Genomic DNA, 72,089 nt, shown 5'->3' with positions numbered 1-72,089 from the left:
ATATAGTCATGCATGAGTTATGTCTTCTCTACCTGTGAAAAGACGTAGGACTTTCAAGTCAGCTACTGCATATGAGTCAACTTGCCCGAAAACATTTTTTTTTCTTTGATGCGTACGTACATTGTAAATGTAAAATTATAATGTACGAAAAGCCAATGCCATTCTAATGATGGTGATCATAGAGCTTGTTCAGACCCATGCATGCATATGCTATATATATCATCATGCATCTCATAATATCTTATGCATTATCAAACCATGCATGCATGCATGGTTGCGTTGAGTGGTACGGGATTCAAACAGTACGTAAAACAAGCAATAGCACAGATCGACAACATTCATAAATCTCATGTATCTTTCACTTGAGATACGTACACACCTAGGTATAATTTCTTTGTTAGGATCATAACGGGTTGGTAAGTAGTAACTAAATATTTAAGCTACTATTATAACAGATTGGTTCTCATAATATTATATGCGTATGGTTTAGATTCATTGACTAATTTCTTAGCTTACTTATTTGTTAGAGATGACTAACCCATATATATATATATATATATATTAACTAGTAACTGAAATTTGAGAATATTGATGCTTCTCTAAACGTACCTTAGAAATATCTTATGCCAAACATATGAGTGAGGATTCTCCACAGCCTGCCTAATAAGTGATAGGGTTTTACTACAAAGTGGGTGTAGCGAGAATGAATTGATCCTATGATATATATGTTTCTCTTGTTGATGGTAACAATCTTATTTCAAAAGTCATAAGAAATCCAATTCAAAATAAGTAAATAAATTAAATAAACTTACAGATTACAGAATATAAAGATTACAAAATATAAAATCTACTTATTTATAGAATTAAACAAGCTCAATAAACCGAGCCTGGTCGGGCAGCGCTCACGTATGAGTTAAGTTGTATAGTATCATTTACCTGTAAAATAGGTATCTCTTTTGGGGCCCAAAACCAATAAAAAGTTTGACTCTTATATACTATACTAATATTTCTCAAATATCCAATATGGTACTAAACTCATTTCTTTTTATTTTTTATTACATGATATTCACTTTAGAACCAATTTTTATTCACTTCTCTTCATGAATTTAACTAAGTGAATATATAACAATAAAGTACTCTTTGAGTACATTAATTATACTATTAATCCATCATTAATAATGTGTAGTCTCTATTTAAAACTTAGCTTAAAGCTAATAAATATTCATATCAAATACATATATTTTCAACGTCTCTTGCAACAAACAATTAAATTTAAGAGTGTAGAAGGATGTGATGGTTCCAGTGGCTGGTTAGAGAAATCAACATCTATTTAGGATTGATGATATATTTTCACATATTTAGTGCAATCTCGAGTTATTTTAATCTAAAGTGAGCGTAATAGCTTTAACGTGTGATATATAGTGGGTCAACTTTGAGAGCCTCCGCTTATTGGCAACAAGGGGAATAAAGTACGCCTCCAGGTATGGGCAAGAAATAAATTAAGCTTTTTTTTTGGTACAACATTACAACTTATCCACATTCTTATATATATACGGTGTTAGATTCATGTTCGGGGGAACAAAACTCAATGGTCCACTCACTTTCTTTATGGCAACAGAGTTGTGAATGGCTTACGCCTCCTCCGATTGTATTTTATTTTCCTCTAGCTCCTTTCCTGGCCAATGCATCTCTTATTGTGAGAAGTTTTGTCACAATCCATCTCAAGCAAGAAAACCACGTACCCTTTATAGGGGAGCAAATTCTAGTCTCCCTAGTTTACCAACAGATGGATAATTTGTACAATAAGCACTTATCCTTATCAGCACAAGTCTGAACAACATTGAAGGAATCTTATGAAAAAACCTCTTAAGAGAGAGGTTTTGAGTTACTCCACCATCTTGCTTATATGAATAAAGATCCTTCAACTTCATTGCAAGATTATCTTCGACGCTTCAAGGGAACCTATAAATCTTGCAGCAATCGAGAAGCCAGTAGCAAACCGCGTGAAGATATTTTCATTCTTAAATGGACTTGGACCATGCTATGTTCGCTTCATAACTTTGATGCTTAAGCCACTCATGCCTTCCTATATCTAAGATCGTTCCATTATTACATAGTTACGTAACTCGAACATCCGCACACCACTCAGATATCAGATTCCACCCATGCATCAATCAGAGTTATGAAAAGCACAATAATACAAATAGTTTTATTTACCCCCACTACTAGGAGAACTTACATATCCTGACATCTAATATTTGATGAAGAATCTTTCCCTTTGAAAGAACCTAGTATTTAATTAAATGCCATTCCACCAACTCATGACATGATAATATTTAATCATTCACTTGATCCACATCTTAATTCCAAATCATGTCCCTCTATGCTTTCCACTAACACAACTTCAAGTAATGCATGACTAAGAGTTTTATCGTATGTTATCCTACCACAAGCCATCTAAATACTCCCCAGTGCATTCATGACCTGCTGTAGAAAACCAATTAGCCCTTGATGTTGAAAATTAGTCACTCGTTGCCGCTAAAAATTAGTCACCTCTCGAACAGTTCATTCATGACTTGCTCTAAGCTTCTCTACACCTATGGCATCACATGGTAGCATTCCCATTGAACCAAGTGCATCTCCTGTCCTCATGTCATTGCCTAATATCGTCATTCCTAGTGTACCAACGGATATCTCAACTGAACACACCATGATAATTCGAGCAAAGGCTGGTATTCGAGAACCCAATCCTAAATATGCACATTTTCAAGCTTTTATCAATATATCTATTGAACCTAAAACTATTCATAGAGCTTTAAAACATGATGGGAGAAGACGAGCAATGCTTGTTGAGCTTAGTGCTACATAGACATTTGTTCTTGTCAACCCCTTATTTGATGGATCCCTAGAACATTAGAAAGCCTATTTTGTTGCCAAAATTATCCATCAATTAGATAATGTGGATTTTACGGAAGCAATATTTCCAAGTAATCAAACCGGGAATCATCTACACTGTCTTAACTGTCACCCTTTCACAAAACTAAGAATTTTGACAATTAGATGTTAAATGTATTTCTACATGGCACCTTACAATCTCCTAGTTTAGTGAGTTTCTCCTTCCTAAATCATGTTTGCCGATTGGCTATCATTTCATACGTGAATGAGTTGCCCTTCGATTATTACGCACCAAGCATGTGTCATCCTTCGATCTAGTTGTTGACATTTTTACAAAACCAATGCCACAGTACAATTTACACATATTGTATATTAAACTCAGCCATAATTTGGCAATGTTTAAGAGGCACATTGGCAACAAGAAAAATAAGGTATGCTCCCAAAAAGAAGGAAATTGACACGGCCTAGCATGCTCATGTAAAGAAGGCAATTTAACAATCTAGCTGTTGCACCAAATCATTAGAAAAATTGTAATTGATTAAGAGAATCATACTTTACCATTTTAAGATTTCCTTTTATATAATGTTACAACTTGTACACATACTTATTTATACTATTAGATTCATGTTCTCCGTGTGCGAGGACAAAACCCAATCGTAAAAATCAATTGTTTACTCACTTTCTTCACCACAGACATTGGAATGCACATATTTGCTTCCTGTTTCGTATTGCAGACTAACTTGGTCTTAGGCTCGTCCATAAAAAGTGACGTTATGATAAACATACTGAGGTCTATTTCCTTGGCATTGTTTTCTGGTCAAATTCCATTATTGAAATATTCAATAAAAGAAAGATGCCAATCAAAGTTACAGTCTACGTGTGGTTTAGCCCGATTTTAATTTACACTTCTATACTTCAAACTTAAGCAGCCTAATACGAACCAAGTTACAATTGTTAGAATTTTTTTTTATATTCAAAACTAGAAGTATAAATGATAAAACTACTCTTACCATCAATGGGGCCAATATTTTATACCATAAGGAAGTTGCTAGATAACCAAACTACTACTTTCATCAAATGGAATACTTCTATTGCGGTAATTAAAGTTGTTTTCATCCTCTTTAATTGTTGAATAATGGTTGCAATTTGGTCTAGATCATACATAAACTTGTTAAGTGCATAAATTTAAAGTACACAGGAGTAAGTTAAAACCGGCTAAATCACATGCATATAATGTGTAATTTACCCTTGATAAAAATGAAACTCACATTCTCGAGACACTATTTATTCCAACATAGATGGAAAAGCCCTTGCCTCTTGGTTCATATTTACTTTCCTCTATTTGTTAATAAAAGTATGGTTGCTAGTTTAGCCAATATATCATTATGAACATTGTTAACATGAATAGTATATTTTAACCAAAGACAGTCAAATTTATTAGGAGAATCAGTTGCTCCATAATATTAGAATTTAGGGCAAGAAGAAGACTGAAGACTGAAGATAAACACTTATTTTTATCTTGATCAATGAGATTAATTGATAACTAGATATCCTTCTTTTATGAGATGAATCCCAGGACTACATAATTTTCCTTTTACTTGACAAGCCTCATCAAAGAACATCTTTTAATTAATAAACTCTAATTTCATATGAGTTTTGAGTTAGAAATATATTATTTTATTTATATAATATTATATATATATATATATATAAATGGCTAATATTATTGTGTTATTTATTAAATATGTTAAACGAGTCATGTTAACACGACTCATTTATTAAACGGGGTAGACAAGTCATATTACCGTGTCCTGTTAATATGACCCATTAATTAAATGGGTTAGAAGGATCATGCCATATTATCCATTTAATAATCGGATCGTATTTATGTCTAACAAATATAACTCATTTATTAATCAAATTGTATTCATATTAGGATAAAGTTGACCTGACCGAAATCCACTTAACCACCCGATCCGATAACACTCCTAACCGGAAGCGGCCAAAAGTAAAACACGTCGATCGATAACCTCCTATGCAAAAGGAGGATACCATAGAATAGAACATGCAAAAGGACGATACCTTCGATTTAGTCCAAGTATTAGTCTTTATAAGATTAAAGTAATGGAGTTCACATCTGAACAATACTTTGTATCAGTGATATTAAATAATAACGCAAATAAATATATCCATAACATTGACGAATCCCTCCACACTGCATGGATAAATATTTCTGCACTTATATTACATTTCTCCAGGTTTGTGATTATGATATCTCTATAAATATTGACTATTCCCTCACCTTGGCCTGACAAAGGCACCCCTTTGTCAGGCCAAGACTAGCTAAGGGAGGGGACATGCCCCATTATAAATTTTCGTTTGGGTATGTTACACCCGGACTGTCAAACTTGATTTCTCAAAATTCTTTGAAGGAGAGTCGCTAGACTGAACATATATAGCAGAGCAATTTTTTACATACCATGACACGCCAGACCATCAAAAAGTCCAGCTAGTTTTATTTCACTTGGAGAGCGTGGCGATTAGGTGGTACCAATCGGCTGGGGTATAATTATCACAAAAAGGGCAGGCCTAGCCCTCCCCCTCCCCCCTGCACACGCCACCATCAGCGTGTGGGGGGAGGGGCGGGGGGCGACCTCGGGCAGAGGGCCACCGCCCTCTACCTCTCTCTCTCTCTCTCTCTCTCTCTCTCTCTCTCTCTCTCTCTCTCTCTCTCTCTCCCCCCCTCGAGGAGAGCTCGGCATCACCCCTTTTCCTTCCACCCTTCTCCTCTCCCTTTCTGAACGTCACCGTAATCGTTGTCATCGTGTTCGGGCCGGTGTAGTCCTAGTCATCGTCGGTGAGTCTTCTCCCTCCTCCTTGTCCTTTCTTTTCTCTCCAGTGACGATGCGATGCTTCGGGCTGCACGTCCTCACTGCCCCTCCTTCCTCGGAAAGGCGACGGTAGTGGGTCGTCGGCCTTGGTGCTCCCCCCGCCCCCCCCGCCACGATGCGGGTGGTGACTTGAGGGGGGAGGGGAGTTGGTACCTCCCCTCTTGGCTCGGGTTGGGAATAACCCAGCCCGAGTGTTGCAGGCACACCCTAGGCGTGCTTGACTCGAGCAGCTCTCGCCAACACGAGCATGCTTGGCTCGAGCTAGGGCAGGTCGAGCCCACGCATGGCAAGAGCGCTCGAATGTGCTTGCCTCGGGCTGGGTGTAACCAGCTCGGTCGTGCCCAAGCGCGCTGAACATGCCCTGGGCTAGGCTGGGCTCGACTAGCTCGGTCACGCTTGCCTCGGGTTGGCTCGGCAAGCCCGAACGCGTTTAACCAACCCCGGGCTAGTTCGGCCGGCCTAAGCGCGTTGAGCTGCCTCGGGCTAGACTAGGCCAGCCCGAGCGTGTTTTGTGGTAGTGTAAGGGTTGAATCGAGTTTTCTTTCCCCTTTATCTTAATCCACATCATTGGTGTTGACTTAGTGATCCAGTCACAAAGCACCCTATGACCAGCGCTCAGCTCAGGGCAGGCCATGATTAGGTTGGGACCGCTCTTCGCCAGGGACTTTTTAGCGAATCTAGGCAAGTGGTCTATCCACTCTTGATTTATTACTTGATGTGATAGCATAAGCATATATGGCATGCTAATCTTTCCATTCTAGCAAAAGTTGTCTAATTAGTACGTTGCTCGACATGATTTGTTATTTATTTAATGTGATGTGCCGCTTGCTTAGGTAACCATGTTTACTATTCCGTTATGCTAAACTTAATTACCTTGTCATAACACCTACACACGTGGACGACCCGAAAGGGGATGATTCTACATCTCGGTAGTACCTGATACCTCCCAAGCTAGGGTTAGAGGCGAGGGAGATTTTTATAGTATATATAGTACAACCTACGCCTAAGGTCTCAGTCTATGGATCCCAAATAATCAAGTAGCCGTTTCGCTGGACGATGGGCGATTTGCTGTCGATCGATGAGAATCTACCCCTTAAGGGTGCTTGCTCGGAGGGGTCGTACTGATGTGCGGTACCAACCTCGATGTGGGCTTACGATTGAGGTTCTTAGTTTATAGGGCGGACGACCGATCATGTTGTTCGCGGGGTTATGATGGGCAGATGATTCTACCGCTAGGGTCTACCCTCCCTTGAGGGCCTGTGTTATGAGGCGTACCATGCATAAAGAATGGATAAACTAACCATAATCTTGTTGGACTATGCTTGCCCATTATTGACATATATACTCCATGTTACGATGCATATCATCCTAATGATGCACTTTCGTGTATCTCATTTTGAGTTGCATGTGATAATTATTGCTAATGAATACTTAGAGATAGTACCACTTGCTGAGTGTCAGGCTAATTTTGTGTTGACATTGAATGCAGATTGACTTACCCTTAGCGAGAGGCTTGGCAGCTGCTAGCTAATAGCGCGATGGCCCCCTTTTTTTAGTTTAGTTTCATGTTTTATTTTGAACTTATAATCAGGGATCTATATCCCCATTTTGTAACTACTTTGATCATGTACTCTTGTTGGGGACATTTACTCTTCTATTGTATTATGGATGGATTTACTATGGCCTGGAGGCCCTTTCTCCATGTTTCGCTTAAATTATTTGGATTTCTTGTTTTGATGGTGTGTTGTCGAGCTTCTAAATTCCCATATGACCATCACGTGAGGGGTAAGCCCCGTAAGAGTCACGTGGCGGTATTGGGGTGTTACAACATAGTATTAGAGTTAGGTTTTCAAAAATATTTTTTGGCAAATCCATCGAAAATACAACACCTACGGAAAGATATATGAATATATATATATACGGAATGAACAAAATAAATAATAATAATAATAATAATAATAATAATAATAATAATAATAATGTAGATTTGTCAATACCTATGTGTTTACCTTCTAGGTCTTAATATGAGTTGTTAATTCGCGAATCTAGGATGCCACCCCGCTGTCGTCGTACTGCCATCTCTAAGGGCGTGTCAACCCTAGTTGGGAACCCCAATGCAGAGGCGATAGTGGTCAGCATAGAGACATTTGCACGCTTGGTCCAACAGCAGGAGATATCGAGGAGGTTCTACGTGTCCGTGCAGCCTCCTCACGAACTGATGAGGCCTCTAGCCACTTGGAAAGTAGCGGAGTAGGGACATCTAAGAACCGCTTCATGTAGTTGAACCCCCGATTTTCAGTGGCACTACTGAGCCATTGGAGGCTAACATATGGTTAATGGATGTCAAGAAGATCTTGGACACCCTAGAGTGCCTCGATCGACAGTGTGTCTCCTTCGCGGTGATGCTGAGCAATGGTGGCAGGCAATAGATAGGTTGATCCGATTGACACCAGGGTTGGAGATTATTACTTAGGCCGCCGCCCTAGTTTGAGCTCGGGGTTGGGTGGCTCCTCCCAATTGAGACCTACTTACCATCCTTAACAGGTAGGCAGCTCTACCTCTAGGTCGGCTTTGCTTAATGCGAGCTCCCATAGTTTGGGGGGCATTAGTCAAGCCCTCTCCCAGGCTAGCGTTGGTGGTCCCGTGTAGGGCTCCTCGGCCACCACTGGGATCGAGCTCGCATTGAGACCTTCTGGGGCGTAAGGCTATTACAACTATGGCTAGGAGGGTCACATGTCCATAGATTGCCCTCATCCTTGACGTCCCGCCAAGTGCTTCTTGTGTGGCCAGCAAGGCCATCTTCGTGATCACTACCTGACACGATTTGCCCCTTCTTCCTCGCCTGCTACTATTTTGGTGCTTGGAGCCTTTCGAGCCTCTTCCCTTGGAGGTCGGGGTCGTGGATCTACTAGAGCCAGCCCATCACACCGGGGTAGAGGGTCATGCACCGATTGTGTATTTGCTTTGACAGAGATGGATGCCCTAGCTTCTAATGAGGTCGCTATAGGTACTATGACTTTATTTTTTTGCCATACTAAGGTCTTGTTCGACCTGGGGGCCACGCATTCGTTCATTTCTTACACTTTTCTGCATCATGCAGACCATCCTACTGAGTTTCTTGATGAGCCTCTCCTGATATCCACTCCCTTGGGGGATGCGTATGAGATCAACCATGTCCTCCGTGCTTGCGTCGTGAGACTTCCTGGTGGATTTGCTGCCCTTGGAAATGCAATATTTTGACATTATTTTGGGGATGGATTGGCTAGCGTCATACCATGCTAGCATCGACTACTTTAAGAAGGAAGTGGTACTTCAACTAAGCGGGGGAATGGTTTGTTAGATTTGTAAGTCGTGTTCGGGCCTTTTGGCCCACATCTCTTTCGCACTCCCGACCTGACAGTTATTGCAGGCTATTACTCCGGCCCTTCCTCCTTGGACCCAGCTCCATTTGGTTGACCTTTCCCTCTTACCGATGTGGCTGTGGTCTGTGAGTTCTTGGACGTCTTCCCTAAAGATATTATAGGGCTGCCCCTTAATCGCAGATTTGTTCTCCATTACTTTAGTTCCCGGCACGGGGCCCGTGTCCAAGGCGCCCTACCGGATGGCACCTTTGGAGATGGTGAAACTCCAAAGCCAGATTGATGATCTCCTTCACAAGGGATTCATTTGCCCTAGTGTATCTCCTTGCAGTGCTCTGGTCTTATTTGTTAAGAAAAAGGACGGTACCCTACGCTTATGTGTTGACTACCGAGAGTTGAACTGGGTAACCATGAAGAACAAGTATCCCCTCCCCCACATCGAGGACCTTTTTGATCAACTCCGTGGTGCCTGGGTGTTCTCAAAGATTGACCTACGGATGTGTTATAATCAACTCAGAATTAGGGAGGAGGATATTCCAAAGATGGCATTTCGCTCTCGGCATGGTCACTATGAGTTTCTGGTCATGCCTTTTGGGTTGACCAACGCACTGATCGTCTTCATGGATCTAATGAACCGGGTGTTTCACCCATTTTTGGATATGTTTATGGTGGTGTTTATTGATGACATTTTGGTCTATTCTTCTAGTGAGCAGGAGCACGAGCAGCATCTCTAGTTGGTACTGCAGACCTTGAGGGAGGAACACTTGTTTGCCAAAATCTCTAAATGCGAGTTGTAGTTTGAGGAAGTGGTCTTTTTGGGTCATGTTGTGTTGGGAGATGGCATCTGGGTTGACCAATCGAAGATCTCAATAGTGTTGGAATGGAAGCGATCGGCTAGTGCGCCTGAAGTTCGAAGTTTCCTTAGGCTTGCCAGCTATTACAGATGCTTTGTGGAGGGATTTTCAAAAATTGCCTCCCCTCTTTCTAGGCTGACCCATAAGAACCAACAGTTTGTGTGGGACCCAGATTGCGAAGAGAGCTTCCTAGAGTTGAAGCATCGGTTGACGACAGCTCCCATCCTCACGGTACCTCGGAGTGGGGCTGTATTCCAAGTGTACTGTGATGCATCCATTCATAGCTTGGGATGCGTGCTGATGTAGGAGGGGAGGGTGGTAGCCTATGCCTCCCATCAATTGAAGGACTATGAGAAGAACTACCCCACTCATGACTTGGAGTTATCCACTATAGTTTTTACTCTCAAAATCTAGCGACACCACCTTTATGGGGAGAAGTGCAAAATCTTTTCTAATCATAAGAGCCTCAAGTATTTATTTTCTTAAAAAGATTTGAACCTTCGTCAGTGGCGATGGCTGGAGCTGGTCAATGACTATGATTGCACAATCAAGTACCACTGAGGAAAGGCTAACGCGGTGGCAGATGCGTTGAGTAGGAAATCCTTGGGCAATCTCGCCTTTGTGCTTACTGAGCAGCCGACCCTTTTGAGGGACTTGCAGTGTCTGGATACCCCAATACTAGCTTGGAGGGGAGGGAGGAGGCTCTTTGCCTAACTCACCGCCAAACCCACCCTTTCGGACAGGATTAAGGCAGCCTAGGGGGATGATTCCACCTTTCTCTAGATTATACAGCGGGTGCTAAGTGGCAGGAGGAGCAAATTTAGTTTGGACCCAGCCAAAGTTTTGAGGTTTGGGGAAAGATTATGTGTACCCGAGTCAGTACCCTCCAACCGTTAGCTATTCTGGAATGGAAATGAGAGCACATCACTATGAATTTTTTTACTGGGCTACCAAAGACTAGGAGGAAGAAGGATGCCATCTGGGTTATTGTAGATAGGTAAACTAAATCAGCACACTTCCTGTCGGTCAGCATCTCTAACTCGATGGAACAACTTGCCATTCAATTCAGGGATGAGATATTTTGCCGGCATGGGGTTCCTGTCTCTATCACATCTGATCAGGACCCCAGGTTTGTGTCTTGGTTTTGGCGCCACCTACATAAGTCCTTTGGGACTAGGTTGCAGTACAACCCAGCTTACCACCCTCAGATTGATGGGCAGACTGAGCGTGTCATTCAGACCTTAGAGGACACGCTTCGGGCCAACGTGGTGGATTTTGGGCTCGGGTGGGACTGGCATCTGTCGCTAATTGAGTTTGCGTATAATAACAGCTTTCATTCCAGTATTGGAATACCTCCTTATGAGGCCATCTATGGATGCAAATGTCAGACGCCAATCAGTTGGGATGAGATAGGGGAGAGAAAAGTGGAGAATGATGTGTTGGTACAAACAACTATCGACAAGGTCCACCTAATCCAGAAGTGCCTACACACTGCTCAGAGTCGACATAAGAGCTATGCAGATCGTCAACGTCGTGACTTTGAGTTTCAGGTTGGGGATAAAGTTTTTCTCCGAAGGTCACCATGGAACGGGGTTTTTCGTTTTGGGAGAAAGGGCAAACTAAGCCCTCGCTATGAGGGCCTATTTGAGATACTAGAGCGCGCTAGGCCGGTGGCTTACTAGGTTGCCCTATTTTGATGGCGTGTTGTCGAGCTTCTAAATTCCCATGTGACCCTCACATGAGGGATAAGCCCCATGAGACTCATGTGGCGGTATTGGGGTGTTACACCAGGCCCACTGGGTCATTCTACTATTCATCCTCAGGCTCGTACTCGTGCTCAGGGTCATGTTCATGGGTTCCAAACTAGTTCGCACTAGGTGGTCGAACCGATTCGCAAAAACTTAGCCTGCCTCGACAATCATGCAATTTATCACCTTGATGCAAATAACCTAACCCTAACCCTAGGGCTAAATTTAGAATTCAGCCTAGGGATGTGGCCATAGGTTGCATGGGGGCGGCGACAGTTGGGTTCGGTCATGAGTCGCCGGCAGTCGGCCCCTAGCTGATCCTCATGGTGGGAGAACAGTGGCGAGCGGCGACGGAAACCAATTATCGGGCTTGGGCTCCAGTGGCTGCAACGGTAGCCATGGCACGTCGTCGGTGGGTCCACTAGCCTTGACGGTTGTGAAAGGAGCCCATGGCCCTACCACTGGGGAGCAGCGGCGGCGAGAAGTCGTAGTGGAGCCACCCTAAAATAGGGCAGCCTCCCATTATTGTGGCTGCTAGGTTTGGCCACCGGATGGTTGCCGGTGGCAACGACGACCACCCTTGGCCGACAGTTAGCCCGAGGAAGCCAGCCGTGGCTGTCGATAGCCGTGGGAGCACCGAACCAGGAGCCACTAGCCGAGGGTTTGCTGCAATGAAAACTGCTACTATCGACGGTCTTTCGGTGATTGTCGGTGCAAATAGAGGCCACGTCTCAGGTGCAGGTGGTTCGGGGAATGTGTTGGACGTGGAGTTTGGCCCTAGTGGGGCTTAGATCGCTACTGGTGGGAAGCTCAAATTTTTGATCCTAGCACCCATTGCCGGTGGGCTGCTCTGACATCGCGTCGGTGATGTTCTGGGTCTGCAGTGGATGGGGGGCCTCCACCGTGGCCGGAGGAGTCGTGGTTGCCACGGTTTTGTCCTCCCCTCTACCTTCCTCAAGGGTGGAGTTTTCTAGCCGCAGTTGGTTGGATTCTGTCATGGCCTGCGACGCTGGTGGCATAGGTCGGTGGAGGGTGGGTAGTAGGGCCTATATCAAGGCCTGGATCGAGTCCTTGAGGGCGGTTTGGATCTCCTTCGCGTTCTCCTTCTACTCGGCCAAAAATTCTTTAAAAAATGCTTTTGCCCATCTGGCAGCTCATCGTTGACAATTGCTCTAGGTGGAGGGGACGTCGGAGAAACTCCCATAGGAACGAAGATGAGCTCCTGGTCCTCCATGGTCTCTCTTCCTCGTTTGTCTTGGATCACGTGATAAGCATTGTTTGAGGAATGTTGGCTCTGATACTAATTTTACGAATCAGATTTAGAGCGATCTGTCTATATGATGATCCTAAGATTTTGAGAGGTAGTAATCTCGGAAGTCCCGAATCTAATGGCTTTTTAGAATGATGTCAATCAGATATGAATGAAATGTTATGGTTAAAATAGTGGAGCATGGTCAGATAGGGTTGAACGGTAAATAATTGACGTTGCGGTGGTTGTCGGAGGGTGGCGGACTACCAAGGGTGGTGGTGGACGGCTGTAAGATAGGGTGGCTGCTGGTGGAGGAAGGTGGTTAGGATTTAGAAGATTGGGATGCTTCTACGACTATGATTTACTCCTAAAAAAATAAATGCAATCTAATAGCTATAGTAAACGATAAGGACAAAAATAATAACTTGGCTAAACTCATATTCCTTTAATGATTATTATCAACACATGTCCACTCCTATTTATACGAGTAAAAATCCCTAGCGGATCGGATCCACATATGGTCCGATTTATTTGAAATTCAAAATAATAAGATAAAGCTAAGTAACTAACTTGACTTGACTTAACCTATGTGGTCGAATTGTAACAGAAGCAGATGGGCATGGAGGTACTATTGAAAGATGTCCACGAGAATGTTAATTTTTTATTCCGAGAAAGGAACGAAGCGCTATTAAATCCCTTAACGAGGATAAGAAATATAATTGAAATTTATTTGAGAAATAGATATCAAAGTAACAAAGTGTCATTTGAGTCCTTGTTCACTTGTGGAATAAAAAATAATTTATTACAGTAAAAGCCTCTTTATATTAGTATAGTAAATAATTAACCACTTATCTTAATACTAGTATAGTAGTACCTACCTCTCTTTTTTCTCTCTCTTCTCGTCTTTCTTCCAATATTTTTTTATATTTACTAATTAGTATTTTACTCATGAAATGGTATCAGCTTAATCAACTATCATTTTAATCACTCTCACTTTCTGTTTTTCCTTCTCTCTTATCTCCTCATCTATCCATTATAAATAGTATTTTACTCATTTGTCAAACTATCAATTTAATTTTATTTCGCGAGTGGTTTTAATAGCTTACTTTGTGAAGTGATTTCCAATTTGTAGCAAAAAGTGGAAGATACGTTAGTTTGACAATTTATGATAAAAAGGTGGAGAATGAGAGTGAACTTAGTTTGACAATCTTATTATGCTTTGTATGGTTTCTAATGCTTTGTATGAGTTTTGCAGGTGTACTTGTGTGCTATGCTTTATTAGGAATTTTTAACTGTTTATGGATTAGAGACATTGTACTTTACGTAAATTCTATTTTGTCACCAATTGCGGAAGGAAATTTTTTTAAGGCTTTTTATTTGATTTTGTAATTGGGCAATGTGTTCTAAAATAGAATTTTATATGTAAATGTATCTAGATTTTATGTATGAGTATTAACACAAATTTGATAAAAATTTTACACAAAAAACTTTCTTATACTATGCATTAGAAGATGGTTTTAATTGATTAAGGGATTGAAAATGGAAGGAAACAATTTATTTCTAAGGGAATGTTTGAATGCACTTGAGGGAAACGAATGTGCATATCGCAAATATTTTGAGGCCAATTTACATTATTTTGATGGCAGTTTTGACATTTATAGAGGACGTATATAAGGAATTGACACATTCTGTTGCGATCATCAATCTCCTGAATGATTTCGTCTCGAGGGTTACTCAGATGGCATCATCAATCTCCATGAACTAGAGAGTCTTGATTAATTCGAATCAATCATAGGAAGCAATAAGTTATGGGTTTGAGCGAACAAGTCTTTACAGATGTGGTGTTACGATCTGACCAGGCCATACTAGAGCAAGGAGCGTATAAACATGGGATTCAAAGCTGCGGTTTATAATAAGGACCCTACATTTTTATTTATTTAGATTTTTGGTTAGTGTTAAGTAAATTGTAACAAGTCATACCAAAGGATCTAACCTATATTTTGCATTTGATTGTTAGGTCCTAGTCGGACCCGAGCTTATCAGGCAAGGGCCAATTGAATCGAGTCAAGCTAGTAAGATAGTAATTTGATTAGGGAAACCGCCTATAAGAGATGTGGCATGCACCCTATTAGGGCACAATTGGATGAATGAATTATTTTCTTGCATTAAGAGGAATTGCTAATTAGATTCCACCAACCCTAGCTCAACCCGACCATCAGCCACCGACCACCACCGTCATCACTGAGCACTACCACCACCTTTCCACCTCCACGCAAGGCCACTCTCTTGAGCCTACTGAGAGCCATCACCCCACAAGTATTAATGGTTGCACCTCCGAGATTAGACCATTATATGTTTTGTATCAAAGCCAATGTTCCTCAGCAAAATGCCTCATATGCTAAGCATGTTAGCGCAACCCTGTCACGACCCAAGATAGGAATCATGACCAGCCATGCATCTCAATATGCTTGACATACACGAAGCCTTACTAATAATTCCTAAGTGTACAATGGCAAGAATAAATAAATGAAGAAGATCTCCACCTCCTTTGGTCCCTCCTTGAGCTCAGCGACACTAAGCTGGACCTCCTCCGATCCTCCTCGAGCTTGGCCTTGAGAGAAAGGTAATGAACTTAACTAATAATCCAGCATGCATTTGATGAGAAGAGGTGAGATCTTATCATTGTTATCCTTCGGTCCCTCCGTGTAATTTTGCTTTCGTAATGCATTCTTGTAGTTTATTTGTAGATTGTGAATTTACAAGCACCTCTTATTTTGACTTGCTTTCATGAGTAAGACTGTCAAGCTCGATGAGCAGTTCGGGCTTGGCTTGTGCTCGGCTCAGCTAAAGCTCGAGTCCGGCTCAACTCGGCCAAAGCTGAGCCGAGTCCGAGTCGCTAAAATTGGCTCGAAATTAATATCGAGCTGAGCCTGAGCTGGAGTCGGCTCGCTTAGGCTTAACTCGATAGGTTCAATATAAACTTCTTCTTCTTCTTCTTTGGCTTGGCTTGGGGCTTGATCTGACTTGGTCTGGCTTGATCCGACTCAACTTGACGATAGGCTCGAGCTCTGCTCGGGCTCGGTTTGGCTCGACTTGGGCTCGGCTCGAGTTGAGCTGAGCCGAGCCTGAGCCCAATTCTAGGGCTCGAAATTAATTTTGAGCCGAACCTGAGTCGCAGCCGGCTCGCTCATGGCTCGTTTACACCCGAATTCATGAGTATCCTTAACTTTCTGCTTATAGCTTGCCTGTTCTTTAGAGACAATTTATTTTATCTAATGCATGATAAAAGTATGTAGAACAAGTGTTTAATGAAAGTTTTTGCACTTTTACTTCAGACATCTGATTGTCATCACTGTCATTAATTTTATGTTTTTATTATTTCCTTATCATTGCATCAAACGAGGAATAGATGCTCCAACTTATTAGTTGTAACATAATATTATATGAACAGTGAATATAACTTTTTGAAAAATATTTAAATGCCTAAGATACAAGCACTAACTCAGAAATGATGTGAAGAAAAGTTTCAAAAATTTAGATCTTGGATCAAGTCAGGAGATCACTGACAAATGTGATACATATGGGGAAATATTATGGTAGAAGTTTGAATTCAGATTTTGGCAATACATATAGGGAAATATTAGGCTTGTAGTTAAGAAGTAGGTAACAAGATTTACTAATTGCCTTTGTTTGCACATTTTGTAGCTAGTTTTTTTCTCTTCTCTCTTGTTTGATATTTTTGCAACTTGGAAGAGTAATTAGTTTTCAAAATTTGCTAGATTGGTAAGAATATTTTTATATTTAATGTATTCTCTCTTTTATTCTTTAACCTTTAATTTTTTAGCTGTAATTAGTTTTAATGTCCATGTTTAGGAGTCAATGACATCTATAAGTGCATTACTTCAAGGTGACACCTCAAGGAATATTTTTAATGATGATAGAACAAAGAAAAATAAGTTAACATTGGATGTCTCGAATAATTTTGAGAAAGTCGAAGAGACATAAGTAATTCATGGAAAATCAATTCGCATGTACAAGGCAATATGTAAATCTTGTTGAAAGCAATTTAGTGGGGAAAGTTCTATAGGAAGATCACACTTGAGGAACCATTGTAAAAATAAACACAGTAGAGATAGAGGGCAAATAGTACTCAATCTCACAAAAGTTGAAGAAGATAAAATTTTAGAGTCATACAAATATAATGAGGAAATAAATCAAAGAAAACTTATCACGACAATATTAATGCATTAATATCCTTTCTCTATTGTAGAGCATGAGTATTTTATTCACTTTATAAAATTTCTACGACATGCATTTCTAACAAAGTCACATATTACTATTATAAAAGATATCTTATAACTATATGTTGAGCAAAAGAAAATTTAATATAATACATTTGCTTCAGTTTCATATTGTATGAGTGCTGCCATGGATTTCTAGACTTCTAGACAGAATAAGGGCTATTTATGTGTTACAATATATTTCATTGATGATGATTAGAGTATTTAGAAAAAAACATAAATTTTATGCATTTAGAAGAAAAATATACAGGGTTGAATCTATGTCAAGCATTTCTAAAAAATATGATTGATTGGAATATTGACATAAAGCTTTTTTCATTAACTTTAGATAATGATCAAGCTAATGATGTTTGTGTTAGAGATGTGGTTACTCAGTTGAATGGACAACAAGCTCTTGTTTGTGATGGCATATTTTTTCATATTAAATGTGCCACACATATTATTAATTTAGTTATTCAAAATGATTTGAAGAAAATAAAAGATACAGTGGTGAATATTTGTCATATCATTATAATTCTAAAAAATTCACATTTGCAATAGGAGAAGTTTTTCAAAAGAGCAAGAGAATACAATTTAGATATAAATGAGTCTCTTTCAATTGATGTATCTATAAGATAGAATTCTACCTATTTGATGCTTAAAGATGCTATATATTATAGCAATGCATTTAAGAGATTTTATTGTGTCGATCCAATTAAATTTGCTGCATGTCTAACAAATGAGCAATAGGAGAAAGCTATAATTAGTAGTGGCTTTATTTTTGAATCCTCGGTAAGGTAAAACTTATGGTGTATTACTTTCCTAAAATTTATCCTCTTGGTGGTGTTAAGGAATTTGAGAAAGTACGTGAAGTCATAAGGAATTTGTATAACAAATATGCATCCAAATTTTCTTCTCCGTCTAATCTAGATGTGAATATAAATAATAGCTAAGCTTTGTAGAGTGTTAGGGTTGATCTTGATTTTTATGAAGATTTGGAGCAATTTTAAGTGAAGAATGTCAACAACAATCTATTAAGACATATTTGGATCAATATATTGAGAATGCCTTACTTTTATGACAACGTAACGCTAGTAAATTTAACTTATTATCTTGGTGGAAGACAAAAAGTAATAGAAAGTATCATATACTATCACGAGTTGCTCGTGATGTATTAGCGATTCTAGTCATCATAATTGTATATGAATATGCATTTAGTATAAGTGGCCGAGTAGTTGATGCTTATTGTAGCAAGTTAAATTTCAAATTAGTGGAAGCTTTAGTATTCACTCAAGATTAGATAAGATCTATAAGAAAAGGTAATTATTATAATATTTGATAGTATTTTATAAATTAGTATTGTTTACTAATTTTAATATATTTTTTCTTATTAGGACAAGTAGCATCAATTATTTAGGATGTTGTACAACATGAAGTTGTTGATTTACAATCATTGGTTCCATTAATAAGTTCACTAGATTAAAGGGGGAGTAATCACATTGTAAGTACTTTTCACATTTATATTTTAAGTTGATTAATCTAATTTTTTATATTAGTCTTAAGTTGGTTAATCTAGTTTCATTCTTTTGTTTGCAGATGGATTTGAACGAGGAGGATTGTTTGAATAGTTAGATGTTTTGTTTCTCTCTAACTTTGGGATGTTGATACCTTATAAATTTGTGTTAATTTTATTTGTTGAAGTTCATATGAATTTGTGTCTAGACTTTATATATGAAAGGATATTTTATTTGCTTTTGTGGTTGATAATGTGAACTTGTGCAAAAATATTTTATTTACTTGTATGGTTAACTATGTGAATTTGTGCAAAAATATTATATTTGCTTTTATGGTTGACTATGTCAACTTGTGCAAAAATATTTTATTTGCTTTTATTGTTGACAAAGTTAGAGAATCTCATGATTGTTATTGTTGTAATTCTTAGGTCAAGGTTTTTACTCAGCCTATCATTTGATATTACCAAATAGTATTGCTATATCTGTTACATATTATTATTATGTTAATAGTTCTTTAATCTTTTTTTCTTAGTAGTTGTCTTTCATGGATAGCTCCAATCATTAGTAAGATGTCTTTCTTAGTGATTGTCTTTTAAGAATGAATATGACATGGAAACATATATGAGATATGTCTAAGTTGGAAGGCCATAATCTGCTTAAAATTTGATACATATCTGTTTAAAATCCAAAAATTTATTTGAAACTATCTGATCCGTATCCAAAAATTATTTGTATCTATTTTCTTATGATATGGTTTTAATTTTTGCTATCCGTCAAATATCCGTATCTGAATCCATATCCGGATGTGAGTTGAGCACTATCAGATACGTATTCGATCCATTTTCACCCTTAGGCACTATGGATGGAATTCGAGTCCGAAGGCAAGGTGGTTTAAACTTGAAGGCATGGACAATGAATCCAAGCCACCTACCAAACCCTAAGTGGAATACCTTGAAACCTAGTCAGGTCAGGATCGAGCACATTGAACCGCACCCGAATGAGGAGATCCAAGACAAATGTACAAAGGAGGGACCAAAACTCTTAGAACTAACAAGGCCAAACTGCCTAAACACAAAAAGATTGATTCGACCCTACTGCTCCAAACCTGAGCTTGAATGAATTGAAGTGACCCCGTTGCACCAACCTAAGGAAACCATGTCAGCAAGGAAGTGGTGCGGGCCAGATTAGAACCAAATCTAGAGGTGCATCAATGGGACGATGTCAAGTAAGGAGAACAAAGGCAAAGACTCGGGCTAGACATCAGCGCGAACCAGCCCAATCAACGCAAATGAAGAGGCCCATTGGACTGCGACGCTTGGAGAAGGGTAAGGGATGCCAGCCTGTGAGAGAAGAAACCCTATTATAAAGGGGATCTTGCCGATTGGCACAAATATTGGGAGACTGATGTTGGAGATCAACCCCTTATCCTAATTTGAGTTGATGACTTGTTCCTTGAAAGTCAATGACTCAAGTTGGGCTAAGGATTTGGTCATTGATGGAAAAGGACCATGGCCGACAACTCCCGATGGCATCCATTCATTGTAGAGGCTTGTTGCCCAAACCAACAAGCGAAGAGGAGGAAATAGGGAAGACTCAATAGTTACGATCCGACCACGGATTGAGTTGAGTCAAGTCAAGTTAGTTAATTAACTTTATCTTACTATTTTGAATTACAAATAAATTGGATAATCAATATATGAATCCAATCAGCTAGGATTTTTACTTGGATAAATAGGAGTGAACATGTGTTGATAATTAACATTGAATAAATCTGAATTTAGCCAAATTATTCTTTCCGTCCTTATCTTTCTAGGAGTAAATTATAACCGTAGAAGTCTTTCAATTTTTTAAACCCTAGTCGCCATCTTGCAGTAACAACCACCTTACCTTATTGCCGTCCACCACAACCCTTGGTCATCTGCGGTCCTCCGACGACCGCTGCAACATCAGATATTTACTATTTTACCCCATTTTGACCTTCCTCCACTCTTTTATTTTTAACTTTTAATCACAACTTTTCACTCATGTGAAACCAAATCCATTAAAACCCTACTTATAAGGTTACTACCACAAAAAGTCCCATAATTTTATTATGTCCAAATCAGTCTAGATCTGCTTTGTAGCATCGGTATTAGAGCCAACATTCCTGATTCTTGAGTTGATGGTTAGCACAAGATCAACGAAGATGAACGAAGAGTGAGCTATCATGAAGGACTAGGAAGTCATCTATGTTATGCTGGTGTCTCCCTAGCGCCGCCACCACCACCGGTAGCCATCAGCGATGAGCCACCAGCATGGGCAAAGACATTGATAGAGTCTATTGACTCTTTGAGAGAATCATTGAAGGAGATCCATACCGCCATTAAGGACTCAATACAGGCCTTTGACAATAATTCTCCTAGCCAAGCATGGCCAACCCGTGCAGCTGACCATAGCGAAGCAAGCCCTCCCATGACAAGAAAACCCATGCCAAACCACAGTGCAAGCGTACAAGGTTGAGTTCGACCGAATCAGCAATCAAACCAGGAGGATGGTCGACTCGCAACTATGCTTTCATTGGGGGACTCAAACCTGAAATTTGAGCTGAGGTGAGAGCCATGAATCTGATGACCCTTTTCGACACCTATACATGTGCAGAGGTCATGGAGGAGAAGCTGCAAGAGATGGGGCGAACCATCAGATTAGGAATGGCCTCAGATTGGAAGAGCACACGTCCTACATCAAGCTTGACTCTGTTCAGACCTAGCCCTAGGTTTGGAACAGGATCGAGTCGAGGAGCACCGAGTGCACACCTATCACCACCTCGAGCACACCTAACTGATGAGGGAGGGGATGAGCCGGCCTAAATCATGGCCTTGACCCCTCCTCCGGCTATTGTGGAGTCCCCTCCACCACTATAGATCATCCCTGTAGCTACTGTAGCATTGGAGCAGCTACAAACAATGGCCGCGGGGTCATCTTCCTCACCTGCGGTGGAAGCTATGGCTAAAAACCCTAGCCTCCCACTAGTGGTGATCCAACCGCCACGTCCACTCGCTTCCCCGGACCAACCACACTAACACAGCCACCGTTCACCCTAGCGCTGGCCAAGGAATGCCAATGACGGCAGTTTACACTATAGGAAACTTGTGGCTAGTGGTCGCCGGTCTGGCGCTTCCACGACCACCAGCAGCCACGATTGGCTTCATTTAGCAGACTGCCAGCTAGTGGTGGCCATCATCGATGACCATCGAGTGGCTGAACCCGACGACTACCACCATGGGGGGCTATCCCTTCATTAGATGGCCTCATTGGTGCCTCGCCGGTGCTTCGAGCCTGAGCTTTATTTCAGCCTTCCATCGCCACTCGCCACGAAGACCCACCCAGATGGCGACCAACCACCTTGCCTAGCTGCCACCGAGGCTATAGAAACCTATGGCGGCGCCCCTAGGCCAAAATCAAATTTCAACCAAAGGTTTAAGGCTAGGGCACTTGCATGCATATGATGAAGTGCACGATTTTTCAAGCATGCCAGATATTTGCAAATTAGTTCGACCACCTTGTGTGAACTAGTTTGAGACCTATGTGCATGAACCTGAGCTCAAGTACTAGCCTAAGGATGACTAGTGGAACAACTCGGTGGGCTCACACCATCAGATTGAGCTGAACCCACATGTAGCCCGAGTGCGACATGAGCTAGACCCATGGGCTCATGACCTACATGACCAGCCTCGACCACGAGGTCATTTGGCCCCCAATGATAGACCACATTTTGGGATCTAAGCTTGGACCGTCATGCTTAATTTCTCAAAAGTCTCTAGAGGAAACCCGTTGGACTAGATCTATCCAACGAAGCAATTTTTCATGTACTATGGCATGCCTAACTACCAGAAGGCCCAACTAGCATCATTTTTACGTACCATGGCACGTACCATGCCTGGCCACTATTAGGTGGTACTAGTTAGCTGAGCGGACTCAACCATTCGAGTCTTGGCAAAACTTCATAGATGTGATTTGTTCTTGGTTCAGTCTAACCTAGTACAAAGATTTTTAGACCATGTTAACTAAGCTAGCTCAGTCAATAATAGTTCAAGCTTATCGGAAAGAGTTTGAGCGAATTTGCAATTGAGTTACTAACTGGTCAGACTCGGCCCTAAAGAGCACATTCATTAGTGGGCCCAACTTGACATTCAAGCTGAGGTCAAGGCTTTGAAGCCCACTATTTCTGATGAGGCCTTCTCCTCAGCTATTTTGATGGAGTCCAAGTTAGATTAGTTGAACTTGATTCGCAAGGAGGAGAGAAGAAAGATGACCCAAGCCCATGACCCACTAGAGACTACATCTACCTTGACTTAGCTTGCGCAGACAGCTCAGCCTAACTAACAGATGATCTTGTGTCGCTTTGTACCTAAGACTTGGAGGAGTGTAGAATGAAAGGCTTGTGATTTTACTGTGATGACCGATTTACCTCCAATCATAAATGCAAGCGCCAGCCAGCCCACATCATGTTCCTAGGTGAACTCGAAGAGAATGAACCCAACTCTATTGATTGGCACGACAAGTTGTACGAGTACAAGAACATGACAAGCACGACAAGTTGTACGAGTACAAAGACATGACAAACACAAGTTGTATTATTACAAGGATGTGACAAACTTGTCACCTTGAGGTCAAGGTGTTGGAAGCGTGGTAGATTGTTACGCTTCGATCATAGGTTAAGTCGAGTCAAATTAGTTAATTAGTTTTATCTTATTATTTTGAATTTTAAATAAATTAGATAATTCACATGTAGATCCGATCTACTAGGATTTTTACTCCTATAAATAGGAGTTGACATGTGTTAATAATTATCATTGAATGAATATGAATTTAGCCAAATTATCCTATTTGCCTTTTTCTTTTCATATAGCCGTTAGATCGTCATTATCTTTCTAAGAGTAGATTGTAACTGTAGAAGCCTTCCAATCCGGCACTGCCACCCTTCCCTTCCACCGCCGCTCTTTCTCTCTCTCTCTCTCCCTCTCTCTCTCTCTTCTCTCTTCTCTCTCTCTCTCTCTCTCCCTCTCTCGGCCACCCTCTCACTCTACTCTCTCTCTATTCTCTCTCGCACCCCTTTCTCTCCATTGCCGACACCTTCCCTAGAGCCGCCACTGCCGGTGAGACCTCTCACTCCCCCACTCTTTCCTTTCCTTCCTCTCTCTCTCTCCCTCTCTCTCTTTCTTGCCTTGAGCTCGGGCTCGCAATAGTCGAGCCGTCGGCGAGAGGCTGGCCGCTGGCTGGCCAGCAGCGACTGAGCCCCTCCCCGTCGGCCCGGGTCCGCACCTCCCTCCCCTCCTCTCTTCTTCTTCTTCTTCTTCTACTTTCTTTCTTTCTTTCTTTTTCTCCTTCCTCGGCTTCTGCTCTTTCTTTTTCCGCACAGTGCTGGCCAAGCCTTGCACTAATGGTAGTCTTTTTTTTAATTAATTAATTATTTATTTATTTATTTTATTTATTTAGGTTTTTCCTTCTTAATTAATGCAAATAGATTATTTAGACATTAATTATTTTAATAATAATATATATTCTTCAATATGATTAGTATTAATTATAATTTGTATAATCAATGATAAATTAGGTATAAATATAAGTAATACTCATATTTATTTATTTATATCTCTATTAGATTAATATATAGATTTGTAAATTATAATTATCAAATTTATATACTAATATTTTTATGAGATACATTTTAAATAATTTTAATAATCTATTATACATTATTATTTTGTAACAAATAAAATAATTGGCTTATGTATTTATTTATTATTTTATAAAGTAATGACTACATAGTCCCTAAGTAATCAAGATATAATTTAATTATAATTAGGTTCTTATCTATACTTATATTTTTATTTATAATTAAAAATCTAGCTAGTTATAAAAATAAGTAGAAATTCTGAAATCTAATAAATCATCATATTTTACATGAACGGATTTTAATTAGATGAACGACTAACTTCTTACTATTTAAATAATTTTAGACTCCGACCCCCTGTTCAAGACCCCGTGGACTTAGCTATCGAGGCTTGATCATTGTTGTAGCAACGTGAACGAGTGGTTATTTGGTATTTGCAGTGGTGGTGATTAGTCTTATCCCCTAGACGCCTTTCTCCAATTAAGTTATATTATATATTATGTACATGCATGTTTTGGCCTCCAGCATGATTATATGACTTTATCTAGAGATGATCACAGTCGAACATATTTTGTCATGGATCTAATTATGTTGATCTGGGATATGAGCATATTGGTGATATATATAGAGATCATGAGAGATGATTATACTGTTATAATATTATGTCTAGTTGATATGTAGCATTAGTATTCATGTAATAGATTAGCATGAGTATGCATGTGTTGACTACATGATCGGAGACTATATTGCATTATTTTTCTTTTGATTCATATTCCAGCTAAATTTCTGTTATGCATTAACTTGTTATCGTACTGGATATATGCATATGATCTATTATTTAGAAGGAAAACATGAAATGTGATTGATAGGATAGTTGATAGAAAGCGTAAGGATACCTGAGTGGGCGTGAGGGTTAGGACGCGCTTGGTGGATGATTGATCGCTCGACATAGTCGTAATCCTGTTGGCCTTATGTCCAAGATCGTTAGTCTGTGTGCGCAGTAGACATTCGGACACATGTTGTTCGATAAGGCATATGTGGCGAGTTATCCTCACGAGATTTCTATCAGCTAGGAAGGGTGCCCGGTCTGGATGGATGTTGATACCCTAGCAGGTGGCGGGGTATGGTTATATTTGAGATACTCTTGCGGGTGGCGGAGTATGCTCTGAGCCTTCGGACATGATATTGAGACCAGGTACCGAGTCTTAACTGTGCACAGTGGTCTAGTATGATGATGACATATAGAGCTGACATTGATAACTAAGATGTTGAGAACTGCACATGATTTTATTCTCATTTGAATACCTGATTATCAAATTGTCAATTTACATCATATATGTTGCATTTGATATCATAGCATGGTCATAGACGGCATGCATCATATGTCATATTTGAGAGAGTTATGATGATACTATGACATGGAGATTTGTTTACTTATTATCGATGATTATATGCTTTTATCAGTTATGACATGTTATCTACATTTCAATTATATATTATTGAGGTTACATTCATACTCTCATTCATAACATGATACTCTTTCTGATTCATATTATCTAGTACATAATTTACTCTTTGTTTGACTTCACTGATTCGGAGTAAGGTCTATTCACAAACTTTTAGCTCATGACTCTATTTGTTTTCTTCTTTCCAAAAACCCAAGTGAACGAGTGGAACAGGATACTCCCTTAGAGATCTTACCAGTGGGTGAAGAGTAGTGTGTGGTTAGTGTTATGCGTTAGATGTGTTATCTTATTTGATGTATTAGTGGACATCCTCCAAAGTGTCTTTATCCTTAACTTATATTTTAGCAGGTAACTTTGTACTTGTATAATTATGTATGTACCACCATTGTGTATATGTTGTGGTGAAATCTCTTGATGATGTGTTGTGGCCTGTGTGGGGCCCAAGTAGGGTTATCTGTGTACTGTTGGTAGTTAGACTTGTGTTTTTTTTAGTTTAGATATTGTGAATAAATTATGATGTTTATACAAGTTTATTTGATTGTTAGTACCTAACCTGTAACGCCCCCGCCCGCACGGGCACGTGCACGCCCACGCGCCCACACGGCACGCATGGCACACGCGACAGGTCGGCGGGGGGCCCGTCCCACACAGATACTCTCCTGTGCACATATAATCATGACATCATCAAATAAAACCTGTTAACCTATTTATGATCACATGATCCATCACCAAATACATCATACTATCAACCAAATAAACTTGTTAACATATGAATATCCAAGTTCATAATAATATATACTAGACCACTACATAATCTGGCAGGGCCCACACAGGCCACAACAAACCATCAAGATACAACTAAACAACTAATACACGAGTGCTATAAATTTTGATATATACTATACAAATCATCATTCGATACAATAAGGCACAAATATAACAAACAACGATACAACTCAATGTCTGGTTAAACTATCTTCTATACCGTCTCGCATCAATAGCTCACCTCATCATCGCTCTAAAATATCTTCTCAAGATATCTCAGGTCGCTATCACGTACCACAAATCTGTGGGGTTAGAAAAAAAATAAAGAGAGTCATGAGCAAAAGGCTCAGTGAATAGATCTTACCACAAATTAGTGATGCCAAACAGAGAGTAAATCATATACTGGATAATATGAATCAGAAAGGGTATCATGCCATGAATGAGTATATGAATGTATCCTCAATAATATATAAATGAAAAGTAGATAACATGTCATAACCGATAAAAGTATATAATCCTCGACCATGAGTAAACAAATCTCCGTATCATACTATCATCATAACTCTCTCTCAAATATGACACATGATGTATGCCGACCATGACCACGTTATGATATCAAATGCAATCATATATGATGAATATTGACCACTCGATAATCAGGTAATCAAATGATAATGAAATCATATGCATTTCTCAACATCATAATCATCACCGACATCTCAGTATAATATCAACATTCTAGACCACTTTGCACAGTCAATACCCGGTACCCGGTCTCAACATCATATCCAAAGACTCAGAGCATACTCCGCCACCCACAAGAGTATCTCTAATATAACCATACCCCGCCACCCGCTAGGGTATCAACATCCATCCAGACCGGGCACCCACATAGTTAATAGAAACCTCGTGAGGATAACTCGCCACATATGCCGTGGCGAACGGCATGTGTCCGAATGTCTGCTGCGCACACAGACTAACGACCTCAGACGTAAGGCCAACAGGATCGCGACCATGTCGAGCGATCAATCATCCACCAAGCGCGTCCTAACCCTCGCGCCCACTCGGGTATCCTTACGCTTTCTATCAACTATCCTATCAATCACATTTCATGCTTTCCTTCTAAATGATAAATCATATGCATATATCCAGTACGATAACAAGTCAATGCATAACAGGAATTTAGGTGAAATAGGAATCAAGAGAAAATGATGCAATGTAGTCTCCAACTGTATCATCAACACATGCATACTCATGCTAATCTATTACATGCATACTCGTGCTAATCTATTGCATGCATACTCATGCTATAGATCAACTCGGTAAACAATCATAACAATAGAATCATCTCTGATCATCTCTATATATATCACCAATGTACTCTTATTCCAAATCAGCATAATCGAATGCATGATAAAATATGCTCGACTATAATCATCTCTAGATAAAATCATATAATCATGCTGGAGGCCAAAACATGCATATACACAAATATATAATATAACCTAATTTGAGAAAGGCGTCTAAGGGATAAGACTACTCACCGTCTGATCAGAAGATACAAACCACGCATCTCTCACGTCCGTCAGGTAACCAAGTGACACTCATCGCTAGCAAGGTCCACGGGGTCTCAAATAAGGGGGTTCGGGATCTGAAATATTTAAGTAGTATGATGTTAGCCGTTTATCTAATTAGAATTAATTCAGTTAAAATATAAAGGTTTATTAGATTTAGAATCACTTTTCTTTATTTTTTATTACATAACTAGGTATATAATATAGATACGATTCAAATATTATAATTCTTTATTATTATAAAAAGTTAGTTATAATATAAGGAGAAGAGGCCTGTTTCCTTTTATATAAGAGTATTTCTAAATATATAATTATAAAATAAAATAAAAGGCTAAATAAGTATAGAGGTGGTCTAATTTTAATTAATTTTATAATTCATACACTATCTTGATTAATTAGGGACAACGCAGTCTTTACTCAATAAAATAATAAATAAATAAATAAATAAACTTAGTATTTTATTTGTTGCAGAATAATCATAAAATTAATAGAAATACTTAAAATATATATGATGAGGGTATTAGAATATAAATCTAATAATTATAATTTACAAATCTATATATTAATCTAATAGATATGTAAATAAATAAATAAATATAAGTATTACCTCTATTTATACCTAATTAATCATTAATTATAAAAATTATCATTAATAAAATTATATTGAATGATATATAATATTATTAAAATAGTTAATGTCTAAATAATCTATTTGCATTAATTAAGAAGAAAAATACCTAAATAAATAAAATAAACTAATTAATTAATAAATTAATTACATCTGCCATCAGTGCTGGGCCGAGCCCAACACTGTGCAGAAGGACAGAGAAGGAGCTAAGGAAGAAGGAGAAAAAGAAAGAAAGAAAGAAAGAAAGAAAGAAAGAAAGAAGAAGAAGAAGAAGAGAAGAGGAAGAGAAGAAAGAGAGGAGGTGAGGGAGGAGGTTGCGGACCCGGGCCGGCAGGGAGGGCACCGGCCGCTGCTGGCCAGCCAGCGGCCGGCGTCGGCAGCTCGGCTCCGACGATCCCAACCTCGGGCGAGAGAGAGAGAGAGAGAGAGAGAGAGAGAGAGAGAGAGAGAGAGAGAGAGAGAGAGAGAGAGAGAAAGAGAGAGAGGGATAGAGACAGAGAGGGAGAGAGAGAAGGAAAGAGAGGGGGAGTGAGAGATCTCACCGGTGGCGGCGGCGGCTCCAGGGAAGGTGCCGGTATAGATAGAGAGAGTAGAGTGAGAGGGTGGCCGAGAGAGAGAGAGAGAGAGAGAGAGAGAGAGAGATTTAAAGAGAGAGAGAAGGCGGTGGAGGAGTAGTGGCGGCGCCGGGGCCCACCGCAGCCGGTTGGTTACGGCAGCGGCCGCAGGCGCGTGGCGCCCCACCAAGCTGCATGAATATGGGCACGAGGCCGGCCACAGTGTGGCCGGTCGCGTCGTGCCCATGAATTTTTTTTTTTTTTTTGGGATTGGGTTGTTACATAACCAATAGTAAGGTGCTACGCACGTGCCATGTGGGCTCGTGCCATGCACGTGTTTAAGGTTGTGGGTATTACAGTCCACCACCACCCTTGGTTGCCGCCACCCTCCGATGATTGCCGCAACATCGGATATTAACTATGCCTCATTCTGATCTTCCCTCACTCTTATAATTTTAACTTTTCATCCGACCTCTAATTCACGTGAAACCAAATCCATTAGAACCATATCTTACGAGGCTACCACCACACAAAAGTTCCCATAATTTTCTTATGTCTAGATTGGTCCAAATATGGTTTGTAACATCAACTACTTAAGACCAATAGCTTCTCCAGATTTGAATTACCAGCTACGCCTACCGAAAGCTAGTAATTCAAGTTGGGATGAACTATTGGTCCTTAGCATCTATATCAAAGAACAGCAAGGGAGAACAGGCAGTACTCGACAGCTTCCTTTCCGCGGCACCTTGAGGGCAAGGTGAAGGCGTAGTGGATTGTTACAGTTTGACTAGGCCAAGCCAGAGCATGGAGTAGGGGAATGTGGAGTTCAAGGTTGCGGTTTACAATAAGGACCTTGCATTTTTATTTATTTAGATTTTTGTTTAGTGTTTAGTAAGTCAATTGTAATCGATCAAACCTATTCTGACCTATATTTTGCATTTAATTATTAGTAAGTCAAGTTGTACAAGTACATGGATGTGACAGACTATTCTTCTTATGGACAAGGTGTTAGAAGCATGGTTGATTGTTACGATCCGACCATGGGTTAAGTCAAGTCAAGTTAATTAGTTCATTTTATCTTATTATTTTGAATTTCAAATAAATTGGATAATCCGCATATGAATGCTATCCACTAGGAAGTTTACTCTTATAAATAGGAGTGGACGTGTGTTAATAATTATTGAACGAATTTGAATTTTGCCAAATTATTCTTTATATCTTTATCTTTTTATATACCCGTTAGATCATCATTATCCTTTTAGGAGTAGATTATAACCGTAGAAGCCTTTTGATCTTTTAAACCCTAGTCATCATCTTCCTCTTTAAACCCTAGTCACCATCTTCCTCCAACAGCCATCCTACTTTACGGCCATCCATCACCACCCTTGGCCCTCCGCCACCCTCCGACGACCGCTAAAACATCGGATATTTACTATTCTGCCCTGTTCTGATCTTCCTCCACTCTATTATTTTTAACTTTTCATCCCGACTTTTGATTCACATGAAACCAAATCCATTAGAACTTTAACTTATGAGGCTACCACTACGCAAAATCTCATAATTTTTTTTATGTCTAGAATGGTTTAGATCTGGTTTGTAATATCAACTGCTTGAGGCTGATGGCTTCTCTAGATTTGAATTACCATCTACGCCTACCGGAAAGGTAGTAATTCAAGCTGAGATGAACTATTGGTCCTCAGCATCTAGATCGAAGAATAGTGGCGGAGAATGGGCGGTAATCGATAGCTTCTTTTCCACGACACCTTAAGGGCAAGGTGAAGGTGTGGTGGACTGCTCCGGTCTAACAAAGCTAAGTTGAAGCCAGGAGTTGGGGAACGTGGGGTTCAAAGTTGCGGTTTACAATAAGGACCTTGCATTTTTATTTATTTAGATTTTTTGTTAGTGTTTAGTAAGTAATTTGCAACTGGTTAGACCCAAGGGTCTAACCCATATTTTGCATTTGATTATTAGGAGCTAGTTAGACCCGAGCTCACCGGGCAAGGGTCAATTGAGTCGAGTCAAGTCAATCAATTGAGTTTGTAACTCGATTAGGATAGCCGTCTCTAAGATATGTGGCATGCACCCTATTGGGCCATAATTGGATGAATGAATTATTTTCTTTGCATTAAGAGTAGTTGCTAATTAGCTTCCACCACCATTGTCACTAAGTGCTACCACCACCTTTCCACCTCCACTATGGCCACCCTCTCAAGCCAACCGATATCCATCACTGCGTAAGTATCCGTAACGATTGCACCTTCATGATCAGACCATTACAAGTGAATATAAGCAATCTATAGGTCATTCTTATAACTGCTACTATTGGTTTTACTGATTGGTTCAATCTTAGATATGCTCCGTGCTTCCTCATGTTTGCAATTGTCTATTTTATGCTTTATTATTTTGTATTAATATATTATTATGTTGATAGTGTGTGACAAATCATTTCCAGATTCTTTTAAATTTTTCACTAAGCTTTTGACAAAAAGTTTTGTGGTGTATAGTAAATCTATAATGTATACCTATCTTTAATTTAGGAAAGAACAGAGGAGAAAGTGAGGAGAGAAAAAAAGAAAAGGTAATTAACTTTTCTCTTACCTTCTCTTATCTCTCGAATATCAAGCTAGGAGAGAATATATTCTCTTCTATTATCTCTCGTTCTCTCCCTCTTATCAGCCCACTCCTGCTTGGAAGTCGGGTCTCCTATGCTGCCGCATAGCTATTTCTCTCTGCTATCGGCCGCTATTAAACAGCGATTTGTGAGGAAGGAGAAAGTAAGGACAAGGTAGGAGGATTGAAGAAAAACAAGGAGTTTGGGAGGAAAGAGATAAATTAAGTGCATTTTCTAACCGTCGATACTTCATGTATTATAAGTTGAGCACTAGGAACTGTCATCGAGAGAGCCGCTGTCCATGATTAGTTGATGTATAAAAATTTAGAATATGATGAGCCGTAACGTCACAAACGGATAGCTCGTCCCTGGTGAATATATCCAAGTTTGATGAAACTATTTGAGATAATAATTTAAGACATGAACTAATTGTAGCAACTATAGATTTGTTGCTCATGTACTCATAAAGCCAACGATGAAGAACTTGATCGTTAGTGTGTTTTTGTACAAGATGTTAGACAAGGACTAGTATACAAGTTATCGGGTTGAAGACGGGCAGTTTACAGAACCCTCCTGGTGGTTTGTTTACAACAGGCTGAGTCAGTTAATGTACAACAAATGAGCAAGATGGTAATGACTCTTTCTTGCACTCAGATTCGATCAGCTCAAAGAGGATAGAACCACTTCATAGTCAACTCACTGACTGAACTACGTACCTTCACTAGTCTATATCATATCGGCTTTTGAACCCCCTATAATATTTCATCTCCAAATACGACCAGCTGTGCCATTTGAGATCTAAATGCCCTTGCAAGGTTCACTTGATCAAGACTCTTTTTTCTCCATACTGAAGAACGACAGATTCCGAAACGCATCTAAGCTACTAGCCATTAAACGGCTCAAACTTCCAAGACTATCTCCAAAGACCAGTTCTTGACCCTGGTATCTGAAGGAAGGTGTCTCCAAGTCTAATGGTCCTAAAGAATCTGGCTGCAAAGAGAGAATTCCACTCAGATCACTATCAGAAATATTTGTGAACTATGAGCACACACTCACTCATAAGAAGAGGATAATGTTAAATACCCAATATATGTCGGTTAGATATGGATCTTTTGCAGAGCTGTCATTTTCAGATGAGAAATCCTTGACAGACAAAGGTTCATCCTCCAAATCTTCAGCAGGCACAGATCCAGCAAAACCCTAAAGAAGGTACATAACATCGAACCATGTTAGACAACTGCAGCAATAATTTCAATTGGTAAGACACGACATTAAATCAATAAATCATCATAACAAACCTCAAGAAAACCCTGAAATCCTAATGAATTTGTAGAAACAAGGTGTCTGCTGGCTTTGTTTGTTTTTACGGTAGAAGGGTTTACAATTTCTTGCTTGAAAGCTGGTATTGTTCTAAAGGAGAACTCATCACATGTTTCTTCCGAACTCCAGATACTTGAATGAGATATCTGAGTGGACATAGTTGCCGATTGGTGACCAGATAAATGTGCAGCAATAGCAGCATCAAATGAATCACAACTGAGGGGGACCTCTTCACAACAAGGAGCTTTTCTTCCAGAAGAGGAATTTATACAATCTGAATTAGCAGCTCTTGATGCTTCAGCAAGTAAATCTCCAATGCTTATGTCGGTAAGACTATCAGCCCAATCCCGAGTTGACATTGAGTCACACTTTGCTCCAAGAAGAACCTACAATACAGATGAACCAAAATATGCATCAAGAAAAATGCATGTGAAAATCCATTTGATTTAATTACAAGTAGGGAGAAAACAGAAATACCACATTATCCTCTTGCTTTCCAGTACTCTGTCCTTCAACCTCTCCAATTAAGGATGGTGTCTTCGTAGAGGATTCCGGTAGATTATCCTTACATTCTGCAGAGTTGACCTCAATCAATGTGTCAGTCGGGCAACTAAATGATGTAAGAGGGACTACTGCTGAGGCTAACTGATCATCAGACTGCTCAAAATGTTCTTTAGAGAAATGATTGAGGGCTGGAGGATCAGCTTTAATTGTATCAAGATCATCTATCATGGTACATCCAATTTGAAGGGCTTTAGTGTGCATAAGATTGTCAACAAGGAGAGCAGCTGAACATACTTCAGGAATATCCGCCCCAATCTCAGTGCTGGAGAACCAACCATACCTTACATAGAAATTACATAAAAAGGACATTTAGCACCCATAAATACTGCATGTACAAGTTGATAATGCAGATACTTTTGGTTGAATATGTTTCTATATAATTTACGAACCTTAGACGGAAAATGGCAGGACTACCAACACTAACAAACACATCAGCTGCTGAAACAGTATCTTTCATAGTCCACCTCTGATGACTTGCTAAATCCTCTTGCTGAATGCTATAGGGGAAGAGTACTAGTTCTCCACATGCTATGCTTGAGTTGCACCATTTGCGATTTAGATGTTCTAGTACGGATGTTATTCTTTTCCGAGCACTTAAAGTGAGCTCTAAATGTGGATTATGTGCATCCTGTTATATGAAGGCTGTCAGAAACTAAAATGTTTGTGTACAAGTACAAGTATACAAAGAGTGAATACTGCTAATCCAAATGTTAAGATCATTCATATACTTGACATAATAATAGGGATAATTGATGTCTCCAAGGAATAGGTAACTGCCAAACATTCTCAAAAACCTTTTTCAACAAATAGGGATTATAATAGAAATTGAGAGTACTTCATATTGCAATATCATACTATAAGCTGAAATAGGAACTACCTTTTCCAGTGCTTTGCGAGTAGCTTCATTTATTGGAAATAACTGCAACTTCAACTTCACAGATGGCTGTATAACTGTTTCTTTTATCTGATGTGGGCATATCCCTGCAAATGGATGAGACTATAGAGTATAACAATCAATGAATCATATAAAAGTTCAAATTGAGGAAGTGAAAGTTGAGCCAAGTCCATTTGTTACAATAAACCCAGTTTGAAGCTTTACCATTACTGGAGTACATATCATTTGACAATGAATTCAGAGTCCCTGAATTAAATGAACAGTTCTGACTAATACTAGCTCGTTCTAATTGCTCGGCAGCATCAGCAACCAAAGAAACACCTGCCCTTGCAGCTTTTTCCCATCTTCTATATGCAGTAGATGCAACAATGCCTCCTAAACAATCAATAGAAAAGAGAGAAGAAATATTTAATCCCCCTTTCAAGAATTAGAATATATAGAGCTATTCTTTAATACAACCAACGCAATCATGAAATTAAACTGGGTGTGGTGCAGTCAATGATCAGTTGATCACTAATGGAAAACAAGTAGCATAACTTCAAAAAATATCAATATGATTGCTCAAACCTGGAAATGCTAAATTATAATCACCTGCTCGTCTCTTTTGCTTCACAGTTCGCATTGTATGTAAATCACCTTTACCAAAATTTGTGTTGAGATCCACATTACGCTTGAAGGATGCCTCTTTAGTAACGCCGATCTTGATACTGTTTTGAGCACCAAAAGCTAGCAGCTTCACCTGTTGAGGATCATTCGCTGGTGCCTTGCTCAGAATTGGAGTTGATGGAGACGGTAAATAAATATCTCCCTGAGGACGTTTCCTTCTAGTTTTATTGCGGTCCTTTAGAAGTTGATTTTCCTATAAAGAAAAATGTACTACTTAGATGCTTGAAACTTTTGCATTCGCAGTTCCACAAATTAGCATGTCTCTGAGTGAGTATATGTGAAAGAAAGAGGAAAGTAATGACAGACTTACCAATGCTTCTACAAATATTTTAAACCTCCGAGGCTTCAAATGCAATTTTGATGCAGTACAGCTATATTTCTCAAGTAAAGACCACCTGCAGAACTACTACTAATTAATATTTAGTGTTTCTCAACTTAGTGCAAGCATGAGAACATCACAAAAAGGAGTATGACTAGCAAGAGTAATGTAAATCAAGGATTGATGAATGCAAGTAGATAAAAATTATGAATGAGGAAAAAAGATCCTTCAACTCAAACAGTAACTTGTAGATATGATCTGTTCATCCAAAAAGTATGACCAGTTACAAGAAGATATTCAAATCCCCACATGGTGCTCCATATGCTTGGTAGAAAACCACTCATTTGAAAGTTTTTTGTCCAAAGATTTCATTACCTCAGAATGCAATGTATATGTCAATTTGCCCACAGTAACATTCATGATGTTATTGGTTAATGTATGTATACTCTTATATTATACCGGAGGGATAACCTACCCCATGTACCATGTATTTATACTTTAATAAGAAAGACCTAGAGCTTCTCTACTCATTACATGGTATCAAAGCCCACCCCATCCTCCGAGTTAAAAGGCTATGCTTGATGTCAAGGCATAACAGCATCTCAATCCAGCGTATCCACCCTCTCCCTCTCCTCCTTCGCCAGCTTCCTTGCAAGAGTCGATATCAAGCGAGACATCAATCTCCTCTCCCTTGATGACATCAAGCGCGGTGCAGACCTTATCAATGGTGGAGAAAGTCAATCTCGAGTCCAACGTCAATCTCCCCTCCGTAGGCAACTTTGAGCGCGACGCAAACCTTGTCACGGAGAAGGATGTCGATCTAGTGCTGCAGTTGGCTCACGCTATCTGCCCTGCGGTAAGGATCCACTGTCGACGGCTGATCCAAATCCGAAACACTAGCCTGTGCCCACACCGGTGGTCATTATCAAACCCAACGTGCTTCCTGCCATCGAAGTTATCACCTTCCTTGGACCTCTAGTCATATTGGTGATTCGAGAGCTTGATCATGCAACAAAAATGACAACCGCTCACCTACAAGCATGGGAAGAGATTGTGTTATCTTCCCCCATCCCTTTCTTGCTGGTTTGGTTTTCCTTTTTCCTATTGTTACTTCTTCTACTTGCTTGCTATTGCTTCTATTTTCTTATGATAGCTGCCACTGCTTGAATCTACTACTGCTCCAAACGGCTAATCCTAATCCAGCCCTTGATTACCTTCCTTCCGCTGATTTAATGTTTGTAAACGCTGCTAATTGGCCATATTGGTCTTCCTCCATAGAGAGTGCACTTGATGGTCATAATCTCTTTAAGCATCTCGACAAATTTACTCTTTTGCTATTTAATGTCTCCAAAGAATATGCTATTTGGAAGGCTCATGGTTAGGGGTGAAAACAGATCGGATACAGATCGGATAGTGCTCAACCCATATCCGGATCCATATTTTTTATCCGGATACGGATATTTGACGGATACCAAAAATTAAAACCATATCCTAAGAAAACGAATACGGATAATTTTCGGATACGGATCGAATAGTTTTCGGATACAGATCGGATAGTTTTCGGATACGGATTGGATAATTTTTGGATAAATTTTCGGATCTTAAACAGATATGTATCAAATTTTAAACAATATAAAATATTTTTGAAAACGTGGCTTCTAACTATAATAAGGTGACAACAAGGAACAATATAAAATATTTTTTAAGTAAATCTCTCCTCTTCCAGCAATACACTATTTTATAATTGCACAGATAAATAAGATTTCCAAGAAAAATCAAATTATGCTCTTACTGTAATACAATTGATTCATCTGATAGTAAAAAAGAAAATGGCTATGAATGAAATGATACAATTGAATTCATTACTTCATTCATAGCCATTTTCTAAAACATCTCAAATATAATCATATGAATTTAGGGAAAGAAAAAAAAAGAATAATAATAAATTGTCACAAGATGAAATGGTCTACACCAAGGGTTACACATTGAATGCACTTTGAAAAATCCTCCAAGTAGTAGGAATAATGGATAATTAGTTCATGCAACAACAGGCCAATAATATTCACCTCTATGATTGACCTCCAATTTTTAGAGCTCCTCCTTACTGGTGGTTGGTGCCCCCACGTCCTCAATGTTCCATCTAAGCCCTACTGGTCCTTTCGTGGAGCAGGACTGCAACTCTACAAAGTGTTCTCTAATGGCTATTTGCAGAGGGGAAAAATTTAAGGTTGGAGGGAGGGAGGACCGAGCTAGAGGAGGGAGAGCTGGTGGAGGGAGGGAGAACCAAGCTCAAGGAGGGAGGATCGAGCTCGAGGACCCGTGGAGGGAAGGCCGGTGGAGGAGGGCTGAGCTTGACGAGGGAGGGCCGAGCTCGACGAGGGAGAGCCGATGGAGGAGGGTCAAGCTCGACGAGGGAGGGTCGAAGGAGGGAGGGCGGTGATGGCGATGATGGATTTTAGATGGAGGCGGCGGGCATTTTTGGATCGAGGAGATTTGGGAGAGATGGCTAGACGGAAGATGAGTAGAGGGTAGGGTTTAGTTGGGTATTTATTAAGCGGGTAAACGGATATCCGTTATCCGAATCCGTATCCGATAAAATTAACTATACCCGTATCCGTATCTGGATCCGAATTTTTTTCTGAAAGGCTATCCGTATCTAGATCCGGATCCGGGCATTTTTGTAAATGACTATCAGTATCCGTATCCGAATCCGGATCGAATAGGATTTTCCTATCCGTATCCGGTCTGATCCGGATCGGATAGCGGGTCGGGTTGAACTTAATCCGACCCGTTTTCACCCCTACTCATGATAGTATTGGGCATATTTGATTGCCTCCATTGACAAAGATCTTCACCCGAATATTATTTGCTTTACTACTGCAGTTGATTTTTAGGGACACCTTCGATCATATTTCACCAAGTCTAGTGTTGCTCGGATTATCATCTTATATCTAGTGCTAAGCAGGGTGAACAATCTATCTAGCAAAATAAGGAGCTTGGTAATTATTTAGTACGGTAACAACCGTGCAAGATGATGATGCCTTGCTATTCTCTATTTGCATTTAGGATTGTCAATTCAATGGGTTTCATGGCAATTGCTAAACTCTGACAACATACTATAGTAAAATGATTGTGCTTGCAAGATGGATGGACATAATATTTCACAACTATTGATGGCAAAATTTCTTTGTCAACTCTCAGATGTATTTAATTATTTTTACCTAAAAATTAGATTTATTTATATAGGATCTTATTTGGTCAAAACTACTAAAATCTAAGAGATCTAGTTGTAGTTTTTTTTTAATAAGTTTTCTTAGGATTTGGTTGACTTTGAGTTTAATAAATTCTTAGTTTAGTAACAGATTGGATTAGGAAAAATTCTCATTTGTTTAGATTACGATATGATGTCATCTCATCTCTTATATAGAATTGAGGAAAATTCTGAAAAGAAGAAAAATTTATCATAATTTTTTTTGAATAAAATATTATTCTCGTGGAAATCTACATTCATCTCCTCTCTCTTCTTCTCCCTTTTCTCCTCTCTTCTCTTTTGTAGTGGATTCCATGTTTTTTCTGCATGATCTAGGTGTCTTTTCCCCATGGCTTGGTGGGTTATTTTCCCTCTTTTGTCTATCTAGTCATGTTAGTAGAGGAAAGGTACTTCGAGGTGGAAAGAGGGATCCACTTATGCCTATCTTTTCTATCCTTGGCCATAGATATGTGTATCTTACTCTTTTTCCTATATTGGCATGTTTCTTATCCAAAGCCACATCAGCCATTTACCCCCATGTGCTTTATACAAAGTAATGTCTTGCAATGCTGAAATGATAGCATCTAAGAGTCAATTCATAATTCAAAGACAACATATTTTAGAAACCAACTTGGAAAACAATTTACAAAGAACCAAGCTACCTAATGCCTTTGAAACAAAAAAAAAACAAAGCTTGAATATAATAAATAAATGATCGTTACTGTCAAAAATGTATATGACCACAATTCAAACTTTTAATTCTCAATGTGCAAGAATCAAGGAGGGTTTCATTCATCATATAGGCCTAAGTGTACACCCTACACACATTTGCATGTTCAGCAGCGCCATATTAGACTTGATCAGCTATTAAGTTATGGAAGCTAATCTAATGTATGAAACATCAAATGTGTATAGTTGCACACCGAACATGTGGACAATGAGCAGCAATGCTGGTAAGTGCTAACCTTTGCTTAATCATTCAATTTTAAGATACCAAAAATCTTTTTAATCTCATTTCTATGATTACTAAGGAGAGATAACAGCACACGTTAATACAAGTTATTTGCAGCCATGAACTAATTTACCATGCTAATCAGACACAATAATAGAAGTTACCATCGAAGCATTGCAGCATTGGTATCCTTGGAGTTTTTTGCATCAAGATAAAATCCAGGACCAAGCAGCTTATTCATGCGTCTGACGAGGCGATAGTAATAATGCCTTACCTGCACATCAACATATACTGTAGATATTAAATTCTTAGAGCAATTTGACTCAACAATGAGTTCCTGCAAAGCTCAAATGCTATTCTCAAGAAATTTTGCAATCTGAAGTATTTCTCATAAGGGTTTTTCCAAATAATCGCCATTGGAACCTTTATAATATCAAATATGCCACTACCTTCTTTAAGCAAGGATCACCAACACTTGCTGTGTCGGTAGATCTCGTGCAGTCAGTATCAAGTGTATTGCTCGATACGAGTTAAGTTATCGAGTGGAACATATCGAATGCCACTCATTAACCATTTATCTTACTCAACGAGACCCATTTTTGTTGTCTCTTTGTTCACACATTTGTTACCCAAGCTGAAAAGAAGAGGACAAGAAAAAAGAGATCTAGAAGAGGCAAAGATTTTGATCCAAGGTTGGGAACTTCAAGTCTTATCAAAAGGTGTATTTTTTCTTATTTTGTCTTCCTATTTTCATTGGTTTACAATCCAAATCCAAGATTAATCATCCTAGATCTAGCAAAATGAAGCTAGATATAAGAATCATTCTACATAGATCTAGTGTAAGATCTATGAAAAATAATCTTCAAAATGTAGGAACCAAAGAAAGAATTTAATTTCACCAAATTTTGCCCCAAATATTCAAAATTCTAAAATTAAGATGTTGAAATTATTCAACTGGGTCAAAACTGGCATAGTAACATGTAAAATTAACTCAATATGGATATTTGCAATCCAAATTTTATAAATTTGGGCAAAACTTCTGCATAAGTAGAAATTATTTGATGAAATTCTTTTTTCCCCAATTATTTTCATAAATTATGTAAATCTTGAAAAATGAAAAGGATAGATCATTTAATTGAACCTTAAAGATAGCGTTAAACTAGTAGATCTACCTTCAAGCTATTTGATACATTTAGTTAGGATCTTTTCTTACTGCATTAGTTGTTTATTTTTATTAAAATAAAATTCATGTAGGTCGCATTCGAACGGAGGAGGGATCGCGTTCGAACGCCCTTGCGAACGCCTGCATCAGGTTCGCAAATACAGAGAACGTGTAATGCATGTTCGAACGCGGTCGGGCGCGTTCGAACGCCTACATCGCGTTCGCACATACGAGAAATGCTTTTTGTGCGTTCGAACGCAATCGGGCGCGTTCGAACGCGATCGGCGAGAATCCTCTAGAATTAGGGTTACTTATTGTTTTAGGACTTATTGGCTAGCCTCTATAAATATATGGATGGCAGCCAAATTCATTATGCTATTGGAATATTGATTTCTTACCTCTCTATCATCTATCTACCCTAATCTCTCTCCTCCTTCTTCACCATCCTTCCACCTCTAATATTGGCAAGGTTTCTCCTAACTTCTAATCTCCCTCGACTGTCGAGCCACCCCTCTTCTTTAGGATTTCGACCACTTCGTTACCTTCATCTATATCCTTTAATCACATCCACCATCCACCTCCATCTCCATACCCATCCATAACCCTAACATCCACTCCACCCATCACCACCACTATCACCCACATTATTTCGTGTTTTAGTCACAGTTGCAATTCGAATCTGTGAAGGGCATAAATATGAAAGTTGTAGATCAAAAAGTTACGAATTGATTCCACTTAGTTTCGTAATTTTTTGACTACCGGAGAATATTTGACGAATATTTTTCCACGGTTGCGCGGACTGATTCTTGTATTACATCCAGATCTTAAAAGAATCGTTCCATAGCCGATCTTTCAGTACAAAAACCCATCACTATTCTAATGATTTGAATTAAAAACAATTTTGCCCCTAAACTGAATTAACTATTGTCGTCAATTAATGCTAGGATGCCCGGCTAATAGACATACTCTTGTTGTATCCGTGTTGGATGCCATATCTGATACAAGACTCATCAAATATTTCAAGATATGCATCAAATACTTCCTTAAAAGTATCTAAATTATTTTAAAAATAAAATTAATGTTGTGGTCCTTGTGGGTACTTATCATCGAATACTTCTTAGGTACTTTGTGGATGCTTCTGAGATTCCTATGAATATGAGTAAAGTTAAAGAGACTATGACGTTTCATTTCTTATCATATGTGAAGTCTCCTTTCCGTAAACATTCAATGCGCGTTTATTTACGATCTATATAATCTAAAAAAATTTGCATATAACACCCTGCTTCTTAATAAAATTGTGGTTTACACCCTACATTTTTACTATTTATAAATCGAGCCCTATAATTTAGCGATGTGCAAAAAACACCTTGGGTTAAATTTGAACTAACACTATGAGAATATTTCGTTACTTAAAAGATATTTTCTTTTTAGAATAACTAAAATGCCTTTGATATAGATTGGGTTTAGTTAGGCTAAGTTTATTTAGATTGAGTTGAGTTAGTATAAGTTAGATAAGTATAACTTGGTTGATAGTATTTTCAAAATCTTCTTAGTATAGTTAACTTAACCTAGAAGTTCGGTTGATTTTAGCTAACAAATCTAACAGCAAAGTGTTTTCTACACATATTCGCTAAATTATAAGACTCAATTTGCAAAAAGTGAAAATGTAGAGTGTAAACTATAATTTTGTTAAAAAGCAGGGTGTCATATGCAAATTTCTCTATAACTTATAGATTGAATTCGCTCGTTTATCTTATATCTTAGTAACATATTATATAATATATTGGACCTTTTGGTATTGCTGGTAAGATAATTTGAAGGTCCCCTTAGAAAAATTATCACACACAACAATAATATACTATACCTTAATTAAGAAATCGCAAGTACACTAGTAATATATATGTGTACACATAAATATATACATATATAAGTTACATAACCTAAGCATAGTGTATCCATATTTTTCAAGATTTGTCGTTCACATATCCCAAATCGTGTCATATCCGTATCCGTATTCATGCTTTATGGACGGTAATCGTTGCTTTAAAAAATCATAATTTCCATTGAATTTGTTGCACTCTTTTAAAAAATACATTATGGTTATTTTTAGAAGAATATACACGAATATTAGATACTAATTTTGATCCTCCTGTACTATGATATCGATTAGCATTAGATAGTTTATGGCTCGTTTCCAATGAGGTGTAAAAGGGTAACCCACATCCGAATCCATATTTTTAGTTTGGATACGGATATTGGACAGATAACAAAATTTAAAACCATATCCTAACTAAACAAATACGGATAATTTTCGAATAGAGAAATTAATCTCTACAAATAATATATAACACATCATTAGTAACAATATCAATATTCACTATTTAAATAAGTAAACTAAAAACTATAAATCATTCAAAAAAATATACAGGTAAACGGATATTCGATATCCATATCGGAATCCGAAAATTATATCCGACCCGTATCCAAATCGGTATCTGGGTGTTTTTCAAAAATTCTATCTGTATACGAATCGGATAGAAATTTTTTATCCGGATCCAATCCGAATTAGGTCAAATAGCAGGTCGGGTCGGAGTTAATCCGACTCGTTTTCACTCCTTATCTCTATAGCAATTAAGATATTTTGAGGAATGTAGTGACATCTATGGTATTTGAAAATTTTCCATTGGCAATTATGCAAAAGGCCCTTCAAAGAAAACATAAAATGTCTTTAACATTATAATTTTGTCTGGTTGTCCTCTATGCAACTAAAATGGAGTAACATGAAATTTAAATATTCTCTGTCATTCACTCCACATTAGTTCTCCCCTTAATAACCTTTATATAAACCATATTTTTGTCATTCTTTTGTCACTTATTGTCAATTTTACAATTATATGATAGTTTATCTAATTTAACTAAACAACAAAGTTTGCCAAAGTTAAGAACAATGTAGAAACTAAAATGGAGAATAATTTTAGCATCTTATATTGCATTCACATAGAAATTACTATCCGGAAATAAAATTCTTTTATCTTCTAATGAAACTACTTTATAGTAGTTCCACGGTTCGAAAAATTCGGCTAACATTGACCTCAAATTTGTATTCTAAGAATAAGATGAGACTACAAATTCATGATTACATAAATGTGAAGGACTAATACAAACAAAGGTAAAAAAAAAGAGCCGTGATGGTCCGTAAGGGGTTGATGCTAAATTCGGCACAAATTGAGGTTGAAGATGATGATTCCATCAGTGATGAAAATGAAAATAGGGACATGAGAATTGCAAAAAACTTAGTAGGCAGACATATGTGCAGGAGATGTGTTGCTCTTCATCTGTTCATGTTGGAGGAAGCAGTGGTCGTGCAAATACTAGTGCAGGTCCTAGCCTAGATGGGGCTAGATCTTCTAACATTAGGGGGGTTCGCTGAGACAGGGATGTTGTGATAATGGTCCAATTTCTACCTATGCAGAAGGTGAGGGAGGACACAGACAACCATAGAGACTACAATGAGAGGATAAAGAATGTGAAGAACAGGATCAGCAAAGCTATTTCTAAATTCTTCTTCTACAATCATATCCTGTTCAATTCAGTTGGCAATCCTGTATTATCACACTATTGTAGACGCAATACAAGAGGATAAGACTAGTGTAGCTCTGCTTAATTATGAAATTTCTAATAAGTATTTCAACATAGAGGTACAGGAGTATTTCAACATAGAGGTACAGGAGCAACAGACTTATAATGGCTCTTTGAAGCCATATTGGGATGAATTTTCACGCACATTGATGTGTGACTAGTCAGCAGCTCAAAATAGAAGAAATACTATAAATTTCTTATTGTATTCCTCCATTGGCATAGTCTTTTGGAGTCGGTTGATGTTATCAGTTACTTCAAAAATGCTATTATATTTTTAAATTGATGGATGATGGGTGGAAGAAATTGGAGAAATAGCATAGTTCGAGCAGGAATGATGAATAGGGCAAACTACAAGGCTGCTACGAAACTATTGATGCAGAAGATGACACTGGTATATTGATTGATGTTGGAGGGCATATCAAAGGAATCGAACATTAAAGATACAATTTCCCAGGTTTAGATGATTGCTAATTTCATCTAAAGCCATAGGTGGGTCTTAAATTTGAACCAAAATTAGAGAGGTTATTAGATCAGACATTACTCATTTTGCTACTCATTTTCTTGCACTATAAATCATTGAGAGGCAAAAAGATAATTTGAGATGAATATTGACATCATAAGAGCTTACTGAAGTCAATAAGATGAAACTCAAGGAATGAGTCACTGGTAAGAAACCAACAAAGATTATGCTTGGAAATGAATTTCAGAATGTGGTTGAATTTTGTATTACAATTTCGAGCCCCTTGTCAAGGTTTTTTGGATGGTTGGCACTGACGACAAATCTGAAATAGACTTCCTCTAAAAAGAATATTGGCACTGGTAACGGCCACAAGAAATAGTGGAAGGTGATTGATATAAGATGGGCTAAGCAACTACACTGATAGTATTGCTTGTTGTAACATCTTACATAATCTTCACATAAATATGAATTTTTTAATTCTCCTATGATATAATATGATATGAATATTGAACATGCAAGGGAACTAAAGTTGATTTGATGATGATTAATGAAAATTTAAAAAAATTTAAAAAAAGGCTCCACATGCGGTGCCAGAAGGCACGTAGCCATGCCGATTCAGCACAGCTCAGCATGCACCTGTGCCAGTCGGCATGGCTCTGCACAAGGGTGTGCCACTAGCACACCCTATGCCAAAGTGTCGTGCCATTATCGACACAACAAGTGCCGGTCAGCATGACAAGTCTTCTCAAAATAAGCCTTGAAAGAGGATTTAGCACGTTTGTCCTATGTGCCAAAGGGTGACTTCCAATTCTCCCAACTCTTCCAACCTTCTATTGCTCCTTCTACATGTCCTCTTTTAGTACCTACTTGTTAGATCAAGGAATGTCGTGCCAATACCCCGTTAGCACAAGCAAGCTACAGGCACGCCTCTAGTATATTTTTTAGGGTTTATATACATATTTGTGGTTTGACTACATATAGCAAAGCCTACATTGTAAAAAATTTGGATTCAAATTCACATGTTCTTATAACAATTTTAACCCAATTTGAATGAATTTGTCCTATTTTTGGATGTCTCTAAATTTGGGGCAAAAATTAGAGGAAATCCATTTTGTCCTTTACAATTTTAAGGGTATTTTTCTGTAGATCTAACACCAAAATGCTAGATATACTAGAAAAAATCTTACAAATGATATCTAGCAAAATAAGCTATATGTATCATTTTACACCCGAAATTAGTTTTTAAAATTATAAAATAAAGAAAATAACTTGAGAGAATGAAATAAAATTTTACCTTTTAATAGGATTTGAAGAAGATATCTTAAATACCTCCTAAATCTCCTCTATTTCCCCTATCTTTCTCCTCCAACTTCAACTTTTTCTATTTGGAAATGGTTGGCAAAAAGACCCACCATTTGCTGGTCCTTAATGGGTTTCAAATGACACACAAAAATCTACTCATGTCAATCAACATGGGCAACATCGACCAGCACGCTCCCCATGCCGATCGACATAGGTCAGAGCCCAATACGAGATTATGTCAGTGGCACACCCCATGCCAAGTGTCGGTATCTCACCTACGTAATCATCCTTATAATTTATTTCATTCTAGCCCCACTTTGGATCCATTCCACTACACATAATACTTCATATACACAACCACTAGCCACCACTTTCACTTTCTAATGTATCATCTAAAATCTTGACAAATGATCTTCAATCTAGCAACCTTGAGATTTGCACGTAACAAGGTTCTATTGTTACCATCTCCATAACACCAAAAGGAGCTACAAATTTATTAAACTCATCAACACTCCCATCTTTTCAAAGGAAGGCCTAATAATCTTATCCAGACTATTTCCTTCCTAAAGCATCAAGCTCCTTTGTCTAAGGATCCAATCTCAACATTGCATTCCCAAAGTTAATCTCATCATCCTCTTGATTTTCTCCATCCTCTGCATACTAGGGCACAATGTTCCAAAAACAGTTTGAAGTTTAGTGTAGCAGCCCTAAATGGCGTTTTGGTCCATAGCTCCCGATTGGCGGGCTGAAACAGAGGTGGTGCCAGATATGGCGGACCGAAATAGCATTTTGGTTAGATTTCACACTTTTTTTCTTATTTAGCATGTTTTGCTTTTTTTGTTTTTTTTACCGGTCTTGCCCGATTCTTAAGTTTGACTTTTTCATTATATGCTACTAGATTTTCCTTCTTTTTCACATCTTTTTCATTCTTCCCCACCATTCAGTGCAAAGACCGTAGGAATTCCTGTAATGCCTGCAGTAAGAAATCCATGCTTGTCTGTTTGTCTTAAATATCTAGAAGCAGACAAGCAAAAATATTTCTTTTCTTGATTATTAATGAATTGCTAACTTTTAATTAGGTTATTTAAGGTGATATTATGATAGACTTGCTTAATTACATAGTTATATGTCTTTCATGTAGACTACATAGAAGTTAGATAGATTTAGAAAAGTAAATTTACTTCATATTATCAAGACCATGCCTTGGGCACATGTCACCCACCATGGCGCTCATTACCCACTGCATATAGTAAAACCCCTTGTATGCTACGTACCCATCATGCACTTTTTATAACTGATACAATTCAGCTAGATATGGCTTGAGGCCTGACTTTTGTTTTAAAAATAACTTTTATTTTGGAAGAATAAGATTTCTGACCGTCGCGTTCGAACGTGGCTATCGAACGTCATTCGAACGTGGCTATCGAACGTCATTCGAACGTGGCTATCGAACGTCGTTCAAACGCATCGTTTGAATGTCTGCACACGTTCGCAATGACAGAGAATACATTAACTGCGTTCGACCACGTTCGAACGCAATCGGCGAACTACATGGTCCTAGAATTATCTTTTGATTATTTTATTTGTTAGGTTAGCCTCTAAATATATGGAAAGCAACCTAATTGAGGATTATTGATGAAATATTGAAGTTCTCCTTCCCAACCCTCTATCTTTCCTCCAACAGCATCCAACATTGGACGTCGTCTCCTTCTTCCCTCAATCTAACCGTGCCCCATTGCCTTTCAAGGATCGATCCACTCTCTTCCCCTTTATCAAGCTTAATGCTCTACCCCACCGCTGCCACCATCATCGTCCCAAGATCCTAACCATTATTTTCCTATTCCATTAATCACATCTACCACACCACCATCTGACCAACGGTCAGTATTTTCCCCATAACTTTTGATCTACACATCTGATCGACATGATCTCGGTTGGTTGGGTTCCTCACTTCAAGAGGAACAATCTGCCAAAGTTACAGATCTACTGGACGGCTAGATCTCCCTCAGTTCTCCTCGAAAGTTCCGCCCTAAGTAGAATTGGGCTGATCTTCAGATTGTTACAACATCATTATACCATATCGTACCAAGTGGTATTAGAGCCAGGCTGACCATGGACGTATCATTGATAATGACAACTCAAGTGATGGCTTCTAGAAGGCAAATGGAAGATCTAAACATAACAAAGGAAGCTGCAAACATTGAAACCCCAAGGCATTGATGGCTGTCTTGGCACCGCCCAACATGATCTTAGAAAGATTGGTGAAGGCTAGCAACGAGAACACCATAGACCACCGCGCCACTCACGAAGCGATTCATGGATTGATGTTGGAACGCGGTGAGACCTCAACACATCGGCGTCAACCATCGAGTCTGGCTAGCCCTATCGTCGGACATGTCATCCACCACAACGAGCTGATTCTTCCACACCCCATAGCGCGAAAGGCCCCGGCTAACCTTAGATTGGTGCGCAACCCAAGGAGGGCTCAGGTGCGAACTTTACATGAAGATGATGAGTAGGTGGAGTATGACGAGGTGGAACACCGACGTGATCTCATGCAGTGGAGAAGGGATGCATATCGACAGCAACAACACCCTCCTGCAGCTAGGCTGGGTCAAGGCTATGATCCTAACAATGATTTTGGTGTATGGGGTCAATCGGTATGCCTTGATTTTTTTAATTTCAATGTTGCGATCCTCTTGATTGAATATACAGGGCCGAACAATTTTTTGAGTTCTAAAGAACGCCGGAAGACTCCAAGATGATGCTAGCAAGTTTCTATTTTGAAGGGCCAGCCGTTCATTAGTACCGGGGCGCCGCAAGGAACAAGCAGCTTGGGGCATGGGCGGACCTTACAAAAGGCATTGTGAAAAAGGTTTGGGGCTGCCGGATATGAAGATTTTGATGCTCTTCTCACCAAGACGGTACGACAAACTACAGTTATAGCATACCAAGAAGAGTTTGATCGGATTAGCGCACGTTGTGATCCACCATAGCTGGACACCTTGCTGAAATCTAATTTCCTAGCTACGCTGCGGAGTGAATTGCGGGCGGATGTTGAAGCCTTGCACCCAAGAACCTTAGAGGAAGCATACGAGGATGCCATCATTACGAAGAGGAAGCACCAGGGCTTGAAGAACCAAGGCAAAAACTCATGGTCCATCCAAGAACCACAACAGCCTTATCGGCCAGCTGAAGCAATTGGTACTGCAACATTGACTCTGATGATGGCTGCTGGAAATTTAGGACCGAGAGCTCTACTCCAACCCTCCGCTGATGTGAAGGGGAACCATAGAGCCCTTGTCCGAACTCTCACACCTACCCTGGTGGAGGAGCGGAGCGCAAAAGACCTATGCTTCAGATGCAATGAACATTTTACACCCGGTCATTGGTGTGCTAAAGCGACGGGGAGCGTCATGTTGATTGATGGGCAAGATGATCCAGGAGGAGGAATTGGCCGAAAAAAGATTGTGGAAGAGCTCTTGCGGAGGCCCTGGAGGCGTCTGAAAAGAAGGATATGCAAGCCGAAATCTCAATACATGCCTACTCCGAAACCCTTGCACCGAAGATGCTTCGGGTAGACGGATTAGTCAAGAAGCATTGCGTGCATATCCCACTGATTCGAGGAGCACGCATAATTTCTTAGATGAGCGCTTGCTGAGGAGGATTGGGTTGGAAGCTGAACCAACCAATGCATTTAATGTAGCAATTGGCGATGGAACAAAATTGAAAGTTGACAGTTTGTGTCGTCGAGTGAAAATTCGGGTCCAAGGACAAATTGATTGTTGATTTGTATCCACTTGCCTTGCGAGATGCTGATCTTATCCTAGGCACTCAGTGGTTACAAAGCCTAGGACCGGTGATGTTCAACTTTCGCAACATGTGAATGATATTTCAGTGAAATGGCAAGATGGTACGGCTAAATAGGGTGAAAACACAATCTAACCCCACCTTGCAACCTATGGCGGGGCTACCACGGCCAAGGGAGTTGGCCTGTCTTTTTCAAATGTCTCCAGTAGAAACGGAGCCTCGCTTAAGCTCGGGTACACCCCAAGAATTGTTATAATTATTATCTGAATTCTCTATATTGTTCGAAGAGCCAGAAGGACTGCCGCCGTGTAGAAATTCAGACCACAAGATAGCCATTGTACCGAGAGCTGAGCCGACTAATGTGCGTCCCTATCGGTATCCTTATATCCAAAAGGAAGAGATAACAAAACTGGTTGCCGAGATGCTTGGACAAGAAATCATTCAACCAAGCAATAATGCTTATTCCTTACCGGTTGTTTGTGCATAAGAAGGATGGTTCATAGCGTTTTTGTGTCGCCTACCGAGCACACAACGCCATAACCGTCAAGGACTAGTACCCAATACCGGTGATAGAAGAGTTATTGGATGAATTGACAGGGGCTTCTTATTTCAGCAAACTGGACCTTAGAGCTGGATATCACCAAATCAGAGTTCACCTTGAAGACGTGCACAAGACCGCTTTTCAAACTCATGACGGCCATTATGAGTTTCGAGTCATGCCTTTCGGATTGACCAACGCTCCGACAACATTTCAAAGCTAAATGAATGACATATTTAGGCCACTCTTGCGCCAGTATATGTTGGTGCTCTTCAATGATATCTTAGTGTATAGTAGAAGTTTTGAAGATCATTTGAAACATTTACATGAAGTGCTAAAGCTATTTGAAGAAAACTCTTTGAAAGTCAAGATATCTAAATATTTGTGGTGTGAGAGAAAGGTAGAATATTGGGGCATATCATTTCCGTAGAAGGTGTAGCGGCCGATCCAAGCAAGGTGAAGAGTATGACCGATTGGCCGACTTCGAAGACTGTCTGCGAGCTGCGTGGGTTCCTTAGGTTAACAGGCTACTACTGCAGGTTTGTTGCTGGATATAGTAAAATTGCAACACCACTTACCACCCTTTGAAGGAAGGATTCTTTTGTGTGGAGCGACAAAGCGACGGCGGCCTTTGAAGAATTAAAATCTGCTATGATTTCAACCCCAGTTTTGGCATTGTCGCATTTCCAAAGGGAGTTTGTTATTGAATGTGACGCATCTAGAGTGGGAATAGGTGTTGTCCTAATGCAAGGGGGCGGACCTATAGCATTTTTTGAGTAAAGCTTTGTCCGATAAATCACAATTCTCAACTTATGAGAGAGATGTTGGCGATTCTTCACGTCATGACAAAGTGGAGGCCGTATTTGGTGGAACACCACTTCATCATCCGCACTGACTAGAGAAGTTTGTCATATTTTATGAGTCAACGAATACATACACCGGCACAGCAGTGGTGGGTGACAAAGCTTTTAGGGTATGACTATGAGATGTAATACAAAAAGGGAACGAAGAATCAAGCGACGGATGCTCTTTCACACAAGCCGATTGGAGCTGAATTGGCGGCTCTTTCCATGCCTTCTTTTTTCTCCTCGAGGAATAAAGGAGCGCAAGTGTTGCTGACCCATGCATAAGGGGGTTAGAGCAAGGTCGGGGAAGCGAGGTGGGCTGATACGATTCAACTAGATATGGCTTGGGGCCTGATTTTTGTTTTAAAAATAACTTTTATTTTGAAAGAATAAGATTTTTGGCAGTCGCGTTCGAACACGACTGTCAAACGCGTGCACACGTTTGCAAAAACAAAGAACATATTAACTGCGTTCGAACGCAATCGACGAACTATATGGTCCTAGGGTTATCTTTTGATTATTTTGTTTGTTAGGTTAGTCTTTAAATATGTGGAAAGCAACCTAATTGAGGATTATTGATGAAATATTAAAGTTCTCCTTCCCAACCCTCTCTTTCCTCCAATGGCATCCAACATTGGACGCCCTCTCCTTCCTACCTCAATCTGACTGTGCCCCCTTGCCTCTCAAGGATCGGTCTACTCTCTTCCCCTTCGTCAAGCTTAATGCTCTACCCCACCATTGCCACTATCATCTTTCCCAAAACCTAACCATTATTTTCCTATTCCATTAATTACGTCTACCACGCCACCATCTGACCAACGGTCAGTATTTTTCCCATAACTTTTGATCTACTTATCCGATCGACCTGATCTCAGTTGCATTGAATTCCTCACTTGAAGAGGAACAATCTGCCAAAGTTACAGATCTATTGGACGGCTAGATCTCCCTTAGTTCTCCTCGAAAGTTCCGCTCTAAGTAGAATTGCGCTGATCTTCAGATTGTTGCAACATCATTATCCTAGATCGTAACAATAACATTACTATGGAAATTCTACTAAGAAAAATTTCGTACCAACATTTCTGGCTCTCCAACCCTTTCGGGAATGATGAACACGAAAATATGTTCCAACAAAAGAGAAGGATTTTACTTAAGAGATCTCCTCACCCTCCACTACGTTGTCCTATCAAAGTAGAACATCCGAGTTCTAACATGAAAAGGAGAGCGTAGTACATTTCAAATCCTCTTTCATAAGAATATTGAGGAATCAAGGAAAAGAGGTTAGGGTTAGGGTTAGAGAAAAAAATTGGAAAGATAAGAGAGAACACATCCCATCTCCTAATCCTCTAAATTATATCTTAATGTTTATCTTTTGTTAGCCGAACAATCTAGTGATGCTTTCTTGGTTATTAACTATCACAACTTATAACTGCAATTTCTCACCTTATTAAGACATACTTTATAAACTTGTTTAGTATTATTATATTATTGTATCCCTAATGCATCAAATCATTGTTCCTTGGGCAATTATTTATTTTGTCATGTTTGTATCATGTACCCATGTCAATTTTCACAAAATTCAATTCATAAAAGTGCCAAAAGGGGGAAGAGGAAGACCAAAGAATCGGAAGAGGGAAACAAGATAAGATACGCTTAAAGTTGACTCAAGGCATTGCACAAATAAAGTTAAATGGCATAAAGAGAACAAGCAATTGACCGTAATAAATTATGCACAAATTGTCTTGTGATTATTATTGGTTATAACTAATAAAGTACATATATTGATCCTTTAGTTGTTATGTCCTACCTAACAAGCTTAATGATATCTCATATAGGAAATTGGTGAATAGGCATTATCCCCTACCTATAACAATACATCACAGATAGTTGAGGATATAACTTATGTATCTATCTAACAAGCGTAGCCCTCAAACAAAGTACGTTCTGCAATAACTATGTCTAAAACACATACACGAAAAATAGTTGTAAGCACACCCATTGTAAAGAAGAGAACTTCTTTATATTTACTAATCATTTATTTTGAGATTATCTTCTTAGTTACCATAAATTTCCAATTATGCCTAAAGAATCTCTAAGAATTGAAACTAGAGTTCTAAAGCTTAACATGTTTTAACATATGTAATAGGTGGACCAAAAGATAGTCATATCACATGCAGTAGCTATGTTTTTTATGATTTTATAGTTGAATTTGTCAAACTAAAATATCATAGATGTACTTCAGCTAGTGTTAGAAGTGCATTTCCTACAACTTTGGATAATGCAAACACTAGGCACCAGACAGAAAAGTAAAATGACCAAAACAGATCTATGGAAATAAGAAATGACCAAAGTAGCTATAAGTGCATATCATCTACTCTTGATGGGGGCTAGTCATTTAGCAATATATGAAGGAAATGGTCATCTTGCCTATAAAACTTATATACCTGATCTTTATTTTTACTTTGAACACGACATGTGATCTTCTCAAAATTCTGCAAAATTACAGAACCACATGTTCAATTGTCAATAATTAGAAGATAATAAGAAATAACAACTGCAGAAAGTATATGACCTTCCCAACTTGTCGTAATGCATTGAAAAAGTTTTCCTCTTCTTGGCGTGTCCAAGCAGCCCATTGCCTTGTTGGTTTTTTGGCTATAAGAAAGTCAGTGTGAACATACACCACAACAGGAAAAGGATAAATCATGTATTTAAGTGAAAAGAAAAATAACACACACCAGGCTTCTGATTAAGGACAGCTTCAGACGAGGATGTAGTAAAAGTAAACTCTATCTCCTTCATTGAAACATTTTCTGCTAATGGAGCTTGCATTTCCTTACCACGTGAGAATTAAATTATCAATCTTACATGGATGTTAAAGACATCAGCGAATCTCTATATCTTCACAATCCTGATCTCAAGTAATGATCTATGAAAACTCATCATCTAAAGCAAGGTCCACAGAACTACTGGAAACCTGGTGACATATATAAAAGGATGTGCATAATCAGATTTTATTAAAAATAAAAAAGCACTACCTAACGAGAAAAAAAATTGTGGAAGGTCACAAAGCATATACTATTTGTTAGCACAAGGAAAAATAAATATGCACATAAGCAAATCTAGTAAAGCATTAAAAGCATAATACAGTATTGAAAGAATAACCACACAGCTAGGTTAAAAAGGAAGAGAAAATATATGAGATAGGCAGTATGCAATCAGAGATATCGGTATTGTATAGATAGGTCCACAGAAGGGCAGCAACAACCATACGCATACGTATTTGTATATACAATATCTATCATAACAAGCATCCCCTAGCACTTAGAAATTATGTTGTATGTATATATAATATCTATCACAACTAACATATGCTAAAAGGTCTAGATGATATATAGAGAGCGAATTATTCATTTATTTACTTTGTGTCACAGAGTATTGATTATGGAATACTAAAGCAACGCAATTCATCAAACTAGTCATGATTCATGAAAGTAAATTTGGCGGTGATCATAATTTACATAGAAAATTAAAGCCAACATGATTCCCAATATGTTTAACTCTCTCTAATGTGTGATACAGGGAAGCAGGAATGTCCAGCAGTTCGGGCTGCAGAAGATCTACTCCTATGAGCAGCGGAGGAATGGGAAAGGAGGTGATCAGGGCATGGGTGAAGAAGGAAAGGGGCAAGAGGGGTTACCGGATAGAAGGAATTTGGAGATTTGGACGTGAAACGAGAAGAGGGAAGACTTCAATGACGGCTATATAATCGCTAATAAAGAGCACGACAGAATACCCGTTGCAACTATAACTGGTCACCGGCAACCTTCGCGACGGTCCACGGCTCGTCCATCGTCCGCGACAAGGAAGAACGGAGAACGCACAGCTTCAGATTTGGGAATTTAGGGTTAGGGCTACAATTTCTTTTTTCTTTTTTTCCTCCTTATTTCCTCGATATATATAAATAAAACCTTATAAAAAAAATGAATAGCTATATAACCGGCGATGAAGATGGCTCTAGATCTACTCAACAAATAAAAAGGTGTCAAGCTCCACTCGTTTGTAAATGAGCCAAGCTTAAGTTTTAGTTTCGAAATTAATTTTAAGCTGAGCTTGATCCAATATTTCATGCTCTAATCTTACATCAAGCTTGAAAATTAGTTGATTTTCTTATCGCTTGAGTCCAGCTTGACTCAAAATATACTTGACCTAAAATAAAAGGAGTCCAGTCGAGTTAGTCTAATTTACTTATTATTTTTAATTTTGAAATAAAGCGGATAATTCACATGTGAATATGATCCATTAGGACTCTACTCCTATATATAGGAGTGTTCATGGGTTAATTATCATGAGTTGAATGATATTAAGTTTAATTATTTTTATTATCTCGCACTTATCATTATATCGTAGTTATTAGATTGTCTTTATGTTCATAGGAGTATATCTTAACCCTAAAACTAATTCAAGCTTCTAAACTCTAACCACCATCTTCCTCTACAAGCCATCCTACTTTACAGTCGTCCCCACAACCTTTGGCCGTTTGACTCCCTCCGATAATTGCCGCAACGTTAGATATTTACAAATTTGTCTAGATTCGACCTTTCTTCACTATTTAATTTTAACTTTTCACTCCGACATCGGAATCACAACAAGCTAGATCTAAAAAAACCCAACTCTTGAGGCCGCCTCTCATGAAAATATCATAATTTTCATACAAATAGATCAGTCCATGTCTAACTCATAACAGTGGTATTAGAGTCACCGTTCCTCGGCAGATAGTTAACACGAGGTCAAGGAAGACGAACAAAGAAGGAACAGGGAGGACGAGGAACTCATCTCCGTTCATTTGGAAGTTTCTTCGGCTCCACCACCACCGTCATTAGCAACCACCGTCGATGAACCACTCATGTGGGCAAAGGCATTAGTAAAGTTTATAGACATATTGAAAGAATTATAGAAAGAGAGCACCAAGAGGATTAAAAAGTCTCTTCAAGCCTTGATAGTAGTTATCCTAGCTCAACACCACCCACCACCTACATCGCCACCGCCACCGACCACGGCGAAATCAACCTCCCCGTGGTAAGAAAGTCCAAATTGTCACAAGCACTCCTCTGTCGGACATGGTGGAGCTCCATCCACCCATGTAGACCCATCCCACCACAACCGCAATGCTGGAGCAACCGCTAGTGATGGTTCATGAGTCATCATCCTTACGTAGTAGAAATTAGGGCTCAAAACCCTACTTTTCCACCAGCAGTGATCTAGGCATTTTTTGTCCAAGCCACCACCGCTAGCACATTCCTTGGATCACCCGCACCTAATCCATGGCAACTGGTTCTTGCCGCATCGGCCGAAAAGCCACTTTCAATAGCCATCCACGCTATAACATGATTGCCATCCAATAGAGGCCCACTGAAGCTGTCGGCAATAATCATGCGGTTGAACTTGACAACCATGCTCGCGGTAATGTCGCCCGAGCCAAGCCACATTGGGCTTCTGCTAACCTCTCCATCACCTCTAGTCTACTCTAGTAGGGCTTGTTATGGTCCGACATCCGCTTCCCAATTTGGATCGATTGTAGAAAAGCAGTCCACGTAGTCGAGGAAAATATTCACCAGATATTCTACCGTAGTTAGAATATTACAAAACGAAAGGTGGTCAATTCGTAACTTCCTGATCTACGGTTTTAGTATTTATGCCATTTGCAGATTCTGACTACAACTAGAACAAAAATATGTAAATGTGGGGTGATAGTGGAATTGACGGGTGGTGGTGATGATAAGGTTAGGCATGATAATGGTGATGAGGGTGGTTGGTTTGAGGTGTTTAGGGGATAAGGATGAAGAGGGAGAAGGGGTCGAGATCCCAAGGAAGAGGAAGGACTCGATAGATAAGGGAGGTTAGAAGATCACCGTCGTCGAGATAGCACACGGCTAGGGTTTGAAGGAAGGGGAACTCAATATTCATTCATCATCCTTTTTTTGTTGCTATCCACATCTTAAGAGGCTAACCAAACAAGCCAAAAATGACAATTATTAATCCTAGAAACAATGAATTCTCGCCAATCGCATTCAAATGGGGCCAAGCGTGTTCGAACGCGTATTTCGCATTCTTTGCCGATGCGAACGTATACAGTGTTCTCTTGTTGATGTGAACGCCTGTAGGCATTCGCAAGAGCGTTCGAACACACCTCCTTCCACGTTCAAACGTGACATACAAAATCCTTATTTTTCTAAAATAAATAACTAAACATAATAAGAAAAGACTCTCATAGGGGTGTATCCATGCTCGAGATGACTCGGTGAAGTCCAAATCACATTAGGGCTATGGCCACCAACTGTAGCCATCAAGGGCCTATGGATCTACCAGCAATGCGCCATGGCCGCCACTACAGCAAATCGAGCCCAAGCTCAATTTTTAGCTTCCGCCGTCACGCGCCGAAGTTCCACTACTGCAAAGTCCGCCTGGAGGTCGACTACTAGTGGCCCACTACTTAACCCAGTCGTTGTTAGTGCCCATGCAACCCACAATGGAGACATTAGGCCAAAAAATACTTTTAGCCCTAGAGTTAGGGTTTAGGCTATTCGGTGGGAGAGATAAAGCATAGGTATCTCGAGGCATGCTAATTTTTTTGTGATTCAACTCGACCACCTAGTGTGAACTAGTTAAGAACCCATGAGCCCGAGTGCAACCCCAAGGACAATTGGTTGAACAACCCGGTTGGCCTGCGTCAGCTGATTAGGTGCTAAATTTGCATGCAACCCGAACACAACATGAGTCAGGCTAGTGGGCAGATTATTATTAGTGTAACAACCCAACCTTAAAAAAAATCTATTGCATGGCACGACGTGGCCGGCCTCGTGCCATGCAGTGGCAGGAGGGGAGGGCGCCACGCGCCCCAACCGCCGACCTAGCCAACCTGGTCGAGCCAACTGGCATAGTGGGCCCCGTCACCGCTGCCGGAGCCTCCATCTCCACCGCCTCTCCTCTACCTTTTCCTTCTCCCCACTCTCTCTTTCGGTCTCTCTCTCCTCCTTCCCTCAAACTCTCTCTCTCTCTCTCAAACTTTCTCTCTCTTTTTCCTCGTGCCGCCGCCAGCCTGCCGCCACCGAGGTAAGTTTCTCTCTTCCCCTCTCTCTCTCTCTCTATCTATCTACCTCTCTTTCTCTTTTCCTTAGGCTCGGGCTCACCGGAGCCAAGCCGCCGCCCGCTGGATGGCCACCAGCGGCTGATGCCCTCCCCGCCGGCTCGAGTCCGCAACCCCCCTCCTTCACCTTATCTCTTTCTTCTCTTCCTCTTCTCTTCTTATTTCTTCTTCTTTCTTCTTCCTTCTTATTTCTTCTTTCTTCTTCCTTTCTCCTTTCTTTTCCCTCAGCTCTCCTCCTCCTCTTTCTACACAATGCTGGGCTTGGCCCAGCATTATAGCAGAGCAATGGTGGCATTATTTATTTATTTATTTATTTGTTTTATTTTAATTTTGTTTATTTATTTAGCTAGGTATTGCTTTCTTAATTAATGTAGATAACTTATTTAGACATTAATTATTTTAATAATAATGTATATTCTTCAACATGATGATTATTAATTATAATTAGTATAATTAATGATTAACTAGGTTATAAACTATTATGCATAAATATAGGTAATACTTATATTTATTTAATTATGTATTTATATTTCTATTAGATTAATAGATAGTATTGTAAATTATAATTATTAGACTTATGTATTAATATTCATAATATATGCATTTTAAGTAATCTTAACAATTTATTATATACTACCGTGTGTAGAATAAGATACTAGTTTTATTAATTAATTAATTAATTTGCATAATTAAGTAAATACTATATAACTTCTGATTAATCAAGATAGAGTAAGAATTATAAAATTTATCATAAAATAGATCTTGTCTATACGTATATCTTATTCATAATTATTTAGCTTTTATTTTATAATTACATATTTAGAATATTTAAAATAAAAAGAAACAAATCTTTCTCCTTATGTTATAATTAGCATTTTATGATAATAATATAATTATAGTGTTTGAATCGTATCTATAATATATATCTAATTATGTAATCAAAAATAAAAAAAAGTGATTCTAAACCTAATAAACATTTATATTTTACTTGAATTAATTTTAATTAGATAAACGACTAACTTCATGCTACTTAAATATTTTCAGATCTCGAACCCCCTTATTTGAGACTCCGTGGACCCTGTTGATGAGTTAACGTTTGATTAACAAATATAAGGGATACGTGGTTCGGGTCTTTTGATCAAATGTGAGTAGTCTTATTCCCTAGATGTCTTTCTCAAATTAGGATATATTATATATTATATATTATATATTATGTACTTGCATATTTTAGCCTCTAGCATGATTATATGACTTTATCTAGATATGATTACAGTCGAACATATTTTATCATGCATATAATTAGGCTGATCTTGGATACGAGTATGATGATGATATATAGAGATGATTAGAGATGACTATAGTGTTATAATTTTATGTCCAATTGATTTGTAACATGAGTATGCATGTTATGATAGATTAGCATGGGTGTAACGCGCCCGCCCGGCACAGGCACGTGCATGCCCACGCGCCCACACGGGGCGCGCGATACACGGGACAAGTCAAGCGGGGCCCGTCACGCACAGATACTCTCCTGTGCATATATAATCATGACATCATCAAATAAAACCTACTAACCTATCCATGATTATAATCCATCACCACATAAATCATACTATTAACCAAATAAACCTGTTAACATATGAATGTCCCAGTCCATAATAATATACATTAAACCACTACATAATCTGGCAGGACCCACATAGGCGACAACAAACCATCAAGATATAACTAAAACAACTAATACAAGAGTATGCCATGATTCGAACTATATCATACAGATCATCATTTGATACAAAAGAGTACAAATATCAAATACTAGTACAACTCAATTTCTATATAAACTATCATCTATACCGTCTCGTATCTATAGCTTACCTCATCTTTATTCTAAAATATCGATAATCAAATATATAAGCCGATAATTGTATTTGTTACAAAATAATAATGTATAATAAATTATTAGAATTATTTAAAATGTATCTCATAAAAATATTAGTATATAAATTTGAAAATTATAATTTACAAATCTATATATTAATCTAATAGAGATATAAATAAATAAATATGAGTATTACTAATATTTATACCTAATTAATTATTGATTATACAAATTATAATTAATACTAATCATAGAAGAATATATATTATTATTAAAATAATTAATGTCTAAATAATCTATTTGCATTAATTAAGAAGGAAAAACCTAAATAAATAACATTAATAAAATAAATAAATCAATCAATAATTAATTAATTAATTAGAAAAAAACTGCCATCAGTGCTGGGCTGCCTGCTACAGTGCTAGGCCGAGCCCAACACTATGCAGAAAAAAAAGGAGCAGAAGCGGAGGAAGGAGAAGAAAAAGAAAGAAGAAGAAGGAGAAGAAGAAAAAGAAGGAGAAGAAGAAGAAGGAGAAGGAGAAGAAGAAGAAGAAGAAGAAGAAGAAGAAGAGAGGAGGGGAGGGAGGTGCAGCCCTAGGCCAGCGGGGAGGGCACCAGTAGCTGGTGGCCAGCTAGCTATCGGCATCTCGTCGACGGCTCGGTTCCAACAGGCTTGAGCCCAAAGCAAGAAAAAGAGAAAGAGAGAGAGAGAGAGAGAGAGAAGATAGTGAGAGAGGGGAGAGAAAGAAGAGAGAAGAAGAGAGAAGAAGAGAGAAGAAGAGAGAAGAAGAGAGAAGAAGAGAGAGAAAGAGATAGAGCTCACCGGAGCTCGTGGAGGTGGCGGCGACGGTTTCCATGGATGGCGGCGGCGGTGATAGGCTGGCCTTGGCGAGAGAGAGAGAGAGAGAGAGAGAGAGAGAGAGAGAGAGAGAGAGAGAGATAGATAGAGGGAGAAAGAGAGGTGGTGGGAGGGGTTGGTAGTGGCTGCGGCGACGCCAGTGGGGTGCATGGCACCTCCCCCACGCTACCCTATTGCATGGGCACGTGGCCGGCAACGTCGTGCCCATGCAAAGATAAATAATATTTTTTTATTATTATTATTATTTTACGGATAGGTTATTACAATGGGCATGCATGTGTCGAATATATGATTGGAGACAACATTGCATTGTTTTTCTCTTGATTCCTATTCCACCTAAATTCCTATTATGCATTGACTTGTTATTATACTGGATATATGCATATGATCTGTCATTTAGAAGGAAAGCATGAAATGTGATTGATAGGATAGTTGATAGAAAGTGTGAGGATACCCGATTAGGCGCGAGGGTTAAGACGCGCTAGTTGGATAATTGATCGCTCGATATAGTCATGATCCTATTGGCTTTACCTCTGAGGTCGTTAGTCTGTATGCGCAATGACATTCGGACACATGTCGTTCGCTAGGGCATATATGGCGAGTTATCCTCACGAGATTTCTATCGGCTAGAAGGGTGCCCGGTCTGGATGGTTGTTGATACCCTTAGCGGATGGCAGGGTATGGTTATATTTGAGATACTCTTTATAGATTGCATAGTATGCTCTGAGCCTTCAGGCATGATGTTGAGACTAGGTACCGGGTGTTGACTGTGCAGAGTGGTCTAGTATGATGATGACATATAGAGCTGACATTGATGACTGAGATATTGAGAAATGCATATGATTTCATTATCATTTGATTATCTGATTATCGAGTGATCAATATACATCATATATAGTTGCATTTGATATCATAGCGTGGTCATAGTTGGCATGCATCATGTGTCATATTTAAGAGAGAGTTGTGATGATAATATGACATAGAGATCTGCTTACTCATTGTCGAGGATTATATACTATTATCAGTTATGACATATTATCTACTTTTCATTTATATATTATTAAGGATACATTTATATACTTATTCATGACATAATGCTCTTTTTAATTCATATTATATAGTACATGATTTACTCTCTGTTTGGCATCACTAATTCGGGGTAAGGTCTATTCACTGAGCCTTTTGCTCATGACTTTCTTTATTTCTTTTCTAACCTCCACAGATATTATAGTACGTGATACCGACTTGAGATATCCTAATGAGATATTTTAGAGCAAAGATGAGGTATGCTATAAATGTGAAGTGGTATAGAAGATAGTTTAACCAGATATTGAGTTGTATCGTTGTTTGTTATATTTGTACTTTATTGTATCAAATGATGATTTGTATAGTACATGTCAGATTATAGTGCACTCGTGTATCAGTCGTTTAGTTGTATCTTGATGGTTTGTCATGGCCTGTTGTCCTGTCGATTATGTAGTGGTCTAGTGTATATTATTATGGACTTAGATATTCATATGTTAACAGGTTTATTGGGTCGATAGTATAATTTATTTGGTATTGGATTATATGAGCATGGATATGTTAGTAGGTAGTATTTGATGATATCATGATTATATGTGCATAGGAGTGTATATGTGCGTGATGGGCCCAGCTCATCCTATCGTGTTTTCCGCGCATGTTGTGTGAGCGCATAGGCATGCACGTGCCCGTGCCGGGCGAGGGCATTACAACTAGCCACCTTGAGGATAGGGTGTCGAAAGCGTGGTTGATTGTTATGATTCGACTACGTGGGTCGAGTTAGTCGAGTCGAGTTGAGTTAGTATAATTTGCTTATTATCTTTAATTTTGAATTAAAGCGGATAATCTGCTTGTGGATCCGATTCGTTAGGACTCTACTCTTATAAATATGAGTGGTCATGGATTATTTATTATGAGTGGAATGGTTTTGAGTTTAGTTATTTTTATTATCTTGCCTTACCATTATATCATTATCGTTAAATCATCTTTATTTCGTAGGAGTAGATCTTAACCCTTGAACCCTTTCAAGCTTCCAAATCCTAGCCACCATCTTCTTCTACAAGCTACCGTACTTTATAGTCATCCCCCACTATCCATGGTCATCCGTCACCCTCTGACGACCGCCGTAAAATTGGATATTTACGAAATCTGTCCATATTTGACCTTCATTCACTGTTTCAATTTTAACTTTTTACCCTTGAACTCGAAATTATGTCAAACAAGAGCCAAAAGAACCTAACTCTTGAAGCTATTACCCATAAAAATATCATAACTTTCTTATATACAGATCAGTCTAGATCTGGTTCATAACAATTAATTTTTAAATTTAGAGCAACAATAAAATAAGAATAATTAGTAGAAATCATAATTTTATTAAGATGAAATTTTTTTTAAGATATGTGTATTTAACTAGGGATCAAGAGAAAAATGATAGTTTAGAAGAATAATAAATCATCGTATTTTATATGAATTGATTTCAGTTAGATAAAATACTAACTTTAGTATCTAAATAATTTTCAATGAAGAACCCCGTATTTAAGACCCCATTGACCTATGAATGAGGAGTTAACATTTGATTGAGCGATGTAAAGAATAGCAATTGAGTATTCTATCATCATACATACAATAACAATAAGTAGTCTTACTATATAGACATCTTTTCCAAATTTGCATATTATGTAATTATATATGTAAGCATCATGTTTTAATTTTTAGCATGATTATATGATTATATATAAAGGTGATTAGAGATGGGCATATTATTCATACCATGTTTATTGATTTGGTCTCTAGCAAGAGTATGCATACATATGATATAGATATAATTTGAGAATGCATGACATCATATTATATTTGATTAGTATACCACCTAAATTTCTTAAATGTATGGTCTATTAAAGTGCCAAGTTATTGTGCATGACATCATATAATGATTCCTTATGGGGGATACCTGAGGTGGTACCAAAGTTAGGGGTGCATATTGAGTTATACCCCGTAAGGTTTCTATCAACCAGAGTGTCTCGATGGATGATTGACATACTCTTATGTACGGCAGAGTATAGTAGTTAATATACCCTTATATATGGTAGAGTATGAGGTGAGCCTTCAAAAAGGATTATGAGATTGAATACAAGATTAGGTCATGCATGGTGGTATAATATAGTCGTTGATATTCAAAGTTGATATTGATGATTAAGATGTTAAAAAACATATTAATTCTATCATTTCGATATATGTGAGTATCAAGTGGTTGTCATGTATTATATGTACATTTAGAATTATTATAATTATTATAGCATGGTCCTGATTGACATGCATTATATATTGTTATATTTGCTGATAATATTATATGATCATATCACATGCGTTATATATATCATTAAGGTTACATTTACATGCTCATCAATAGTATACTATTTCGTTTATATTATCTAGTATATGATTTACTCTTTATTTGACATTATTAATTTGGGATATAACTTATGACATTTTTTATTTTCTAAATCTTAGATATATGGTACCTACTAGCACATTTGTGATATCATAGAGGAACAATTTATAACAAAGATGATGTGAGTTAGAAATTAGATAATATAGATTGTAACATCCAAAAAAAAAAATTGTGTGCACGTGTCGCGCACGTGGGCTGAGCTTAATGGCATGCATGTGCGCCCCTTTTCCTCTCTTCCCCTCTTTTTTTCTTTTTTCTTCTATTTCTTTCCCTTTTTTTTTCTTCTTTCTTCTTTCTTCTCTCCATCGGTAGCCTTTTCCCCCCTTCCTTCTTCCCTTCACGCTGGAGCACCGCTGGAACTGCAGACCCCCTAGATCAAAACGCTAGAGCTCCCTCATCCTCTAGGTAAGTTTGATTTGCAATTCATTAGTTAATTATAATTTTTCTTCAATTTTTCTCCTCCTCTCGGTCTCACTGTGATATGGCCGACCGATGGCCTTGTGCCTTACTACGTCGGTTTGGTGAGCTTCCCCTCTTCGCGAGGATGCCCTTAGTGATTTCCTTCTATACCCTCATGGTCGGAGCCACCAAGAAGCCCCTTGCCCTCGTCGGCGGTTGAGGCAAGGTGAATTCTCGCTATCGGCCACCTTTGGCAACTGGGCTTCTGCTTGCCGAGGGGAGCGTGTTGGGGGAGGGGGGGTCGGTTGGGTTGCTGGTGGCCAGGTTCGCCGATAGCTCTCCCGCCCCCCCCCGATTGGGTTCTTGCCCGTCAGTGGGTGGTCCCTTACCTACTAGTGGGGTAGGCACCGTGGGTGCCTTCCTCCACCGGCGGGCTGTTGGCCCCAACTGCCGAAGGCGGTGGCCTCCGGTAACCACCGTTCCTTCCTTCCTCTTTCAGTCAAGGTGAGGAAAGAAGAGGGGTGTCTTGGGCTCGAGCTAGGTACGACCTAGTCTGAGTTCCAAGTCGGGCTGGGTGCGGCCCAGCTCAAGGCCCATGTTCTTAGGTGTGGTTGGAAGTTTGTGGTAGGTTGGGCTATAGCCCAACTCATGTGTTTTTCTAGTTAAGATAGGCTTTGGGCCAATTTTTTGGTGGGTTTATTTTTGGCTTTGTGCTGGCTAAATAGAGTAATTATGCTCTAATTATCTCTTTAAATTATTTAAGTCATTTTAATTATTTTTGGTGTTGGCAAGAGTGAGCCTTAATTAATCTTTTATAGCTAGTAGTAGTGTTCTTTACATTAATTATTTTATAAAATAATTTTAATAAATTAGACCGTGGCATGAGAGTGTTGTTACAAATAACGAATAATAGGAACTAGCTCCAATTGGATATTAACATTTGCTGATTATAATTTTAGATTAATTCAATTTTATCAAAGGAGTTGGTGGTTTGGGTGTATTTGTATTAATTGCTCCTATTAGAGAATTCATATAGATCAATGTAGAAAAATGATATTAAGCAAGTTGCATTATTTAATAAAGATTATTAATTAAATATTGTCTATGCGATCTCCTGTAAATTTAATAATAGCAATTTGGGCGATAATTTGAGGAGAATATTTTTATTACGTTTAATAACGCGTTAGGTCTTGATACCGCTGTACTAGCTCTACTTGATTAATAAAAATATGAAATTACCAGATGGACCTACCCAAGCCTATAGTGAATGTCAATAAGATTATTTAAGAGATTTTTATAAATCACACCCTACATGTTGCCTATTTTGTGATTCACACCTCTTCTTTAAGGATTTTATAACGTGACCCCTCATTTTTTCTATAATATTTATTTAATACCCTAATGTTACTTTAGCTAACTGATATTAACCATGTTATATAGTTTATATGAGTCTAATTCAAAGATTACTAAAATACTCTTAAAAGGTCTTGACCTAACCTAAATCCTCCAAAATCATTTTTTTCCCAAACTAAATCATACCCCACAAAATCTAAATCATCTTTTCTAAAACTAAAACCTATCTCACAAAATTATAATATCAAGCCCCACAACCCTACAGGAATCCCCTAAAATTTCTACCACGTACAAGCCTTAGAAGCTTCCCCCAACTTCACCTATTTTTCTCCATCTCTCTAGCTCAAATCCCTTTTTTTCTCTATCTTTCTCCAAATTTTCTTCATCTCCCTCCCCATCTTTGAGGTCGCAAGTAACAAAATCGGCTTGGTATTTTGGGATCTCTAAGATCTCCATGGCTTAGAGTTTGGAAGCTCTAAGATTGGCTTGGCATTTAGGCCATGTTCTCCATAGTTTGGGAAAAAAGTAATAAGTATTGATGCTCTAGTTATGAATAAAACTAGATATGAGTACAAGGATAATTTAGAAATGTTATAAATTACATGGTGAATTATAACAGAATATTCTCTTTTTGGTATCGTTCAGTTTGATTATGGTTAGGTTAAGTTAACTCATGGTGTTAAATGAACATTATAGAAAAAAAAGAGTGATCGCATTATAAAATCCCCAAAGACGAGGTGCGAATCACAAAATAGGCAAAATATAGGATGTGATTTGTAAAAATCCTATTATTTAACTAATTAGTTATGTGAATATTGTGTTTATACTTTTTATTTACTTTCTTTTTCAAGGTGGACTCCGTACCCTATGAGGATGATCTTATGGCATAGTTGTAGCTAGTATCAAGAAAGCGGTTCTGGTAAGTGAAACTTCTATAATTTAGGAGTAGTGTAGAGAATGAAGTGACTTACCTTATGCCATCATCACATTTATAACATGCATGTGTATACGTGATCCTTACCGTTATTACTGCACGTCATGCATGTTAATCTTATTTTGTTGTTCAGGAAGATTTTACATATCATGATTTCTAAGCATATTTGCTAAGTATGAACATGTGTTTTAGCACGTAAAATATGATAATGATATGTTCCATTATGCTTATTATGTTTTATAAGATCATGCTACTTGCACACATGCACGATCATAAAAGGGGTGACTGCTGCGTCTCGACAATACCGGACACCTTCCCAGCTAGGGTTAGGGTTCACCCTTGAGGTTTCAGTCTGTTAGGAACTTATAGTTTGCTAAATCTACTTTGATGGAAAAAATGTTATCAAATTTTTTAATGGTAGTAATATCTTTTTGGTGACTATAATGATCCAAGTATGGCCCAATGGACTTATGGGCCAACAAGGCCATCAAAACTTCTGTGGGCTTAGAGGGCTCTTTAACTTTAATACCATTCAATAGGCCTTTGGGCCTAGCTTTCATAATGCTATCTTAGACTTCCAAATTGAGTTTATGAAGGACTTTTAAATTTGATGATTTGATTTAAAATGAACTATTAGTGCCAAATCCATTTACAATTACTTTGGACCCAATTTTGATTGGTTTGAACCTATTGGAGGGCTGTTTGGCAATTTAGAATCAACCCAAGGGTAAATACCTTAATCTAGAAGCTCCAATGAATGAGGGTTCATACTAAAGTGCTCATTAATAGTCTACACATTGGCCCAATTTAACAATGTCCAAAATGTGGACTATGGAAAGAGAACATATAAGTCACATTTTCTATAAATATCATTATGCTTTGGAGATATGGGAGGTAGGGGTGAAAACGGATCAGATTTTATTCGATCTGACCCGCTAACCGACCCGAGTCGGATCGGATATGGGTCCAAATATTTTACCCGGTCCAGATTCGGATACGGATACGGATAGGAATTTATTAAAATATCCGGATCCGGATACGAATACGGGTATATCATATATATTCGGATACGGATTCGGATATCAGATATTCGAATACCCGTATACTATATCATACTAACAAACATCCTACCCTTAAAAATTAACCTGACCCATTAATATAAAACCCACACCCAAGACCCAACCCCACCAACTTACCCTAACTCCTCAACAATCAATTGGTCAACCCTCATCTCTTCACCACATCAAGCCACCACAACATCAACCCCTATCCCCATCTCTCCCTCACTCTAACATCGACTCCCACCGTCCCGCCGTCCCGTGGCCCCGTCTCGGTCTCTCTAACCGACAACAGCGGTGTTGTCTCCGGGTACCTTCGCCTCCGATCATCACCATCATTGCCGGGTACCTTTGCCTCGATCCCTTCGGCAGTAACTCCGACGACTTCGACGCCATCCTCAACTCCGGTAAGTCCGACGACTCCGACCATCCGACACCATCCTCAACTCCGGTAACTCCGACAACCAACAGGTATTTTATGAATTTTTGGAGAATGATATGCATTTTTTACCATTTTGTATTGGAATAGGCTGAGATCCTCAGGCTCTGGTTTATACTACATTTGTTTCTAGTTTACCATTTTGTCAATACCATACAAGTATGCAGTTTCATTATTCATAGATCATAGACTCATAGTCATAGTACATCAGTCTGTCATCTACGCTTTGCTTTCCTCCATCAGGTAGCTCTCCATGATCTAACCATTGTCGCGTATAGTTAGTTGATTGAAAATTTTGTATATCTTAGTTTAAGTAGTAGAAAGGAATCCTTTTTCTCTTAATACTCAGGTTATCAATAATATTTTCCTCATAGTCCTTGGAAAATGCACAACAGCACAAGACACGAGCTTAATTGTGATAACATTCCGGATTTATTCAAATTTTCAACCGTATCAAGGATAGTGAGCAGAAGTAGCAGAATAAATTATTACATTATGATTTTCTGTAATATTTGGAACATGTTTTGTGAAATTTATTTCTAAGATAATGTAGTTGACAATTTTTTTAATGGCATTTGTAATTTTTTAATGTAGTAGAGAAAATTGCAATGGCATCTACAAGTGCATCAGTTCAAGATGACACCAGTAATAGTGTTACTCAAGATGATAGAACAAAGAGAAAACAGATGTTTGGGATAACTTTGATAAAGCTGAAGTGATGGAAGTAATTAATGGGCAAAGAGTGAGCAAGTGTAAAGCAGTATGCAAATTTTGTCAGAAGCAATTTAATGGGAAAAGTTCTATAGGAACGACACATTTGATGAATCATTACAAAAATAAGCATGGTAGAGAAAGAGGACAATTGTTACTTAATCTTGCAAGAGTCGTAGAAGATGGAATTTTAGAGTCATACAAATATAAAGAGGAAGTAAGTGCAAAAAAACTTCTAACAGCAATAGTTATGCATGAATACCCTTTCTCAATTGTAGAACATGAGTATTTTCTTGAATTTATAAAATCTCTACAACCTTATTTTCCAACAAAGTCACGAATTACTATTAGAAAAGAGATCTTAGAGTTATATGTTGAACAAAAAAGGAACATATATGATATGTTTGGTCGCTTTCAGGTCGTATGAGTGCTACTATGGATCTCTGGACTTCTAGGCAGAACAAAGGTTATTTGTGTGTTACAGTGCATTTCATTGATGATGATTGGAGAATTCAAAAAAGAATTATAAATTTCATGCATTTAGAAGGGAGATATATAGGGTTAAATCTGTGTCAAGCATTTCTAAGGAATATGATTGAATGGAATATTGATGGAAAGCTATTTTTCTTAAACTACTAAAAAACCGTTAGATCGGATAACACTTAAGCGAAGTCAAGCTCATGATTAGCCGTCCTCCTCTTCCGCTGTTGGACGTCCATCACACCTCGACAATTCTGACGATGATTCATATCATCCTGAGGGGGCGTTATCGCAGTTTTCTGACCGTTTTGATCAGCGTAGCACTCAGGTGTAGGACTTACATTTGACCATGAATGATTTACGAGCTGAGCAAGCTCGTCAGGGCACCGTGCTCGACTTCGTGTTGTTGATTCTTCATCATCAATTTTCTCCTAGTTCTTAGTCTTTAGAACTTGTGTCAAAAATGGGGAGAGTTTAGATGCTCAGAGTGAGTTTAGAGTTTAGGAGTTTACTAGTGTAAGGGGAGTACTGGCGTAGGGGAAGTTTACTAGTTTAAGTTTACTAGCTAATAACTTTGCTTGAAGAACTTGTGAACTTGTGAACTTGTGTTTGCTTGAAGATCTTGTGAACTTGTGTTTGAATTATTTTTTCACTTGATCTTGGATTGGCATATTTTTATTTGCAGGGATTGATGTGCTAAATATTCTAGACTTGTTGAATGCTCATTTTGAATTCTTTGTAATATCTTGTAATCTAGATGTTTTATCACAAATTGCCAAAGGGGGAGATTGTTAGGTTTTTAATTATTGGCAATTGTGTATAAAATATTCTAAGTATATTTATACATGTATATGAGCTTTTATACAAGTCTAGAAAATATCTGTTTTGAAGAATTGCAAAATTATTAAAGAAAAGTTTATGAGTTCACATCGCGTTCACAACGCGTTCTCATGCGTTCACACAGACAGAGAGCTGCGTTCACAAGCGCATTCGAACGCAGCTACATGCGTTCACACAGACCGAGAGCTACGTTGACAAGCGCGTTCGAACGCGGGTACATGCGTTCACACAGACCGAGAGCATCGTTCACAAATGCGTTCGAACGCAACCTAAGAAATTTAGGCTATTGCGTTCGAATGCACTTGGGCCCGTTCGAACGCACCTGAGATCAAGTCAGGCCATTCGAATGCACCCAAGCCGCGTTCGAATGCACCAACGAAGTTTGTAATTCTTGGGCTTTCGTGAGTTCGGATAAGACTTGGATTTGGCTCTATCTTGGAGATCATATATAAGTATTGTGATGCCCTAACTCTAGGGTGGTTGAAGAAGCAATTTTGAAGGAGACTTCTTGAGGCTACATCGGTTCTTTAACTAACAAGGTCCTACTCTTCTAAAAAGCTTAATCTTTCGTCTTAAGGGCTAGCTAGACGAAAGATCAATCTCGAGAGCTATTGAGGTTGGACATCAATCACGAGAAGCAGTGAATCGTGGGTTCTAGCAAGCAAGATTGAGAGGAACAAAGTCGTTTGGATCGACGGGTTGTTTTGTGAGTCAGTCTTATAATTGCTACTATACTAGTGATTGGTTTTGATCTGAGT

The 72,089-nt window shown here is 38.7% G+C and overlaps 1 protein-coding gene across 1 annotated transcript; it reads right to left on the bottom strand.

Moving 5' to 3' along the window:
- Positions 1–32,453: 32,453 nt before the first annotated feature.
- On the bottom strand, positions 32,454–55,716 carry LOC140792878 (TSL-kinase interacting protein 1). The gene is made up of 14 exons (XM_073144103.1): positions 55,557–55,716; positions 54,499–54,737; positions 54,333–54,415; positions 54,205–54,252; positions 40,172–40,281; positions 35,797–35,881; positions 35,412–35,679; positions 35,025–35,195; positions 34,803–34,906; positions 34,315–34,553; positions 33,839–34,205; positions 33,340–33,747; positions 33,125–33,241; positions 32,454–33,031 (listed from the first exon to the last, which is right to left on the bottom strand). Exons 2-14 carry the CDS (start codon positions 54,590–54,592, stop codon positions 32,867–32,869), a joined length of 2,259 nt encoding a protein of 752 aa, XP_073000204.1. The 5' UTR covers positions 54,593–54,737; positions 55,557–55,716; the 3' UTR covers positions 32,454–32,866.
- Positions 55,717–72,089: the final 16,373 nt, after the last annotated feature.

This window comes from Typha latifolia, chromosome 7 (genome assembly GCF_019914945.1).
Source record: "Typha latifolia isolate L0001 chromosome 7, TyphaL0001v2, whole genome shotgun sequence".
Classification (NCBI taxonomy): domain Eukaryota; kingdom Viridiplantae; phylum Streptophyta; class Magnoliopsida; order Poales; family Typhaceae; genus Typha; species Typha latifolia.
The sequence above is the reverse complement of the archived record's forward strand: the minus strand, read 5'-3'. Positions and strand labels throughout refer to the sequence as shown.

What these genes read in the sequence shown, in the direction of transcription:
- LOC140792878 (XM_073144103.1), bottom strand. Translation starts at nt 54,592, where the DNA reads ATGCAAGCTCCATTAGCAGAAAATGTTTCAATGAAGGAGATAGAGTTT. An exon ending in AAATATTTGTAGAAGCATTG is followed by an intron (nt 35,680 to 35,796) that starts GTAAGTCTGTCA and finishes TTTTCTTTATAG; the next exon opens with GAAAATCAACTTCTAAAGGA. An exon ending in TGATATGTACTCCAGTAATG is followed by an intron (nt 34,907 to 35,024) that starts GTAAAGCTTCAA and finishes ATCCATTTGCAG; the next exon opens with GGATATGCCCACATCAGATA.